Below are 72089 nucleotides of genomic sequence, written 5' to 3'. Positions count from 1 at the left end.
ATTCATTGGCTAACTTGTAGCCTTCCACTGCCTCACATTTAGGGAACTGCTTTTTTTCATTTTCATTCAGCATTCTATGAGAGAGCATGTGTTTTGTGATGGATACTTCTAACTGCAGATTCCTGACCTTAGAATACTCCCCAGGAGCCAGATTGGTTCCAGAAATCTAAACACAGGAGCACTCCCACGTGCTGCTAGATGGCATCATACAGCTCCAAACTGACTCCACACCGCCCGGAGGTGACGGAGTGGAGCAGAATATTAAGTGCTATCCCTGCATGCTGATGTTAGTTTCTTTCGTTCTGCACCTTCAGTCATGGGTTCAGAGCTTCGTTCCCAACGTTGTCAGTTTTCGGACAACTTCAAAATGATTTCAAACCAGTGTGCTACGGCAAAATGGCCCCAGCCAAAAAGACTGGTTGTAATCCATGCACGGTCTAAAGGAGGCAGATGTCACAGGTCTGCATAAGGTGTGCCCGGGCTCGGGCTATGACTCTAAGCCGTGCAACAAGTACCCTTAATTTCCCAGGCTTCCTGGACCTGCAGCAGATTGAGACCTTTAAGGAGGCCATGCTGCAGATTTTCATTGTGCCTCTGTGTCCTATTGGTGCACCTTTTTATCCCACAGAGCCTCAGTGGCCCACAGTCAGGGTACCATCGGCATGTCCACCTCTAGTTCTGTCTGTCCAAACCCCACGGGACATATGACTGGCCCGTAATGACACCAATATGGACTCCTGCTACAGCCCCAAGCTCCACCAATGTCGCGCTATGAAATTACTAAAGTGCAACGGGTTATCTTGCAACATAACTCTAACGCTGTGCTTCTTCCATGTCACACCTACCAGCAAAGGCTACATTATCTTTTTGGTTCTGACTCTGATCCCATGCCAGAACAGAAGGCATCACAAAATATTGACGTTGCTCTTCCCTCACTATATCAATTATGCTTTTTACATCGATTTACAGAATGCCAGTGGGCTACACCTTGCCTGAGTCAGAGCTTGATCATCACTTGAGCCACCAGCGGAAGATAGTGCTTCGTTTGCGGTGGTGATAGGGTGGGCACCTGAGGCACTAGAATTACAGCTACACTTGGTTAAGAATAAAGCTACTGTACTTACAAAGATCTCACAGCCTGAGCCAGCTCTATTTGACCCTTGCTTCCTTTTAACAATCCCCTCATTGATACTTTGATGGTTACTTCGTCAATACTTTTTGCGTGCCTGCCTGTTAATAGGCAGTTGGCCATACGTCTCGGACTGAGGCCTGGTGATCCGTAGTTTTTCACCAAACCACCCTACTCCGGTTAGATTTATCATGCAGGCCTCGACCAGTAAAGTCAACCCTAACTCATTTCCAACTAGTCCTTTGGATAGGGTGTCCAAAAGGATTGAGGCATTTTGCAAATGCATGTTTTCCTCTGTCAGCCTAGAATTGCAGGTTGAAAAATGCTATATAAGAAATTGGATTATTATTGGGGGTGAGTGACAACCCACCTCAAGGAATAATCACAACCCTTGTCTGGGTGAACCCCCAAAGTCACTAAATTAACCTGAGTTCAGAACCCAGGTAGCTTTGGTGCAGAGCAGACAGGCTTAATTTAGAGCAATGTGTAAAGTATTTATGCAGTATCAAAACAGTAATAAAGTCAAAATCCTTTACTGGGAACCAGAGATATGAATTTTTAAAGTTTTAAGTAGGAATAGCACCAAGAAGTATAAAACCAGTCAATGGTTGCAGTACACTAGAACTTTGGTGCAATTTGACATTGACCACAATGGAGTGCAGGTCGGGTACACCAAGCAGGTTTTACCTGGTCAAAGAGTTTACCTTCTGACCTCAGTTCCCAATCCACCAGGGGAGTATACTTTTAAAGCCCCCAAGACCTCCTGAGAGGCACTTAGAGACTCACAGGTTGTTAGGCAGAGGTCAACAGCAGGGTCCAGTTTCCACTGGTTAGCTGGGTAGCTTTAGTAAAAGGCCCCTTGTAGCTTGATGTGTCGATGTAGCTTTAACAGGAGGTCAACCATATGACTCATGGAGTCCACGTCTTTATCCTGGATACAAGAAAGAGCAGGTTAAGTCCTTCAGGGATCCTCTCTGGGCACAGACAGTAGGTCCAGTATTTCTGTTCTTCTTTAGGTCTAGGAGTGTACTGAAATGTGTGCATGGAGGTGATACTTATGCCTGGCATGAGCTAATGGGTGGGGATCACTCTTGGGGCAATTTAACCAATAGGGTAAAACCCTGCATACTTTGGGTATTTTCAAGATGGCGAAAGTCTTTTCTCACACTAAACCTGGGCTCTGAGTACTTGGGGTATATATGGGGAGTGAGTAATTGTAATCTTAGTGCCCTCCCACATTTATCTCCACACTCCAGTTTTTAGTAGTCCCTGTACCCACAATTAACCCATAGACAGAATTCTGGTATTGTCATGTGTGTCAGTGAGGCCCAGTGGGAAATACTGCCATTTTACATGTACATTTTCCTAAGTTGTCCTAATCACTCATTGACTTTTGACAAACACATTTGCATGCGTGAGAGTGCAGGATTAGTTTCCATGAAACTACATTTAATTACAAAGTCCACTTAATAAGAACACTATCACGACACCTTTAACATCCCATACATGGTCTGAACACACATTGTGCAAATGTGATTGTTTGCTGTTTGTCTGTGAGCCGACACAGATATCTATAGAACATAACAAATGGTAGCCTGACTACGGTCTTGGCTTAGAGCGGGTGCTCCTTGTTAGAAATAAACAAGAATTCCTGGATTTAGGCAGCCCAACTGCTTGCTGACGCCTCTGCGGGGAGGGATGTCCAACCTGTGACCAAGACGGGGACCTACATACTTTCCCTTCAGGTAACTGGGGTTGGACCATCCAATAGGAGATTCCTGGCAAAACACACACTCCCTAGATGCATGATAGAACTGATGACTAAGTGAAAGGGTTCTAGACCTGTGACCATGATTCCTGGGGGATCAGGGTTGTCATGTTCTGTGGCTGCCAAAACCATCCACTACCTGTCTAGGTTTAAGAGTGTTTATGGTGGCACTGTGAGCTAGCTGGTCTACAGAACAACATATCCTGAGGGGGTGCACAAAATCAGTTTTGCACCATCCCAGCGTTTATATTGCCCAACAAACACAGAGTTCCTACTGGAAAGTGGAAACTCCACAACAGTAAAAGAAAGGTAGGGTTTTGCAGCAACCAGAAACTGGATACACAAGAATTGTCTTGCCATCCTGTTCTCGTCCTTTTAAGTGCACCCACAGTGTTACATGTAAAACCCAGACACAGCAGTCTGGTAGGGCAAAGTAGGGTCCTTCAGCAACCAGAGAATGGACACACAAGAAGTGTCTTGACATTTTGTTCTCTGTCTTTCATGTGCGCCCCAAAGTGTATGTAAACCCAGCAGACCCGTTGAAAGGAAGACGACAACGGTAGGTTAAGCAGTTTATTTGTACACCTACAAACAACTGCCAACCTCGAAACCTTTCCTCACATTGTGGTGCTAGTATGGATCCCACAAGCCAGGATCCATGAACGTATTCCAAACCCCGCATATCCCATTTCCTTCAAAATGCAATACAAAGGAAGAAACTAGAATAAATAACATAATAATCCCACACATCAAAGTTTATAATAGAACTAAAATAACAGGAACATGAAACCTGCAAAGGAAAAAAGGAAATTATCAGGGAAAACACAAATATAATGTTACAAGTACACCACGACTTTTAAGGAAATTATCAGGGACGAAACAATTATAATGTTACAAGTACACTATGACTTATTACTAACATATTGGACCTAAAATTGACATATTGGAGTGATGCACCAAAATGACAAATGGCGACCTTACTTATACATTTCAAAATCCCTAAACCTTTGAGTAACAAATATTTTCCTCTCAGAGGTAGGACGACCATCACCAAAGCTCGTAGCTTGCCCTACCTTTTTGGACACCTCAGCTCCTATTTTCTCACAAACATAGCCGGTCTTGGGACTTGCTACCATGACCACCATAGTTTTATTCCACAATTTACTATTCTCCAGGATCACTACCTGGTCCTTTACTTCCTTCACTAACATCGGGGATGAAAATCTAGAATGGGCTTTTCTCACATGACAGGGAAGACAGATTCTCGCAAAGTCTCCGACACCGACACAAACCCTTCCTGGAATCAACACCATTCTTAAGGCTATACTTTTCTTGTACACGACTACACACATCGAACTCACTTCCCACCTTCTCACAATCCAGAATCCACCACCCCATTCACTTTCTGTTCAAACGAGAACCCTCAACTCTACCCCTCAACAAGGAAAAAGGAGACATGCCAGTACTAATGTGCAGAGTTGTTGTCATGTTCCACAACATGTCCCTGATCACTGTCCTCTAGTCCAGCCCATTGATTAGTGCTATCTGAAGTTGGTCTTTAACTACACGATTAACTCTCTCCACAAGGCCATTGCAGCAGGGATGATAGAGAGATCTGTAAACAAATGGACCTGACAGTGGAACCCTCTGATTGACAGCACCTAACCTACTATCCCTCTACCAGTATTAACCCCTCTGTGCTTACTGGGGTCTGTGTGCACACTGAATCACACCCACCGTCACAGTGCTAGTTCCCGTAGGAACCTAACAATTTAAACCAGAAGAAGTCCTGTATTAGGACGAAACGCGTCCGCTGTATCGTCGTGAAAAGTTGTACTTTTGACTTCGTTTTTAGACTACTGAAAATGGAATAAAAAGGAAAATTTTGAAGAACATCACTGTTGGATACGGACTATGTAATTGTTGCTCTTTTTTTAAAATTGATGTGTGGTGCACCTATGCCTTTGGTTTAAAATGATAGAGAGATCTTTTCCCATGTTTGATGCCGTTAGTCTTGAGGAAGTCATTCATTTCTTTGGACACTAACTGAGTGCCATTGTCAGTTACTAATGCCTCAGGAAAACCTTCCCTGATGAACATCTCCTAGAAAAAATTAATGATCACTCTCAAATTGACATTACATACGAATTTCACTACAGTCCACTTGGACTTGTAGTCCACCAACACTATGGCATACCTAGGCACTGTCCAAAACGCCAAAAGGCCCAAAGATATCAAATGGCAGCTTATGCCATGGCATACCATTGCTGATCACTGCCATCACAGGTGACGGCAGGGTAACTTGTGATTTGTCACTCAAAACGCACGCATTGCATGCCCTTCCATAGTGTTCCACAGCCTTGTCTACGCCTCGCCACCAAAAATCCTCCCTGACCCTGTGCTTCAATGCCCGCGTACCAATATGCCCTTCATGAACAAGTACAAAAAGTTTAGATCTCATACCATCAGGATCCACCAAATGCTCACACCTTAACAAAGTTCCATCAAAAATAGACAGTTCATTAGCAGACCTTAAAAAACGGGACCATTGCCTCTTCCAAATTACATGCAGGTGACCACCGACCTGTCACACATTCAGTAACCTTCTGCAACAACTTAGCCCCAATAGCAGCTGCACGCCACTCCTCTGCCAATAATACACCACCAGTGATCATATTCACAGAACACACAAATTCCAACTCATCCTCACCATTCACTTCCTCGTTCAATTCCACTTTCACAGGCATAGGCGACAAACAATCAGGCACAATATTGCGTACCCCTGATATTCCTGTATACGGTACTGCCGCTTTGCAATACATGGGTTAGCTCTTTCTCCAATGGTGTTAAATACCTCCACTAATGGTTTGTGATAAGGGAGTAGAATGAATTGATTACCCCACACAATGTTTCTAAAATAAAGAACTCCCCCCACCACAAACCAAGTGCCTCCTTCTCAATGGTAGAGTAAGTAGATTCAGCACCCCGAAGTGCACTAGATGCAAAAGGAATGATTTCCTCTTTACAACCATCTCTTTTTTGTAATAAAACTGCACGGTACCCCTGGTTACTGGCATCAGTTGCAATGATACACAAATCATGAGTTTTAAAGGATTTGAGGGTTTGGGCAGAAACGATTTCCTTCTTTGCTGAATTAAAAACCCTCTGACACTCGCAACTCCACTTATACTTTACACCTTTTTTAATAGTTCACGTAAGCACACAGTCTTGCTGGCAAACCTTTTTAAGAATTTGGCATAATACTCAGTTTAAACCAGGAAAGACCTAAGCTGATCCTTGTCACAAGGTGCAGGCGCTTTCTACATAGCTTTTAATATTTACATTTTAGGCCCAATCCCCTTATTGGACACGTGCAGTCCCAAGTAATCCACCTCATCACAACAAAAACGGCACTTGTCCTTCTTTAAAGTTAAACCAGATACTTCCAAAATTACCAACACTTCTTCTAACCTTTTATCATGCTCAAGACCATTCTTTCCTGAAACTAAAATATTGTCTTGGAAACACAACACTCCAGACATTCCCTTGAATAAATTGTTCATCAATCTTTAAAATACAGAGAATGATTAAACCAATCCAAACAGCATCCATCTGTAGCGGAAAGCCCCTTCAGAAAATACGAGGATAGTCAGAAGTCTTGACTCCACATACAACTCCACTTGGTGATAAGCTGATGACATACCAAGTGTAGTAAACACCACAGAACCCTGTAATATGGATAACAATTAATTGCTATACGGAAATGGTTGCTAATCAACCCATATGATGGAGTTCAAGTCAAGTAACTCAACACATAAACGTAACGTATTATCCAATTTCCATGCTTAAACGACCAGGGCCAACTACTCTGATCCATTAATTGGTTCAATGATGCCTAATTTGCACAGCTTGTCCAGCTCTGACTTAAGTTCCTCCCTTAGACTGAGAGGTACACGCCTCACCTTATGGATCTTAGGTACCACATTTTCCGTTAATACAACACGATGCATAAATCCTTTCAATTTCCCCATCACGTTCTTAAAGACACCAGGATACCTAGTTACCTACCTACACTCATCCACATTGTACACCTCACTGTTACACATTTCTAACAAACGTTGTCTGGACAAAAGTAACTCAGGATGGTTAGGATCAAGAATTATGTCCAGATTTCCCTGTTTGTTACAACCCAACAGATTTGTACCACCTTTAGCCACGAATGCTGTACCTTTGGATGTTTTGCCATCAAAACCCAGAGTAGCTTCCAATTGGCCCCACACCTCTACTTTTTCACCCCCATAAGCACATTTTTTGACGTGTGACTCACTAAGGCTTGAAACATTCAAAATTACCAAAATCAATCTCCCCAATCAACGTGAATGGCAAACCAGAATCAGCCATCACTGTTACCTCAATTTTGTCTTTGGTGATATTACAAACTGGCGACTTTCTTTTGTTCACCTTGCATTGATGACACCTGCATAATCTCATCAATCTGGAGTGATGGTGATGACATTAATATCATACTTTTGTCCTCATCAAACACGTCATCTTTAATAGATTTTACTACAGTGTCACTTTGCCCGTTTTGGCCTCTGAACGACTTACATACCCTCACAACATAGCCCCTTTTTCCACATTTAAAACCCACTACATTTGCAGCTGGACAATTCCTTGCACAACTAATATGTGCTTTGCTTCCACATCTAAAACACAATAGATCAACACGCTCACAGGACGTCATAATACTGCCCCAAACACTATTTGTACGAGTTTCATTGGAAACCTTCACACTTCCTTTATCAGTTTGTTTGACCACCAGATTGACCTCCTGTGTAGACACGCTTCCACTCATTTCCATCATACAATGTTGGGAATGTTCTATGCTTCTTGCAATAGCTATCATCGCTTCCAAACTCGGATCTTCTGTGGAAAATAACCTTTCTTGAATTTTTTTATTATTAGTTTTTTCGATAATCTAGTCCCTTATAATTTCATCCTTAAGATCATGTAGTTGCGGGTTATGGCCAATGCATGTATCACAGCTACAAAATCATCAATGGGTTCCTCTGGTGCCTGGCACCGCTGCAAGAACTTGTGCCGTTTTAACACCACATTCTTTTTGGGGTTGAACCTTTTGGTCAGAGTACGCACCACTGAGTCATATTCATCTACTACTTCACCATCTCCATCCTCTCCAGTGCCAACATGTACCAGTGGAAAGGTGTGGTGCAGCGGCCAGAGCAGACTTTGGAGCACAGGGCTCACGGTTCGATCAATACATACAACAGGGGGGTCTGAGGGAATTTTACCGACCTAAAATGCTACAGCCCTCAATCTTAACTTCTACCAACAACAGAGTGGCATTAGGTCAATGTCTCCAAGACAAATGAATACAGGGTGTGAAAGAATTGTTGACAGGAGTCGTTCACTGGGCACTCTCAGACCTACTGATAGTGTTCCCATCAGGCAACCGACCTGTACCGCCCTTCATCATTTGGGACAAACATCTTAAGGCTCACTGGAAGTCGCTCAGTGTGCGAGCACGCACAATAGTGCTCTAGTCGTGTTTTTTGTACCCCAATGATTGACTTAGTCGAGGAGTAGGTAACAGGGGTTGCTCACAAGCAGTGCAAAAAATGTGAAATTAAACAAATTAGATATAAACGGTGGTGGTGCCATTAAAATAGGGTAAAGGACGGAAAACAATTTAATAAAGACCTTCCCTTCCCAATATTAAAAACAGTGGAATAAAGGTAGCATCAACAAATAACTACCTTGACAGTTCTTTTGGTCGACATGTTTCTGCAGTGTTTACCTTGGGCCCAGAGGTCACCTACTGCTTCTTCAGGACCTATTCATTCTACTGCTTGTAGTGGAATTTTACAAGTAAATAAAGTGTAAACAATATCACCTTTCTGCTCTCCTGGACTATTTTTAAGGAGAGTAGCGCCTCACCTCACCCGGCATCAGCGCAGGTAGCAGGGAGCCCCGCTCTGCCCGTCGGTACTCCAGACGTCCTTCTGGGCTGTCTGTGGGAGGTGAGGCGCTACAGCCCAGAAGGACGTCTGGAGTACCGACGGGCAGAGCGGGGCTCCCTGCTACCTGCGCTGATGCCGGGTGAGGTGAGGCGCTACTCTCCTTAAAAATAGTCCAGGAGAGCAGAAAGGTGATATTGTTTACACTTTATTTACTTGTAAAATTCCACTACAAGCAGTAGAATGAATAGGTCCTGAAGAAGCAGTAGGTGACCTCTGGGCCCAAGGTAAACACTGCAGAAACATGTCGACCAAAAGAACTGTCAAGGTAGTTATTTGTTGATGCTACCTTTATTCCACTGTTTTTAATATTGGGAAGGGAAGGTCTTTATTAAATTGTTTTCCGTCCTTTACCCTATTTTAATGGCACCACCACCGTTTATATCTAATTTGTATAATTTCACATTTTTGCACTGCTTGTGAGCAACCCCTGTTACCTACTCCTCAACTAAGTCAATCATTGGGGTACAAAAAACACGACTAGAGCACTATTGTGCGTGCTCGCACACTGAGCGACTTCCAGTGAGCCTTAAGATGTTTGTCCCAAATGATGAAGGGCGGTACAGGTCGGTTGCCTGATGGGAACACTATCAGTAGGTCTGAGAGTGCCCAGTGAACGACTCCTGTCAACAATTCTTTCACACCCTGTATTCATTTGTCTTGGAGACATTGACCTAATGCCACTCTGTTGTTGGTAGGACTCACGGTTCGATCCCCAGCTTTGGCGGCAGATCAGCTCAGCACCATGTGACTCTGGGCAATAGCTCACTTAATTTCCACGACGGCCCCCAGCGCCTTGAGACCCGTAAGGGTGAGTAATTCACGATTTACAAATACCCGATTACTGTCTCCATATGCATTGTTTTAAGGATACTTCTCCTTTTAGCACCCAAATTATATACTAATAAGGCTCTTTTTTTTGACGTAACAGTATCCCCGTCAATGACCTCCAGGTTAGCCTGGAATGCTTCTCGCCCCCTTTACCAACTCATTGGTGGGGTTCCCAGAACCGATAAAAATGAGGGAGGTGGAGAAATCTTCCCCATGATGTCAACCAACACTGATTTCCTGCTTAAATACTGTGGCCCAAACCCATAATTGTCAAAAATCAAAAGAGGACTAGCTAAGTTACAAGAGAAAGGGACTCAATGGAGTACGTGTGTCGGCAAACCAGTAGGTTTTTTCAAAAAGCCCTCACCCACCAACCTAGTTGGTGGCATGCTTCATCATCGGGCCCACCACAGTGACACCTAATGTGTCCCGGGTGTGCTTCAACACCAGATTACTGCGGAGCTGGTATACTTGCGGAGTGTGCAGTGTAGTGAGTGAGATGGTGAAAGTAAAAAAACCATACAGTAGGTCCCAGTACCCGAGGGTAAAACAATATTTTAATTTACTGGGCCCCTGTTGGTTATTTAAAAGGCAGACGGACGTGTTGGAGTATGGATTATGACCTCCAGCGTCCTGTGTGGTCTACATGTTTCAGCCTGGCCTTTTTTAATTTGAAACAGGCTTTCCTCAGGACCAAGTGAGTATATGTGAGAGGTGTAAATTAAATAAAATAAACTAAATTATAGTGGTTGTGTTATTTTTTCTCTATGTGTAGCACTCTCTAAGGTGCTGTATGGGTGAGAGGGGGATTCCCTCTCGCTTTGACAGTCTTTTTCCTGTACAAAGCTTCCTTGGGTCACCTGGCAGAGAAAAAGACCGGAATTGCCGGTCTGGTTCCTCATTGGACCTATCGTCCTTCTGCGGCGCCCGAATGAGAGACCCATAATTAGCATTAGTTACAACACAGTACCTTAATAGCTTGAGGTTTAACTTGCAAGGTGTGCCTGTCACTATTCACTTTACACTGGGACAGGTTGGCCACTGGCAGCATGAGATGTGCCTGTAACCATCCACTTCCACTAGGGGCAGTGTGTGTTGCCTCAGTTAAACATCGATCGGGCACAAAACATGTGATCATGCTCTGGCAAGAATGTGGGCATATAGACTGCAGTGCAAAACGCACTGATACAAAATGGGGTAGTTATGTAGAGCGCTGTGAGATCAAGACGTGGTGCTCTCTCTACACAGATGAAATCGAACGAGCATGCTCCAGTGCTTGCGACTTCTAGCAACGAAGTTCTCACGTACTGCTGCTCGAGCCGCTTCGCTCACGATTGGCACAGGGCATGTGGTTGCAAAGTGCACAGAGCTAGACCCCCAAAATTGCCTACAGCACCACTGACCTGATAATGCCAGTCAGATTCTACAGGAAGCCATGCACACAACTCTTCAGCGCCGTTCAGTCAGTGCTTGCGTAACTGATCGTCATGCAGGCTACAGGAGTACCCACAGCAGTCCAGGGGTGACCCTGTCACCAGAAACACATGCGGGTCCGTTGATGTTGCCGCTCGTTGACATTGAAAGGAAGATGACAAGGGTAGGTTAAGCAATTTATGTGTACATCTAGCATCACCGAGCCTATAGGCAGCAACTGCCGACCTCAGGCCTTTCCTCGCTTTCTGGCGTTAGTATGGAACCTACGAGCCAGGAGCCATGAATGCATTGCAAACCCCACACCTGTCAAGCAGGATTTGACATTGAAGCAGCATTTCGCACTGTAATGTCAAAAAAGATACAGTCCCAGCCCTGCATATTCTGTGAGGTGTAGAGGACTTATCTCTGACCATTCAGGTCAGCCTATTGTTTGCTCCGGGATGCAATTCCCACTTTTTTCACACCTATTCAAATGCTAATCCTGGCTGGGAGAGGTTTGTGAGCAAATGCAAATTAGCCTCCTGGAACTTCAGTCAGGAAAAAGGTAACTTTCTAAAGGTTTATTTTCCTTAATATTTATTAAACAACCAACTTCACCATTGAATTGTATTTTTAATAGCTATTAAAAATATATGCTTAATTATTTTTCTAGCTAGTCCCAGTCCCAAAATATTGTATTACAGTTTTAATCTGTACTATGGTTTTCAACATGGGACATACCATGCACCATGGCTTGTGACTACAAGTTCTAAATAGGAGTGACTTATTAATATTTAAAGGGAGGGTGAGACCTGTCAGAAGCATTTCATTTGGATAAGTTGAACTGCAGTTTAGACACTGCTACTCGTCAGGCAACACAGGATAGGCCTGAAACCATGTTTGCACTACCACTGTAGTGGATGGAACAGTCTATGCTGTAGTGCACTGGTGGAATTTAACTTCCTAGCCCTGGGTACATCTTGTACTATATAGTAGGGACTTATAGGTATGGTAAATATGCCAAGTAGGAATATGCCAATTCAACCATTTTTAAAAGGGGGAGCACAGACACTTTGCTACAGGTTAGCTGGGTAAAGTGCACATACAGCCACATGCATCAAGCGATTTAGGAATCGCAAACGGTGCGAATCGCAAAAATCGGCCGTTTGCGATTCCTAAATCACTATTTGGGATGCATCAATCAAAAATAAAAGAAATCGCTATTTATTGCGATTTCTAAAAATGCGATTGCATTTAAGGAATCGCAATTTGCGATTCCTTAAATGCAATGCATGACTATCTTTAAAAATTGCGAATTCGCAATTAGGAGGAAAAAATTACCATGAGGTTGGACCTCATGGTAATTTGCGAAAAATCTGAAAAAGGCATTTTTGTGCTTTTTTCACACTGTCATGTTGTGCACACACATGCCCTTAGGGAATGTGTGTGCACAACATATGTGCATAGATTGATTTCAGGGGTGCCACAGGGTGTCCTTTGGACACCACTGCACCCTTGAAATCGCAATCTCAATTTGCGATTAGCTAATTGCGAATCGCAAATTGAGATTGTCTTCCCATTCATTCCTATGGGCCTTTTGGCCCATAGGAATCAATGGGAAGGGATTCCTTAATTGCGATCCGCAAATTGTGAATCGCAATTAAGGAATAATAAGGAATCGCTAAAAAAATTGCGAGTTTTTGATGCATTGCCGTTTGCGATTCCTTAATTGCGATTCCTTAATTTTCGCAATTAAGGAATCGCAAACGGCAACAATGATGCATGTACCTGATAGTTCTAAAACTAGGAAAAATATAACTTCCAGCAAGAGGAGAAATATCTGGGTGACCCAGCAGAAAAGGAGATTTCCTGCACTTTATGTTTGCTGTGTCGCTATACTCATGCGAGAGCTTGCTGGCAGTCCTGGAAGGCTTTAGGGCCTCTTTGGCTCAGATGATTCATGATGGACAGGACGCTACCAGATATGTTATTGGTGCAGGTTTGGAAACCTTGGATTGCCTGGCAGGGCAGTCAGTACTAGTGTTGTACTTCTTCGCCATGCATGGATGCATTCCACAGGATTTTCCTCCCTCATGAATATGCCCTTTCATTAATTGTTCTTTTTCGGTGAGAATGCATGGTCTATGTTGGAGTGCTCTAAGGATAACAAATATAGGGTACACTCTTTGAGACTTTTGACTCCTGCTAAACAGTTTTCACATCGATTCAGAAATGTCAGAGGCTATTCAATTTAACTAGCATATAGACAGAAACAGCGTTCCCAAACAGCCTGGCAGATGCCCCAGTTCTTTCGAGGCTGTGGAGTGCTGCCCAGGAGGCAAAGTGCAGAGCCAGCAGGTACTTCAAACCTCCAATTCCTGTCCCCCTGCTACAACAGCCACTAAACCAATGTAGTTTTCCCTTAGTGGTGCTGGCCTAACCAGTGGAGGACAGCGCTTCCATATTTCCTCCCAGATTGGTTCTCCGTCACATCAGATAGATGGGCCTTTTTCCGAAAAGGACATAACAGATAAGCACTTCTACATATTATTCAACCCATTACCATTTGGAGAAATAACTTTACATTGAGGCCATTATTCTAATGCTATGAAAAAGCTTTCCCTTGCCCAGTGACTTTCTTTTTCTCCTGATTTTTCCTACCTAATCCCTTTAATAAGCCACCCTTTATTAAGACCTCCCCCCTCTATCCCTCGAATCTCCCCAAATATCCTAACCTCTATTGCCTTTACCACCTGTTGACAGGGTTTAAACCCTCCACCCCCCAAAGGTGTGTGCTCTACTGTCAAAATGATCTTTTTTCGGCAGTTCTCATTACAGTTCTGAATTGTACCATATTCACTCTCTCATTTATCTTCCTTTCCCTGACATAGATATGTGTTTACACTTGTTGAATAAAGGTAGTTAAATATCAAGCTTGACATTTATTCTGATTTGCGCATGATTTCAGAGTTCATGACCTTTTAGTGGTTTGGAGCACTTATTGGGGAGAAGGAAGCAAAAGAAGCAGTCCACTTTCACATAAGTCGTCTTTTTAGGCCATCTGAATTTCTGGTCTCTGACTAAAGAATATAAAAGTTGAAGGAAATCACTAAAAGTTGTTTCCTACCCCGAAGGATTATGAGTGGCAGGGGCATGATGAGCGTGCTAATTATCATCTGGCAGCTTGCCCCTGTGTAGATCTCCCGTGGAGCCTGGCTGTTTTTTAGGTTCCAAAAAGTTGCCTTTTTCCAGTCAGGGTCCCTTGGGAGTTTGGATCGATAGATCTTCAGACTTTAGGTATGGTGGACTAGCTATACCTTCCTCTCCAGTATCATAGACCTGGGCAAAGTGGCCCTAGGGGCTTTCCCCACCACCATGCTGCAGATCAATCTTAGGAAATAAAGCTTATTGAGATGGGAAATTTCTGGTACATAGGCCACCGAAGACTGGGAGTTAGACCGCTACATCGCCTGACTGCGCTTCTTTATTCAGCTCTTTGTCCCTAATCACCAACCTCTTCATTCTAAAAACGTGTAAAATGTTCGCAGCAAGTATTACTGGCTCATCCTGTAGTGGATCTATTTGGTCAAGCTTGTTAACAGCATCAGCGTAGGTTGTGTATCAGCCCAGTTAGCCACAACTTCACCATTTTCGCCAGCCTATAACATTGAAACAAATGACATCATCCAGGAATAAACATGGCCGCCGGCAGTGGTAAGGTGAAGCTGTCCACTTCTTGGGCTCCTGAGAAAAACCCAGTAGGCCAGGCCAAGGCAATGATGGTACATGGCAGGCTGACCTAGGTGTTATGAAAGTATGCAAAGTTTTCTGATCATTTAACGGTGGGGATGCTTGGTGAAAGGTGGCCCCAGTGAGGACTGAGGCATAAAGACTGTGTGATTGCCTGCGTGATTCTACATGGTTGCGCCTCTGGCTTTGGGGGAGACCTGGATGTTGGCAGTTAAGGAAGAGGAGATGGCTGGCGGATGTTCACTGACCTAAGGACCTGAAGAATCGTATTGGGTGCTGAGTGGCAGATGGTGCACTGCCGACTCTGCTTTCACTTCAGCAGAGTGGATTGGGTCCAAGAAGGTAGAGGTGTCTGGCTCACTTTATGCCACATCAAGCTGTGATGTGGAATCAGAGGCCGTCGGAAATAGTCCGAGGGAGTTGGGGGAAATGCTGGGAAAGTCCCAGAGAGACAAATGTCTTCAGATTATACAGAGGCGCTACAACCACTGAGCCATACACTGGATTGGGAGTGGAAGACAGATAGGTGTACAGACTGGAGTGGTAAGACTCTAAAAGCCTGAACTAGGGTGACGGGCCATCCTGGATCCAAGATGGCTACAGCTTTCAGGGCTCCTGCCTGAGTTTGTATCCTTGCCTGTTGTGCCTTTCCTGGGCCTGATTACAAGTTGGGTGGTTAATTCCGACCTGTGCGTAAATCCCTGCTTACGCACTGGTTTGAATTATGAGTTGTTAGGTATTGAACTCATCCAATAATTATCAGATGTATTAAATAACTCAATCTTCCTTAAATTTCGGCATGTCAAACTTACCAAAATTTAACAGGGAAAAAACCATACAGTATTTAGCATATCATGCAGGTTTTGGTGATTTAAACACCAAACTTCTCATGTTGTCCCCCAACAAATCATAATACGTGGTATTTATCGTACTCGATAAATAAGGTACCCCGCGGTTTCGTTATTTATCATGTGTGATAAATACCACTTATAATCGTAATCAGGCCAACTGAGCTCTGAGAAGCTGCTGCAACTGTGCAACTGGCAAATCCTGATTAAGAGAAAATGAGGCATCTCTCAATGTGGAAATCAGGAGTTTAGACATGGTGGTGGTGGAGATTTTGGCCCCGATAGATGGCCCCTTGCTTTCAATGACATTGATTGTCGGTGCATGTAGCCAGCAGAGGTGATGCAAAGGATTAATGAGGCAGCCGCTCCCCGAGTGAGGGGAAGGGGAGCTTCCACCACTGGGCAGAGAGCCACAGTGCCGACTAGGACCTAAAGGATGTGGCTTAATGGCTAGAGCACTGACTTTGAAGCTGGGGAAATTAAGTTCAAGTCTGGTGGAAGGCTCAAGCATCCTGTGATTCTGGCAAATCACTTAATATCCCTGTGCCTAAAATGAATGTGTCTGTCTGTAATGCAACTGGTGCTCATGTAAAGCACTCTGATACCTTCGGGTCAAGTTTGCGCTATATAAAACTGCAAAAAAAAACTGAGGAGCCCCACAGATTTTGGAATACTAGCCCTAGGCATTTTGCCAGGAGGCTCCTAATGAAAACTGAGCAACAGGAGGACTACCACAACAGACTAGAATACATAACTGAGTCTGTGAAAGTTACCCATTGGAGGTAAAAATCAAATTGGAAAATTATGCATTAATAAAAGAGCAGAGAGAGATTAATTTTGCTCTAGGGGCACAACAGACAAACAGAAATGAAGGAGTGGAACCCTAAGTAGAGAGAGCAGCACTGACACAAGTGAGCAAACACATCTGCATTCCATCAGTGATCTGCACAGTGACATGGAGGAGGAGACTGGCACCATGAACGCCAGAGCTCAAGACATAGCAAACAAGCTGGAGACCTTTTCCCAAACAGCTGTTTTGGAAAAGCTCTGGGAAAGTAGGAGATTTGAGACCAAAGCAGTGAAGGCCATGGTCTCCATAGTGGACATGTTTGAGACAATGGATAACCTACATAGAGGCAAGCAGATCAGTCTTAGGGATGTCAGAAAAGGTCTACAATGAGACATTTTCAACGGGCCTTACTTGGGGTCCTGATGAATCTTTTAGGGCAGCATCCTGAAAACACTTTCACTATGGTGGTGGAGATCTTCTGGCTCCTTTAGTGTAAGCCAGGAGAGGGAGCAGAGGCTACTGATAGGCATATGGCTTACTCCTCAGATCTGAGTGTTCGGATTCCGCAGGTGGCCAATCAGAAAAAGACAGTGAAGTGAAAAGAGAACAGTCTCTCTGTTCCCAGACGTGCTTCCTCATTGGTTAACTGGGAAAGGGCTGGGAAAGTCATTAAACTAGAAGTGAAAGAAAGAGGATTTCCAGCCTCAGTGGCCTTCTTTGTCTGATTAAAAAATTGAGTACCAGGGGAAACAATACCTGTTTTCCCAGTCCGACTCAATACCTGTGAACCCCTAGTTACTCCTATTATGGCCTGTGTTGTGGGCTATCAGATCTGGGGTCGCTCCTGCTGTGACAGACTGCTTTCTGGAGGAAGGGCAAGTCAGAGGAGTGGGCACTTCAAAGGGACGCAGATCCCAAACATAAACTTCAGTCAGACCCTAGATCACCTTGATGTCAGCAAATGGACTATAAGAAGGGGAGATTGAGACCCCAAAATTATTAACTGTAAAGCATCCAGTTAGGCTGTGCGAGGAAGTGAAGCTCTGCAAGAATTCTTCTTGTGAACATGGCTGGAGACTATGGCCTGCCAGTCTTCCAGCTGGGTGTGGGGACATCACCCATGGTTCTCAAAGGCCACCTGCTCCAGAAGTACCAGTGCCTGTTTGTTTGTCTGGGCCAGTATGCCCTGTGTGGAATAGGAGAGTACTGGAGGGAGCAAGGTCCAGTGGGAGATCCTGGTGAGTGGATCCCTGTAGTGAGGTGTGAAGAGACAGCTGCTGCACTGATCGGGTCATGACCCTCATGCAGGTTCAAGCCGGCAACCCATGTATGTCAGAGGCGGCCGCCATGAAGTTAGCCCCTGCCAGCCGATTATGCCATATCCTGAGAGTAAAGTTGGCGACCCCGTATGCCAGGTGGGGCCACCATGAAGATCTGTGCTGATCGGGCCGCTGTCCATGAACAGAGGAATGTTGGCGACCCCATATGCCAGATGGGGCCACCAGGAAGATTAATGCTATGCCCTATTGGGCTGTCACCCTTGAGCAGAGTAAGGTTGGCAGCCGCAGTCCGTGCAGGAAACAGCGGTGGGGGAGGGTAAGGGGGGATTTCGAGGGACAATGCCAAAGGAAAAGTAAATATTTATTTAATTTTCCCTTGGCATCGTCCCTCGAAATCCCCCCTTACCTCACCTGAAGGCCCCACTGCTCTTTCCTGCATGAAGGTTGGTGACTCTATGTCAGGTGGGGCCATTGGAAAGGGCAAGGACTGTTGCCAAGTTCAAGCTGCTGTCGTGAAGGGAGGCCACCATGGTGGCCAGAGTCCTTACTGAGGATCAGAACTGGAGCAACCTACCCCCAGCTGTGGGAAGTATCAGAGGAACTTACTGTCTCACCAGAGGAAGTTCCACGGATGCCCAGCCGCTGCCCTGGCTGAGACACAAGTGCTAGAGAGCCAACCAAGAAAATAAGTTTAAGATATTGGAGCAAAAATGCGAAGATATTGAGAACAAACTATGACATTCAAATATTAACATTGTTGGCATTCCAGAGGGAACCGAAAGCTCTGTAACTGGCACACAGGATGAGAACTTGACAATGATACAATAGCCTGTGCCCATCGTATAGCCCTGCCGGTCTTAAAGCGGGAAAGGTGGACCTCCATCTATTCTTAACCAAAGAAAAGACATTGCGCAAAGATCAAGAGAAGAGATGAATAACTACCACATCAGGGTAATCTTTTTTAATATTTCCAGTCATTGCTTTTGACACTGCAAGGAGGCTAAAGGAAATGTGGTAAATAATACCCCAGTTTATGAAGGCAGGGTTGCAGCATCATAAAATATGAAGATATGCTGGAAAGAATTGTTCTGAGACTTGAAGAATGATAGCATTTGGTCCAGAACTAGTCATGAATGATTGTGAAATATTAACCAGCTGTAGACAAGAGATAAGCATGAGTTTCATAATAAGGCTTAAATGAAGGTTAAAAGTTGTATATTTGCAGGTGTAGATGTTGTTAAGAAATAATCCCTATGAGGAGAACAAAGGCCTCCATTTACACTTGCTTAGATCAAGCTTAGGGATATTTGGGAGAAGTTACCAATTGGAGGAAGCAATCAAATTGGAAAATGATGCTTTAAAAAAGAGCAGAGAGAGTTTTATTTTGCTCTAGGGGCACAACAGACTAACAGAAATGAAGCAGTGGAACCCTAAGCAGAGAGAGCAGCACTGACACAAGCAAACAAACACACTGCCCCGGCTGAGACACAAGTGCTACTCACCAACGGCAGTTACTGCTGCTACAAGGGCAGACTCCAGTCACACCATCCTCGCAAGAGCAGGTAAGACTGATTCCAGGGACAGAAGGCCCAGGGGTACTTGTTCTGATACATAGCGCTTCGGGCCCTGGAACACGTTTTACTTGAGTAGGAGTGGGACTCCTGAGACTGTGACTAATAGCGGGGCCTAACCTGAATGTCGCCTATAGGGAATGGGGAATAACCACCACTACCATTGAGAGGGAAGTAGCCCTGCAGGGCCTGCCTATTTAAAACTAGTGCCCTGACTTCAGGGTGCTGTGTGTATTGTTTGTGTACGCTGTATTCCACTGTGTGTATATATCTGTATATATCTAAATACTACTTTTTCATAAAAAAGTATTTGGCTGGACAAAGAGTTTTGAGCTTGTGTTCACCCCCCCCCTGTATCTACCCATCTACCCTTAGCCCCCCGAGGCGCCTTGGACTGCTTGCCCCACACCACCACTGAGAGTCGAGTACTGAAGTTGTACTTGGCTCTCTTGCTCAGAACCCGCAGTAGGTCGAGCCCCGGACATCAGGAGTAAAAGGCCTCACCTACCATGATTGGGCCCAGTAGCTCCTGGTTGACCTGGGCCCTCTGAGTAGAGTTCTGACAAGGAAATAAAGACACAGAAGGAGAGGGGATCCACAGACTATGCCAAAAGGCATTACCTAATAACCACAGCATCCTAGGAGGGAGTCCTCCTCTCCATCCAGACGGAAAGCTCGAAACAAGATCAGAGCAAGGAGCCAGACAATGAGTTAAGGAATCTAATGAATACATTTGGTGCAGATTCACCCATGCAAGGGGTAGATATGAATTAAACAAGGATTGAGCTATCCACATACTTACATTTAAACCTGTATCTTACCATCCAGAGACAAACTACTAAAATGAACAATATGACATGTGATCCTGAATTCATTACTGACTCTGATCCTGAAGAGTTCAGAGCTCCATTCTGTCAATTTAGACCGCATTGTGATTTATCTGTTGAAAGAGAGCCTCAGCATTACAAAAGAGGGACACAAATGTGTAGCCCCAATTTCAAAACTACTTCTAGAGAGACTCCCTAACAGTAAGAGTTTGGAGGTCTACAGAGATAAAGTTAAGCAACTAACCCTACAAGAGGAACAACTACCCATAAGAAAGGATGAGGTGCAGAGTTAGAGAAGAAGGCAGAGCGGAGGATACTTTTGAAAAGAATGAACTAGACTTGAAGAAACCTTGACTACAGATACTGGGAGAGCCAACCAAGAAAATAAGTTTAAGATATTGGAGCAAAAATGCGAAGATATTGAGAACAAATTATGACATTCAAATATTAACATTGTTGGCATTCCAGAGGGAACCTAAAGCTCTGTAACTGGCAAACGGGATGAGAACTTGACAATGATACAATAGCCTGTGCCCATCGTGTAGCCCTGCACAGTCTTAAAGCGGGAAAGGTGCACCTCCAACTATTCTTAACCAAAGAAAAGACATTGTGCAAAGCTCAAGAGAAGAGATGAATAACTACCACATCAGGATAATCTTTTTTAATATTTCCAGCCATTGCTTTTGACACTGCAAGGAGGCTAAAGGAAATGTGGGAAATAATACCTCAGTTTATGAAGGCATGGTTGTAGCATCGTCAGTTTAAAATATGAAGATATGTTGGAATGGATTGTTCTGAGACTTGAAGCATTGTAGTTTCTGGTCCAGAACTACTCATGAATGATTGTGAAATATTAACCAGCTGTAGACAAGAGATAAGCACGAGTTTCATATTAGGGCTTAAATGAAGGTTAAAAGTTGTATATTTGCAGGCGTAGATGTTGTTAAGTAATAAACCCTATTAGGAGAAGAAAGACTTCAATTTACACTTGCTTAGATCACGTTTAGGGATATTTGAGAGAAACTGAGGACCACCACAGTATGAAAATGACCAAGAGCCGTAGCAGGACTGCACACCATGTGGTTTTCCCACAAGGATGCCCATGAATGTGTCACAGAAATGGGAAAGAATTACAGGTAGTATTGGGATCAGCCCTAATTTCCTGTGGAAGGGGAGGAGTAGGTGAAAGGGAAGAGCAAGCGAGAGTTCAGGGTTAATAGTCACCCTAGGAAGAGGGGCTTTTTGAAATGGAGGGAAGAGTTAGTAGTGGAAGGGGCTGGGACTGTCAAGAATTATTAATGGCAGGGGTTAAAGTTATCTGTTTGAAAGGGATTGGGCTCACTAATCCCTCCATGTGCAGCTCATTATTTCAATATGTAAGACATAGGGCCCGATTTAGAGTTTTGCGGGTGGGTTACTTCATCACAAACACAACAAATATGCCAGCTGCCTTATTACGAGTGCATGGGACTTTTTAAAAGGAGGGGCAATATATCTGCCATGTTTGTGACGAAGTAACCGTCCTTAAAACTCAGGCCAGTAGTTAGGCACAGAATATCATGCTATAAGAGACACACAGGCCACAAACAAAGATAAGAGAGGTAAATTGAAAGCAAAGATGTAACAGTATTTAGGATAATATATAATCTTGTGCGACAGAGGGACATTGTGTGATGCTGTTATCTTTAAGAAATGAGGATCCTAAAGTTGGGTAAGTATGAAATAGACACTAAAGGTAGATGAATGATGGTGCTTACTTGTTAACAAAACCTTTATCAAATTGGTATTATTCCCCAACAACTGAAGATTCTTTAATATAGACTAGGAGTGGGTTAGCCACTTTCCCTTTACCAACCGTTTTCAGATGCGGCTTTAATGTTACATTGGCACACCTAGCTTCTTCGAACTTTAGAGACCCAGCAAGCATTTCTAGAAGGTGGTTTATAGAGCAGCTATAGGAATTGATAGACAGCTACAAGTTAGAAGATGGATGGAGAAAAAGGCATTGAATAAGTTTCATTTCAGTCGTAAGTGCTAGACATGCAGATCGTGACTTATTGGATGGTGTACTCACTGGGAAGGAGCTCTTGTGGACCTTTGCGGGTTTACGCCCAGGGAAGGCCTCAGGGCCTAATGGGTTTCAGTGTGAGTTCTTCAAGGCCTTTATGCCTAAACTCCAGGAGCACCTGTTGGAGGTGATTTTGTTGGCTGTTGACGGTGCCGCTCTTCTTCCTGACTGGTGACATGCTGAGATAGTGGTGTTCCTTAAGCCTGACCAGCCAATAGACGACCGTTCCTCCTATCGCCCAATTTTCCACTTTAAACTGGAGGTGAAGATCCTTGCGAAGGCACTGGTGAACAGGTTAATGCCCTTCATTCCCAACTTGGTTGAACCCGACCAAGCTGACTTTATGCCTCATCGTGCTACCCAGCACACTATAAATCAAATAGCGTGCTACGTGAATGATGTCCTCTTCTTTCTGACCACTCCTACAGCCTCGGGCCTTGTATTTTACAAATCATGCATATTTGTGGTGAATCTTTGGGTCTATATCTTAACATATCCAAATCCACCATTCTTTTGGTTGGCGGTTGCCCGCAGGACCTTGGCTGGGTATCAGGTTTGCAAATTGCCTCAGGTGGGTTTAAATATTTGGGTTTTTTGTGCCCCTGGTTGTGGCATTGACATAGATGCGTGACTTAGAACCTGTTGTAGCTCTTTTAAGAGAAGATATGAGTCTGGTTGGTTTTGCCTTTGTGCCTAACTGTCAGGTCTGCAATTTTCAAAATAGTTTTGCTGCCCAGGTTTCTATACTAACTACTGAATTTCCCGTACCCTATTTCACAACAATGGTTTCATACTTTAGACTCCATTCTTAATAGTTTTCTCTGGGAGGGCAGGGCTCCCGCATTCCTTTGGTAAGTGTTTTCAATGTACTTATTGCAGGGGTATTGCTGTGCAGATATTGAGTTGTATAATCAGGTGTTGCATCTTCTAGTCATTAATGATTAGTGGTACAAAATCCTAGTATCCAAATAATGGACACTCCTCTCATTTCATACCTATACGGTAGGGGCGATTGTAATGGTCTTCCTCTGGCAACTAGAATAGTTTTGACTCAATGGAGGCACTCACTTTGATGGATGGCGTGGTAGGGGAGGCTGTCACAGTGGCGGGGCCGCCTGCTGATGCAAGGGGCTGCATTGGAGGATTTCAGGGAGACAGAAAGCAGAATATTTTCTGTGTTTGTGCCTGAGACACCAGCCCCTAAAATAGTCACTAAACCCAGATATAGCCTGTTGGCTGAGTGTTGTGACTAGATCACTGTGACGTTTGCCTTTACCTGGAAGTAGTCAGTTTTTGTCCTGTGGTCAGGTCTGGGTGGTTCAAGGCCTTTCCACACAGCTAGCTAGCAGTGGTATTCACATCAAGTTTTGCCTTCCTCTGCTTATGGCACAGGCAATGGGATTTATAGGAGATAATTTTCTTAACTTCAGGGGACATCAAGGGGCCTCACAGAAGGGTATCCAGTGAACTTAATGGATTCACAGGTAGTTTAGGCTGCAACTACATTGCATACTCTATGGAAAACATTTCCGTAGGGGCTAGAGTAATTCTGATGTGGCTGAAAGAATTAATGATGGCCTCCAACCAATGAAGTAGAGTTTAAGCAGCTTTCAGAATTGCAGGTGCTCCTAGTAAACCAATGGTTGGGAAATTAAAAAATGGGGTCCTATCATTGCAAAACTTGGTAACCTTCATGTTAAGGCCTGTATGTAGCATTACTAAAAGACTGAATCCTATGAGCTAATTTTAAAGATGTGTAAATACTGAATTCACAATAAGAAGCCTCTCGCATAAAAGACTGAAAGGACCTCCAACACTGAGGGGCGTACTTCACAAGGTACATGCCCCGATTCCCATTCCTATGGGCTCTGCCCAGCTGCCTATCTCTCAACCAAAGAAAAATCGAAACAATTTGTGTGCTTTATACAGAAAAAAGGTAATATTGATTTATTTGTTCGCTTAGGAGTTTTATAATGTGCTAGGTGTGGCTGTTAAATTACTTCAGAGTGCTGAATGTGGGAAACATATACAGTGACAATACTCATTCCAAGATATAAAAAGTCCTACCTTTTTTACTGACTTCCTACAGGTAAGGAGAGAGGGGCTGGCCCTGATATGAGGGGGTAGGGTGTTCCACAATTTTGCTTTGGCAACTGAGAAGCATCTGTCTCCCCATGATGACTTCTTTGTACGCGGGATGGTTAAAAGGCGGGCTGAGGAGGAAAGGGAAATCAAAAGCCATACAGCAGCATAGCATGCAAGATGTCAGCCAAAAGTATGTAGGGTGGTGCCCAGCTCTGGTAAGGTACTGGCAACAGGTGATGCGCACCATTTCGCAAACGCTGGAAGTATTCCTAGCGCCCGACCCACGTGTGTGCCTGCTGAATATATGGGGCCCGAATGACCTAACGCATCAAGGTAGACTCTGGGTCACGATAGGTACAATGACAGACAAAAAAACATAGCACAGAGGTGGGGGGCGGCGGAGTTACCAACCTTGTCGCAATGGTGTAGAAATATGGATTCAATTATGGTGACAGAACGGGCAGTATATAAGCTGAGAGCAAACCCCCGCAAATGGAACAAAGTATGGCTGCCTTGGAACACCCACAGGGGCGATCTATGTGAACCTTTAGAGGAGGAGGATATTGATAGTTCGGGGGACGAGATGGAAGACAATTAAGTGCCTGGGGATACGGACTAATGATGATGTTAGAGGGGGGGGAATTCCGGGTCGTAGACCAGATTAATAACACAGAGCCGGGTCGGGGAGGGGGGTGTGTGGGATAACTGTGAAGGAAACTGTAACTGCCGCGAGGCAAGACAGATGGTGGAAAGCAGATGATGTCATTCGTTTAGCTATTGAGTCAAAAGCTGAGTTATGTTATTATAAAATGCAAAAGCAAGATTACACTTATTTTGGATATAAAAGTATTGCATAAAATTGTCATATATATTGGAAGATTTGCTGCCGGACCGATGGTTGTCCTGAATAGCTGTGTAATCCGTGCCTTGGTTGAACAGTGTTGGTTGTAGCCGGCCCCGGGGTTGTAGGCATGCTATTGTAATTTATCGAAAATGTCAATAAAGTCTTGCGTTCAAAAAAAAAAAGTATGTAGGGTGGCCAAGATGTATAATAGGACAGATACCAGAGTCTGACTCCGAAATCATTGACCCATTAAGATCAAGATGAAACCTAGCTTTGTAGACAGTACACAAAGCCAGGCCTGTACATACATGTGCAGCCACTGCACAAAACCCTTTTCCTTACTCAGATGTCAGTGTCACACATTCACTTTGGCAGAGAATGACAATGATATGAACTCTGCCACTGAGAAATCAAGACTCGGTTCCAAATGTGTGACCTACTGGACCGCAGTGTGGGCCGAAGGCAGTAAGCAAGGGACCACAGACATGTGTGGTTGGAATGCCATGCACAGGGTTTGTGGCACCACATCGAAGGGAATACAGTGATATCAAACGTCCCATGAACATAAGAACTCGGCCATCAGGATATCAAGACTCAGTTTCAAATGTGTGACCTACTAGACCGCAGTGTAGGCCTGAGGCAGCGGTGGAGTATGTCAACGAGAAAGGAGTACTGCGGGCCTTTGTCGCGGAGGCCGTGATGGTCTGAGGAGGCTGCCAAGGTTGCGGGCCTCTGGCTTGGAGCTTGCACCGGCACTTGATTGGCCCTCTTTGACATACGCCAGTGTTGGCAGGTGAGCAGTAAGGCCTTTGTGCGCAGGGGCAGCCAAGACGGGTTCGGGACCAGAGGCCTGAGTTGCAGCAGGCGCACAAGATCGCAGGCAACACCGCTCACGGCATCAGCCTCATGGTGGGGTGCGAGGTGCGAGGCGCAGCCCTGGCAGACAGGTTGGGCATTCGGGAAGAGAACCACGCCCAGAGCTACGTGCTTTTTATTCACACCCCTACGCTGGCCTGGCATATGCCAGGCCAGCCCACTCCGCTCACGCTTACAGGGAGGGACGTAACAAGCTACATTTCCGCGATCTTACCCCCCTTGACATGGTTGCGTCCACTGTCCACTACACTCCTAACACCAACAGTATATGTCGACATGGACATGTCCGTGGTCTGCATACTGCAGTCTGGCCAGCACATCCACGCCACACTCTCCATTGTGTACGTTCTCATTCATGGGTCACTTGCCTCCTTCGCACATGCCTGGTTCCCACCTCTCCCCACATTCTACTATTGTGTGGCTGAGGTGCCATGCCGTTGATGGCTCATGTACATGGCTAGCCCAGGTTACCACACTAAGTTGTGCTGTCGTGTATGGTGGGTGGTCATGTTGTTTGGCATGTTGCATGTGAGTTTGTAACGTGTGCATTACCAGAGTTGTGAGTTGCATGATTGTGGAGTTGGGGTGCGTGGTGTGTTCATTTAGAACTTACCAACGAGCAGAGCATTTCCGTAGGTGCCATCCTGGAAGAGCTGGTTGATGATGGACTGTCTGAAGATGTAGGAATCATGCACACTACATGGTCAGTAGCTCCATGGCATCTGTTGTTCTTCAGGTGTGGCTCTGGGCTGTGCTCCCTTTTATGGTGCAGGTTGTCGTCCGACTTTACACCAGGTAAGAGCAGGTGTTAGATCCCTGCTGCTAACACGACTAATCGCCTGTTTTGGGATCTTATCGCCGATCTGGCTGGTCGCTGAAAATGTTGCGGAGTGGTGTTTTCGTTGGTTTTTGCACGGGAACGCCTACTCTGCATATAATTAGAGTTAGTTGCCAGGGTCATCTGTGGCAATGTTTTTTGCGGCTGTTATCGCAGGTAAGCTGGTGATATGGGCAATTAGCACCAGCTTGTGAATGGGGCGATCATTTTATTACCACTTTGGCTGCGATAAAGTCCTTGAGAATATGCCCTTGAAGGGGCGAGCCTTGTGTCAAGAAGTACCTACGAGGCATTTTTGTACCCCATCCCAGCCCCTCCTCCCAAAAAATAAATAATAACTTTCTGAGGCTGGTGCCTATTTCCTGGGGTGTTTTCACATCCCTCAATGGACGTCACCAGTCCAAAGCCTCGGAAAATGAACTGGAAAGCCACTATCTACGTTTTTTTAGCACATTTTACCTGCTACCCTGTGAAACATGCTCTTCCCCGGGAGACCGGGTGATGGCAGCCGATATTGTGTATCACACGGTGGAACCGTGTGAGTTGGTAGGTATGCAACTTCGATGTTTGTTTTCACGTGTGGGGTCTCTGGGCTCATCTCTTCACCCCAGCCTTGTCTACCCCAATAACCACACAACAGTCAAGGGGTTTGTGGCCCGATTGAGCAATTATTGGGGGTGGAGTTTTCCACCCCAAATTCACCTCCCCCTTGCCCTGTGCATACATGCCAATATTTCAGAACAGGCAAGTGGGAGGTTTTTAAAAATTAGTAGGCAGAATGTATTTTCCCCATTGACTTAGACTAAAACTGAGGCAATCTACCTGAATTGGGTCTATTGGTATGTATGGTGACAGGCAATCAGCATTTAGTTTTGGTCCGTTTAATAATATAGCGCAAACAAAAGCAGTTCTAGACTCTATTTTTGTTTGTGCTATGTAAAATTGCCAAAAAAAAAGTTGTATGATAGAGGCATGCATGGCTAAACCATGTGTGCCTCTACAATGCTGCCCTAACCACGAATGCGTCTGAACAACGCATTCCTTTACCATGCATGCCTTTACCACGCATGCCTTTCCAGCCCCATTTCGTGGTAAAGGCATGACTGGTAAAGGATATGTGTGGTAAAGTTCACACCAAGCCCTCCCCTTGAGCCCTAAACACTACTCCGACCACCCCTGAGACCTAAGAACGAACCCAATACCCCCGAGCCATAAAAAACTACCCGACCCCCTGAGCCCTAAAAAGTACCCCAACTCTCCCAAGACCTAAAAACTACCTTGCCCTCTCAAGCCCTGAAAACTACCCCAGCCCCCCTGAGCCCTAAACACTTCCTGACCCCCCTCCCCCGAGCCATGAACACTACCCTGAATCCTCCCCAGAGCCCTAAAAACTACCTTGCCCCCCCTTGAGATCAAAATACTAACCCAACCCCCCCGAGCCATAAAAACTACCCTGACCCCCCTCCATAAAAACTACCCCCACCCCAAGCCTAAAAACTACCCCAAGCCCCCCTTAGCCCTAAAAACTACCCAGACTCCCCTGAGCCCTAAAGGCTTCCTCGACCCCCTCAGCCCTAAAACCGTTCCCCGAACCCCCCAGCCCTAAAAACAATCCCTAAACACCAGCCCTATAAACTAGCCCCCCCCACCCTCAAAAACTACCCCCACCACTCAGAACCCAGCCGGAGCCCCACTTACCTCACTACGTTCTCTCCCAATCCTTCCTGTTCCAGGGTCCGCCCATTCCAGCATAAAGACCATACATATGTGTGGTTAAGGCATTTGCGTGGTTAAGGCAAGCGTGATTGCGCTTGCAGGGAAACAGCACATGTGGCTTAGCCTAAAATAGAATGCTGAGGACTGTCACACCCTCCAATTTTCCCCTCCAAGAATTAAGGACAATGTCAGAGGTAATTCTTGGAGTGGGAAATAGGTGCGCGTGTGACAGGAATCAATATTTTATTTTTGTCAGTTTTACAAAACTCCGAATCAGGTTTCTACATGCAGGAATTAGGAGGAAGGAGACTAGTCTTGAAATCGGCAGTCTCCCACCTGAATCGGGAGGGTTGACATGTATACCTGCCCTCCAGGTTACAAGCCTTGACTAACCTGGATAGTACTAGGAGTACCCCTCTGAGTTGGGAGCACTTGATGCAGCAGGGTGATGTACTGCAGGTGATACGTATGAAGCACAAATGTAATAAATAGGGAAACTATGAGGGAGGGACAAACAAAATAAAGATCTGGGAACATTAAAGGCAAACAAATGAAGTGAAAAAGGAAGGACTCATAAGGAGCCACGTTGTAAGGCACGAGGTAAGTCACCAAAAGTCACCTTGAAGCACTCGTCCTACTATGTGGCGTGGGAGAGTTTCTGATTGGCTCTTCTCCTCTACCAGTCTTTCCTTCTCAGCTCCAGCCATCACAGACCCATCCTTCACCTTCTCTACACTTGCCCCATTCTTTGTTGCTTTTGTGTTTAAATCTGTTTTAGCACTAGTCCAGTGGCGGCTCTAAACTAAGGAAAGTAGCGGGCGGGCAAATGGGTAGGTGCGTGCATGCATGCAATTATATTAACTAAATTGCTGACATGCATTACTTTATCGTTATAAAGGTAAAATGTTTAACTTTAAAACGTTAATCAAATGCATGTCGGCGATTTAGTGCACATTAAATAAATTTAAAAGATCAAATTAAATATGCACTTACCTTGCTGCACATCCTCGCTCAGGTCCCCGTGTTCTTATCTCGTCCAGTGCAGGCCCCAGACTACTCCCCTACCAACCCTGGACCTTCTCTCATTCTGTTAACCAGGATTGGATGGAGTGGGCTCTCTCAGCACTCCTAAGAGCATAGGAGGCCTGTGCTTGCTCTCCACCCAGATGTGTAAGACAGCTGGGTTGGAGTGGTTTAATATGATCATGTCTGTTTGGCTGTCACTTAAAATTTAGACTTAAGTGCTCAGCCTACCACCCCTCCCTACTGCTGCCACTCAGCAACAATGGTCTCGCCATGCAGGTTTGTGAAAAATAAAATGGTAATAAATTAACTTTATTACCATTTTATTTTTCAGCTCTGGGGAATTTTTATTTGTGGGGCGACACTCCTCCACCCTAATGGAGAAGCCCCCCCTGCACCAGTCCTTGACCCAGTGCCTTTCTCTAACTTCCTCAATCCTGACAGCAATCTTATAAGTAACCCCATATATTCAAACACGATATGAGAGTAATACTGTAGTCCCAAGTGACAGTGCTACGTAATGTGTTACTACATTGGTGCTCTCTACTACAGTTCACCATCAGCTTGCCAGCAGGCCACGTTTATCACATAGTTGTGCAACTTCTGGTTATAATGAAGCATAGATGTATGCATTACTATAACTCCAGGTCGTATCTTGCAACCATCTACTGTAGGAATCAGGCCTTTGAGCTAGGGCATGGCCACTTGGAGTGCAGTTAGGAGCATTAATACAGCGACTAGTCTACTCTTAAGTAGCTTTAGCGGTGTTCATCATGGCATACAATCTAGTTATCCAGCCTCTGGCGTCATTCAAGTGTATTAATTTGATTAGTGTCAAGATTTCCTGCGTTTCATCAGGAAAGGAGCATGTTGTTTTGATAGTGTGCTATTGTGCCTCAACACCACTATGGCGCGATCTATGGCCGTCCATTACCTCGCTTCGGACTACCTAGTCACCCCATCAGAAACTTGGGGCCTATCTTGAATAATTGTAAACGTAATCTGTAAATATGGTATCTCATCTTGAGTAATTGGTTATGTAAACTGTAAATACGTGCTCTTCCTTCCCTTATGTATCTGGCACCCCGCCCCCTTACTTCTCGATCTGTAACTGGTTGATTCTAATCCTGTCTGTATATTGCTTTGCTCTCCTGTAAAGCGCTCTGATACCCTAACGGGTCAAGTTCGTGCTCTATAAAACACATAAAGAAAGAAAGAAAGAAATAATATAATAAGTAAATATGTCTAATTAGAGAGTCACACCCTCTTCCTTAAATTGACCAAGGAACAAAAAGTTCTTATCTGTGTATGAATGTTCTATGCATATCAGCTCTTTACAATTAGAAAGGTCTCTGACCAGTGATGGAGCAAGAATTGGCACGTAAAGCGTCTTGCTTGTACTTATGAACCTCGAATAACATTAATGAATGTAACCAATCTGTTTGTCGTACTAATTTCCCGTTTATTTTGACATTTGGGATGTCCCAGTGACGCTTGCCTATGTGTTTATTAACCTTAACACGCTTGTCATTAAAATGGCCGCTGCTTGGCGGGGTTTTCTTCTGCGCATGCGTAGGTCACACTCACGTGACGTGACGTACTCGCAGTTCTGGTGGGAACTTTTCGCGCTTGCGCACTTGATTAAAGATGGCCGCTTTGTGTTCTCACATGCCGAAGCTTGCGCTGCCGCTTCTTGCGCTATTGTTCGTTTGCACTAATATTAATGCTATAAGTTAGTATAAAGTAAGGGGAATCATATAGGGATTCCCGGTATACAGTGTATTCATTTATTTCTGTGTTTTAATTTGTTTTCGCTTACTTTTCATGTATCGTAACCCTTGGGCCTGGGAGGGAGTCCAAACCCCATCTTGGAAATCCTTACTGCGCATGTCCTCCTGGCAGAGGGAAGAAAACCTTGTACCAGTGGAACTCAGCCAGCTGGCAGCCACAGTCAAGATGCTCATGAGAAAGTGACCTGCGACCCAGCAGAATAAAACTGAACTGTCCTGCAAATGAAACAATTGTATATAATTCATTGTATTCTCGAGAATTTGTCATGGGAACCCCAAATTCAATAGGCGGTCCCAAAACATGCAAATTTGGTCTTGTAGAAACTTCTCCTGGTTGGTGTGTTAACCTGTCCTACTTGAGGACCAATCGAAATTGGGGATTCTTACACTTGCAACATTTGGGGGGTGGTACACTGACCCGAAAACAGTATAACTAGCCTAGGTTTAGCTAGAGAAATTGTCCGACTTGTCCGAATAGCTGACCTGTCACTGACCCAACGCACTCAATAGGTGACTGATACAGAGAGCTGCGGAGCACTCTGTCCGTAATTTCCATAGACCCAGGGGGTTTGCTCTGAAACCTAAAGTGCTGGAGGAGCACTTCGCTGGGGAATTCGAAAACCCAATCGGGGTTCTGACTGATAGCTGCAGAGAGGGTGGAGCACAGGCGTTGCTTCCGAACTGCGGGTGCTGGTCTTACCTCGGTGGTCCCGTCTTGATCCTAATCTGGTTTTCCTGTCCTGTCCTGGGGTGTCCATTCTGCACCTGCTGGCCTACTGGCGATTGTCCTTCCTTGGGGTTTCTCCTATCCTTAACTGACCCGTGGCCAGGGTTGGTCTTCACACCGTACTAGGTAAATATATTGCTGGGAAATCTGTTCTGCATCCTTTACTTTCTTTCCTTTGCTTTAATAAAGTCGTACTCTTGCATATTGATTTTCCATGTTTTTCTCTCTGCCCTGATAGATGAAACGATCATACCTTATCATTATAATTCTAGCATGTTCCAAATTTTCCTATCCTTTAAGCACGTTCCTGCATACAGTTCATGAAATATAGATGTTCCTTTTCTTTACCCATCCTTTAGTCGATTCAAGTAATTGCATTGTTTTATTAGTATGGTCCATTCTTACTTTACCTATAGTTCCTCTTCATGGGGAAATATTTCACTGTGAAATTCTAGTATGTTCCTTATTTTTCCCGTCCTTTAGACATCATACTGAGTCCAAACTCTGAAATTTCTTATTAGTATGTTCCCTGTTCTTACCTTTCCTTTAGACTCATAAATGGTTGGTCTTATTTACTTCTTATATGGATACGTGCTCTTTGTAATTTTAGGTATTGACAGTTTAATTGCTGTGAACCTAATGCTTTCAGAACTTGATGAAATTTAGATAAAGATTTTTAAAACTTCTTGAGTCTGTGGTCATTACATGAGTGCAAAGAAAGAAATTATATGATAGTTGGTATTTTGTGTCTGCCTTTCTTTTACAGCTAGCTCCCTGATCCATTGTGATCATAGGTACCCGTAACAGTGGATTGGTAAGTCGGGTACAGCAAAAAAAATCAATAGGAAGGAACAAGGGTTACTGGTGGTAGAGTGTAAGGTTACCCGATTAATGAATATGGTGAATTGAATTATATGGGCCCGATACGTCTATGGTAAAATGTGTTGGCCGGGTAACCTGCGCGCTCTATCAGTAATTTTCTGGTAGCAGAGGAAATGGTTAGGGACTAGTTAAAGTTAGGTAGGACTAGTTAAGATAGGTAGGTAGGGTATTTGCTGCTAATTGTGAAAATATTGCTGCTAAACGTTCGAACGAATTTACAAATGTATTATTGCTTTGAAAATTATGAAATGTTTTAAACTATTTTTCTTGCTGCTATATTGATGAATGTACTAATCTATTTGTTAGTAAATTGTTATATGTTTGTCTGGAATCCCCGGGGAATTGAATAGCGGGTGGTGAGGAGAATCCACGCCGTAGTGAGGTCATTGACTTGAGGAAAATTGGTGCAGGTTAGGCAGAACTGGAAGCACTGATTAGGGTTTTTCTGAATGCATGTGTGAATAAATGGTAGCAAAGAGTTCGCTGGCAAAACTTCTATTGTGATATAACCTAGTAAGGGTCACACGGAAGGAGTAGCAGGTTCGTCTAAGCTTGATTGGTAGCAACGGAGTTCACTAGTGAAACTTTTGGCTTTGTATATATCCCGCAGTGGATGAGTCGAAGGAGTAGCAGGTTCACTAATGCTTGTGTGAAGAGTAGGCAGAAGGAAATCTACTCGCAGTATTTTGAAAAGTAAATAAAAGAAGCTTACTTGCAGTGAAACAAAATCTTTTCTCTCTAAACACTCGAGTACAGTGGCGAATGTGTTTACGTTGTCAATTAAACTGTGCACTTGCACTTTAAAGGTAGAAATTGAATTTTCCTTACCTTGTGAAGGAGGGAGTCAGTCGCGGAGCTGGGCTGACGTATTCAGTGCAGGTATTGGTCGAAACAGCGGGCGTGTAGCTGAGGCGGAATTGTGAAGGAGGGGTGAGCACAGGAGCGTGAGAACTCGTTTGCGAGAAACGCCGCGCACCCATTGGTTGAGGTTAATTTGAAATCGCGCATTTGATTGGTTGTACAAAAATAAAAGACACCTTGGTATTGGAGGTGATTTTGTAAACAAAAGTGAAACGCAGAAAATTATATGTGGCATACGTATAGGCCAGAGACTAGACCTGATCCAAGACATTTAGGGTTTGAGAAAGATCAGTGGAAAGGTCATAACAACAGCATTATGTACGGAAATAAGAGAAAATTGACTCTTGTAAATAAAGTAAGGAATTATTTCAAGAAAGACAAGCCTATCAAAACTAGAGAAGGAGTTGTCATTCCACCACCTAACACTGCCGCATCATTCATGATGTTTGATAAAGGGTACCACTCTTGTGTATGGTTGGAAAATTGGGTGGACTACACTAAAAATGACGGAGTTTTGGCATTTCCGTTAGAGGGTACATTTAATAGCCGGATTCTGTTTAACTTGAGAACCCGAATGAATGATTTACATCCCAGACCTAGATTAACGCAATATGAAGCCTTAGAAGAGTGGGAGATAGAGGCTTTTGAGCGAGACAAACCTAGACTGGACAAGGGGTTAACCAAATGGTATCCGAAATTGAAACAAGAAACCCAAGATAAAAAAATGAAACAATGGAGACAGAACATGATAGTGGAAGGACTATACCCTGTAATAACCCTAGAAGCGCCCCTGGGAGAGAAAAGGACAGAGAAAACAAGACATTTAGTGACCAGTGGGGATTCAGATGATGATTATTTGGAGGAACTATTAATGAAGAACCCACCTCCTTATAATGAGGGTTCAAGATCCATAGGTGCCAGAGACACCTGTCTGAGACCCCCTTATAGTGAAGAGTCAAGATACTCAGGTGAGAGAGACTTCTGTACAAGGCCTCCTTATGAGGATGAGTCAAGATCCTTAAGCACAGGAAATCCATTCCTGAAACCTAATTATGGTGAAGGACCGAGTATGACACATCCTACTGCCCCGAGTTATGCCCCGACTTTGACTCCGCAAATATTGCATGGGAACTCCATGGAAAGGGTATTGCAAGAGAGAGAGCGAGAGGCTCTAGCCAAACAGAGAACCGAAATAATTCAGAAAATCTCCCAACTAAATACAAGTCCTGAAGCCCTGACCATCCCAGTAACAATTGGACCAGTGGTGCCTTTGTACGGGGATAAACAGGGGAGCCCAAAGACACTGATTATTACCCCAACTGTAGTGCAGCCGAGAAAAGAGCCCTTGATTGTGGATGATCAGGCAAGTGAATGTGAATCTGTGATTTCCTTGATGGATTTACCAGTCAGGGAGCTGGAAGGGGGGTCACCGAAAAGGAATGTTCCTTTCACCTCAAGACAAATTCAAATGGAATCAACATCAGGTACTAGAAGTGTTACAGTAGTGACTCCTGAAGAGATTGAAAGATGGAGTCGAGAATTAGAGAAACAAAATCCCCCGTCGAAACTAACAGATATTTATAAATTAAGAATAGAATTGGAAGAACTGATGGCTGGAAATGTGGGGTTAGACAGACTGAATACCTTTTCTGAGGAGGAGTTGCTGTTTATTTGTAAAAGCATCACCCGTAACACCAGAGTGTTCCATGAGAAATTAATGGACACCGCGGCTAGTATGGGAATAGATATTGGGAAATCTAAAGTGTTGCAAAAACCCTACAGAGCAGAATTCTCGGATAAAGATTTAGAAAACATGAATGTGTCAGGGAAAAAGGTACATATCAGGGAATTGTTAAACCTGTTGCAGAAATGGGGAGAATTAGAAAAATGGAAAGCCAGGTGGGCAAAGAAAAAGGAGGAGATTAGATCAAAACAAATGGCTTCCGAGTATGTCTTAAAAGAAGCTGACAAGGCAGAAAAATTGTATCCTATGCGAGAAGTGCCAGGTGGAAAGTATGTGCACGTTCCATGGTCCCGACAGGATATTGTGTCCTTTACTAATGACTTCCCGAAATTGCGAGAGAAACCTGTAGATTGGTATAGACAGGTTGAGAGATTTGTGAAGGTCCAGAAATGTCTCTGGAAAGATTTAGATGGGTTTTTCGACATTGTGGTGCCTGTAGATTTGTGGACACAATGTAAAATTGCAGTTGATTGGCCTAGTGAGGAGTACCCGAGAGACCCAAATACAGGGGCACCCTGAGCTGAAGTGATGAAAAAGTACAATCAGATGATGTTGTATCTGAAGGGAAAGGTGCCTGCTAAGGAAACTGATTGGACTCGAATAGACAGAACTACCCAGAATAGGGATGAGACTGTGCATTCCTATTATGAACGATTGTTACAGGTGTTCAAAACGTACAGTGGTCTGGACAACTTTGAAATGAAGGACATGACTCACTTCATTTACAGGTTTGTATTAGGGTTAAGACCTGAAATTTCCCAGTGGATCAAAGACAATAAAATCTGTTGGCAGTCTAAACCAATTGATGAGGTTTTAAAGTATGCAAAATATTGTGAAGATGAATTGGCAGATAAACGAAAAGAATTAAAGGAAAAAGTTATGTTGGCACAGGTGAAATAAGCAGAACAACAAGAACAGCAGTTAAAGAAAATGTCCAGTAATCAGGGTCAAGGCTCCGGGGGTGGGGGAAAGCCCAGAGTTAAGATGAGCCGAGAAGAAGCCAAAAAGAAGTTCCCCTGTCACGGATGCGGCCAGATAGGTCATTGGAGAGACGAGTGTCCACATGCTCAAAATGGTAATATTCAAATTAATGATTTAAATCCACAGACGCAGAATGAGAAACCACGAAAGACCCAGCAACAGGTAAAGCAGAATCAGTTGCCTCGGGCTCCTAGACAGAATTATAAGAACAAAGCACAGCAGGGAGAAGATACTAAAGTGTGGGAAGGAAGGGAGGATGGAAATGCAGCCGTTTCACAATTCTTGTTGAATGACACATTTCTCTGTGATGACACCTACTGACGGTGCCTGAGGGGGGAGGACGAGGAGTGCGTACTTGGCGCCTCCTTGCCGGTGGACCAGACAGGACCATACATTGAAGGAAAGGTTGAAGGAAATGATGTCACCTTTCTGTTGGACACTGGTGCCACTCGTTCTACTGTGAGAACAGCAGACGTTCCAAACCTACCCCTCTCGGGAGAAGCAATCCAGGTAGTTGGTGTTTCTAATCAGCTAATTAGTACCCCAGTTACAAAGCCCATAGTGATTAAAATTGGAAATTTTAAAGAGATGCACAGATTTGTCGTTTGCGACACCAGTCCTGTAAACCTGTTAGGGAGAGATTTGTTGTGTAAAATGAATTGCACCATCTTTTGCACACCAAATGGCATTGAAATACAGACCCCAGACGAAGATGGAATTTACAAATTAATGTTAGCAAGACCCGATTCAGAAATTAAAAGATTGACCATAGCAGACTTGCCTGAAGAACTCCAAGAAACAGTGAAGCCAGAGGTATGGGATTTTACAGGAAAAGATGTAGGATTAATGGAAAATGTTGACCCAATTAAAATCACCATAAAAGAGAATGCAGTATACCCAAACATTAAACAGTACAAAATGAGTGCAGAAGTGAAAGCAGGAGTTGCCATTGAAATAAAAAGACTGTTAGAGGCCAAAATCATACAAGAAGTGATGAGCAGCCCATGTAATTCGTCCATAATTGGAATCAAGGGGCCTCATTTATGAGGCCTTGCGTCAGTTTTGCGCTTCCGATGCGTCACTTTTTGTGACGCATCGGCGGCGTAAAACATGCCTCCTGTTGCGCACTATTTACAAAGTGACGCATCTGAGCAGATGCGTCACTTTGTAAACCCTTGCGCTACATTATACCTGCGTCAGGTATAATGTATGCAGAGGGGGCGTTCCCCCGCAAAAAGCCTCGTAATAGTGACGCAGTGAAATCTATGAGATTTCACTGCAGCACTTTTAGGACACTGTTGCGTCAAAATCTTGCGCCTGCCTCACAGCAGGCGTAAGACTGACGCAAGCCCTTTCACATGGGGCTTTCCCCATGTGAAAGGACGCATTGCTGGAGTTGCATCACTTTTGTGACACACCCCAGCAATGCGTGACTTTTGCGCCTACAGATATGTCAGAAATACTGACGTATCTGTAACTCCTTGCGCCATGATGGGTCATAGTGTAAATATGACGCATCATTGGTCTCGCAAGGAGAGCGCAGTGAAAAGTGACGCATCGCTGTTTTCACGCAGCGATGCGTCACTTTTCATAAATGAGGCCCAAGAAACCTACCGGTAAGTACAGGGTAGTACAGGACCTGCGCAAGGTTAACAAAATTGTGGTTCCTTGTTGTCCTGTTGTGCCAAACCCTGCAGTGATTCTGTACCAAATTCCATGGAATGCTGGATGGTTTACGGTCATTGACTTTTGTCATGCATTCTTTTCAATCCCATTGCACCCAGAAAGCAAATTTCTATTCTCATTTGAATTCGACAGTCACGTGTTCGTCTGGAATCGCGTCCCTCAGGGGTATACAGAAAGCCCCTCTATCTTTAATCAGATTCTGAAAAAGTGTCTTGAGACCCTAATTTTACCCGGAAAATCAGTTCTGGTGCAATACATAGACGACCTCTTGGTGGCGTCTAAGAGTCGAAAAGACTGTGTGACTGACACCATTGCCTTGCTGAACTATTTAGGTGAGGGAGGGCATAAAGTGTCCCCAGAAAAGCTGCAATTCTGTACCACATCAGTGAAGTATCTGGGGCACCAGATAGAGAAAGGTATTAGGAAAGTCACCTCAGAAAGAATCAGGATAATTCGAAACATGGAGTTGCCAAATACCCAGAAAGAAATAAGAATGTTCCTTGGAGTTGTAGGGTACTGCAGGCAATGGATTGTGGGATTTTCAGTCCTAGCAAAACCATTGATAAAAATGACCAGGAAAGGGGCAAGTTACCCAGTGGAATGGGATGACAAAAGCATGTCAGCTTTTATAAAATTCCGAGACTGTCTCTGTACCGCTCCTGCCTTGGGAATGCCTGACTATTCAAAAGACTTTGCACTGTTCTGTGACACGCGAGACAATTGTGCACTTTCAGTCCTGACCCAAATTCATGGTATGACTCGACGTCCAGTGGCATATTTTTCTTCCACATTGGACCCAATAGCAGCTGGATTACCTGGGTGTTTGAAAGCTGTAGCTGCAACTTGCATGAGTCTGGAACAGAGTGAGTCCATTGTGATGGGACATCCAGTAACTGTATATGTTCCACATTCTGTTGTGATTTTACTGACAAGGACGAAGACTCAGTATCTCACCCCTAGTCGGCTGACAAAGTATGAGAGAATCCTGGTAGGTGCAGGAAATGTAACCATCGAAAGATGCAACATTTTGAATCCAGCTACCTTGCTACCTAGCTCATTTGCAGAGGAAGTGAGGGAAGAATTTGCACATGACTGCATCGACTTGACTGAATTCAGTACCAAGCCACGCCCTGACATTAGAGAAAACCCTTTGTACAAAGAAGATTATGAGCTGTTTGTAGACGGCTCATGCATGAGACACGAGGACGGTGGCCTAAGTGCTGCCTACTCAGTGCGCACTCTAGATCGTCCAGTAGAAGCATCCTATTTGTATGGAGTCAAGTCTGCACAAATAGCCGAATTAATTGCATTGACAAAAGCCTGTAAATTTGGGAGAAATTTGAGAATAACCATATATACTGACAGCCAGTATGGTTATGGGGTTGTGCATGACTTTGTCCAATTGTGGCTACAGAGGGAGTTCCTGACTTCTTCAGGCACCCCTATCCGTAATGGAAAATATGTTCAGGATTTACCGGAATCAATCCAGTTACCAAAAGAATTGGCGGTGGTCAAGTGTGCTGCTCATAAATCTGGCGATGACAATGTGACAGCAGGTAATTGCTATGCTGACCAGTTAGCCAAACATTGTGCAAAATACAAAATCTCAATCAATATAAGGGTTGGGGGAACTGGAAGCAGCTGCCAACTTTTGATGCTAGAGGGAGTGAATACATGGGAGGAAGTGAGAGACTTACAGGAAGCAGCAGAGCCACAAGAGAAACAGAGATGGAGAAACTTTGGGTGCCGCAGTCGAGATGAAGATGGTGTCATTGTTTACCTTGATGGGTTGCCTGTGTTGCCAGACTGTATGCTTGCTCCTATGGCTAGACTAATACATGGAAGTACACATGTGGGCAGAGATGCGATGGTTCGCATGTTCCGCCGAACATGGTTCAATTCGAAATTCAGGAGAGTAGCAGAGGCACTCTGCCAGAGGTGTTTGACCTGCCAGCAATTTAACCCTGGAAAGAAAACCATAGTGTTGCCAGGAAAAATTGGAAAGGCAGAAGGACCCTTCATTAGACTACAACTTGACTTCATTCAGTTGCCCCCTTGTCGAGGAATGAAATACCTACTTGTCATTGTCTGCCTGTTTTCAAAATGGGTGGAAGCTTTCCCTGCACGTAGAAATGACAGCATCACAGTGGCAAAGTTATTACTTAGAGAGCTTATACCACGGTACGGTTTCCCAGTCTTAATTGAATCTGACAGAGGAAGTCATTTTCAGAATGAAATAATAAAACAGATTTGTGAAGCATTCAAAATCACGCAACATCTGCACTGTGCATATCGTCCAGAGGCTTCTGGAGTGGTAGAACAGATAAATGGCACAATCAAGTCAAGATTGGGAAATGTGTGAGTACACTCAACTGGAATGGCCAGATGCTCTACCTCTTGTACTGATGGGACTCAGAAGTATTCCAGACCGGAACACGGGCTTGAGTCCACATGAAATCCTGATGGGAAGAGCAATGGGGCAAGCATGGGTGCCAGGATACAAAATAATAAGCATTTCCGATGATTTGGTGCTGGAATATTGTAAAGAGCTGGCTGACCAAGTACGTTCTATCTCTCGCCAGGTTGGTGGAGAAGACGTCGCCAGGCCAACAACTCCAACACATAACCTGAATCCTGGAGATTGGGTCGCAATAAAGAAGCACACTCGGAAAAGCTGCCTTGAGCCCAGGTGGGGAAAGCCACGACAGGTGATCCTGGTTACCACCACAGCTGTAAAGTGTGCAGGAGTACCTCGCTGGATCCATGCCAGCCACACGAAGAGAGTGACAGAACCAGACCTAACTGAAGCTGAAGGTTGCCCAGCTGAAGGATCCCAAGATATCGGTCCTGAAGTAGCTGAAGAGGAACAACCGAGCTCCAGTCAAGAAGATTGGGTACCACTGATTGATCTGACAATCGACCCTATTCGAACCAGAAGTCAAGCCCAGCTAGACAGACAGTGGGATAGTGAGGACGAGACAGGTGAAGAAGAAGCTACTCAGATTATCGAAATACACGTCAGATCTGATTCTGAGGAGGACCAGATAGGGGAAGAGCAGGTAATTGACACTCCAGCAAGAACACCTACACCAGAAGAGGGACAGATAGAAATTAGGGCAGAAGTTCATGCGGAAGAAAATCAAGAGTTCGAAGAGCGTGAACAGGAACAGTTAGAACTAGACAATTGTGTTCAGGAAGAAGAGATCGAAATAGATCAAAGCCAAACTCAGCATACACCTGAACAAGGCCAGTTTAGGGACCAGGCAGAAGAAACAGATGAAAGACCTGGACCTAGTCAGTTAGGGAACACTGCTGAAGACGAACAAGACCCCAATGTGCCACAGCTAAAGGAAAACAAAAGAATATTGAACGAAGGCCAAAACACAGTGCCAGTTAAAAGACTAAAAAAAGGTGATTCAGTACCTCGATTTGTGAAGAGGCTGAGATTGCGTCTGAAGACAATAAACGAGGAGCCTGAACAAATAAATGAGGTTTCGAGTCAAACTGACCCAGTCCACACAAAGATAAAGAGAAGAAGTGCTCGCATCAAGAAGCTGAATAACAAGTACGCGAGTCCTGAGTGGACCTACTTTGTTTTGGAGGAATTTGAGAACCTGAAAATAAGTGACGAAAGTGAAAGTGACAAAGAAGTGATAACTGAACAGACCAGGGAGGGAGTAAACCCGACCTGAAAAGTTAATCGAGTAAGCAAGCTGTGTAGATTTACAAAGAGGGGTTGTAACCTCTTTTGAGCTAAAATGTCTGATTCTTCTGAGAATGGGAGACCGAGACGAGGTTGTTGTAAAACATGCTGCAAAGTATGTTTTTGTAGTGTAGCCATAGTACTGATACTGTGGATAGGACTAACAATAGTTATTCCTTCTATGATGAGTAAAAACCCGAGTTTGTATCCGAATAATAACTTACCTGATGACACTGTAGAAACGCACACTAGAAGTACACCACAAAGAGTAGATGCACTAGACAAACCACTTAGCTTGAAACAAACTAAAGTAGGCTTAGAAGCACCAGATGAGGAAGGATTACACTTTAGTAAAATCAAGAACAAGACTCATTTAAATGTTTTCGCAAACCTGTTAGTACATTATGTAGAAACCATGGAAATAGAAGATTGTTATGTCTGCATGAAGCTACCCACTTCAGTAGCTGAAGGTGTAACTTATCACCACTTGCCTCTAACCTATGGAATGTCCTGTAGTATTTTAGCTAGTTTATTCTATAAGAGAGGACCATTACAGTACTATTACTCTAATTCAGATGTGATATTTTCTGAACTTCCTATTTGTGGAAATCTGAATCCTGTACATACTAAAAGTGATGTAACACGTTATATGGGAGAATATTTATTAACTATAGGCACAATAGATTTAGGAGAAGCTCATAGAAATAACTTGACCTGTTCATTACATGAACAAGAGAAAATGTTTCTAAACATGGCAGAGAAAAGAAGAGAAAGTTTCCAAAGAAAAGCGAATGAGAAAAGGCAGAAAACTCCTAAATGGGCTGAAAGCATGGGGAGCACCCAAAATGGTGGAACTAATGCTGCGATGCTTCTGGATTTCGAAAAGAAAGGGAAACTTTGTCTTCACCGAGAAAAGACTAGTTATTATAATAATATTTTCATTGGTTCCAGTCAATGCGAACACAATTACAAGGTAATTGGAGGTTGGGGTTTCAAAAATAGGTCAGAACCTGTGTTTCCCGCAATATATTATATATGTGGGAACAAGGCTTATTTCAAACTGCCGGATCACTGGTATGGAAGCTGCTATTTTGGAATTGTCTTCCCGAAAATATACCACGTGAATGAGGTTGCTGGAAGCAATGAAAACACTAATGCTTTAGCGCGTAGTAAGAGAGAAAGTGTAGGAGAAATAATGGGTGATATATTTAGTGCATTGATACCTGCAGTGGGAGTGGTTTTAAACACACACAAGATTTGCCAATTGTCAACAGTAGTGGATCGGTTATCTACTGACACTGCTGGTGGGTTTCTGATGATCAATACCGAAATGGTTGCGGTCAGATCGATGGTTTTACAGAACAGACTTGCTCTTGACACCCTATTAGCAAAAGAGGGCAGAGTCTGCAGAATGTTGAAAGTGCAACATTGTTGCACTTACATAACTAACACAAGTGTGGAAATCAAAGGGTATGTAAGGAACATTACAAATTTGGAAAGGGAACTCAAACCACTGGAGGTTGACAGTGCCTGGAAGAGACTTACTGATGGTCTCGCCACTGTAGGTCATTGGTTTTCTAATTTAGGTAAAAGTTTTTTGATGAAAGTATTGATGCCAATTGCGGGAATAGGGTTGGTAATATTCCTAATATTTATCTGCTGCAAATGTCGCAAACACCAAAAGAAATATACTGTGAACAAGAGAGGAGTGAAACGGAATGTGGATGAACTTGAATTAGAGGAACTGAATAATCAAATATATAAAAGGGTGAAAAATTCTCACCCTAACAAAGAAACTAAAGAGAAATTGAATCGTATGTTGGAAGAGACTGAATTGGGAAAAATTTAAGTTGGCATCTGGTTCTATTTAATTTGTGATGATATAAAATATCATCAAAGAGGGGATTGATGGAGCAAGAATTCGCACGTAAAGCGTCTTGCTTGTACTCATGAACCTCGAATAACATTAATGAATGTAACCAATCTGTTTGTCTTACTAATTTCCCGTTTATTTTGACATTTGGGATGTCCCAGTGACGCTTGCCTATGTGTTTATTAACCTTAACACGCTTGTCATTAAAATGGCCGCTGCTTGGCGGGGTTTTCTTTGCGCATGCGTATGTCACACTCACGTGACGTGACGTACTCGCAGTTCTGGTGGGAACTTTCGCGCTTGTGCACTTGATTAAAGATGGCCGCTTTGTGTTCTCACATGCCGAAGCTTGCGCTGCCGCTTCTTGCGCTATTGTTCGTTTGCACTAATATTAATGCTACAAGTTAGTATAAAGTAAGGGGAATCATATAGGGATTCCCGGTATACAGTGTATTCATTTATTTCTGTGTTTTAATTTGTTTTCGCTTACTTTTCATGTATCGTAACCCTTGGGCCTGGGAGGGAGTCCAAACCCCATCTTGGAAATCCCTACTGCGCATGTCCTCCTGGCAGAGTGAAGAAAACCTTGTACCAGTGGAACTCAGCCAGCTGGCAGCCACAGTCAAGATGCTCATGAGAAAGTGACCTGCGACCCAGAAGAATAAAACTGAACTGTCCTGCAAATGAAACAATTGTATATAATTCATTGTATTCTCGAGAATATGTCATTGGAACCCCAAATTCAAAAGGCGGTCCCAAAACATGCAAATTTGGTCTTGTAGAAACTTGTCCTGGTTGGTGTGTTAACCTGTCCTACTTGAGGACCAATCGAAATTGGGGATTCTTACACTTGCAACATTTGGGGGGTGGTACACTGACCCGAAAACAGTATAACTAGCCTAGGTTTAGCTAGAGAAATTGTCCGACTTGTCCGAATAGCTGACCTGTCACTGACCCAACGCACTCAATAGGTGATTGATGCAGAGAGCTGCGGAGCACTCTGTCCGTAATTTCCATAGACCCAGGGGGTTTGCTCTGAAACCTAAAGTGCTGGCGGAGCACTTCGCTGGGGAATTCGAAAACCTAATCGGGGTTCTGACTGATAGCTGCAGAGAGGGTGGAGCGCAAGCGTTGCTTCCGAACTGCGGGTGCTGGTCTTACCTTGGTGGTCCCGTCCTGATCCTAATCTGGTTTTCCTGTCCTGTCCTGGGGTGTCCATTCTGCACCTGCTGGCCTACTGGCGATTGTCCTTCCTTGGGGTTTCTCCTATCCTTAACTGACCCGTGGCCAGGGTTGGTCTTCACACCGTACTAGGTAAATATATTGCTGGGAAATCTGTTCTGCATCCTTTACTTTCTTTCCTTTGCTTTAATAAAGTCGTACTCTTGCATATTGATTTTCCATGTTTTTCTCTCTGCCCTGATAGATGAAACGATCATACCTTATCATTATAATTCTAGCATGTTCCAAATTTTCCTATCCTTTAAGCACGTTCCTGCATACAGTTCATGAAATATAGATGTTCCTTTTCTTTACCCATCCTTTAGTCGATTCAAGTAATTGCATTGTTTTATTAGTATGGTCCATTCTTACTTTACCTATAGTTCCTCTTCATGGGGAAATATTTCACTGTGAAATTCTAGTATGTTCCTTATTTTTCCCGACCTTTAGACATCATACTGAGTCCAAACTCTGAAATTTCTTATTAGTATGTTCCCTGTTCTTACCTTTCCTTTAGACTCATAAATGGTTGGTCTTATTTACTTCTTATATGGATACGTGCTCTTTGTAATTTTAGTTATTGACAGTTTAATTGCTGTGAACCTAATGCTTTCAGAACTTGATGAAATTTAGATAAAGATTTTTAAAACTTCTTGAGTCTGTGGTCATTACATGAGTGCAAAGAAAGAAATTATATGATAGTTGGTATTTTGTGTCTGTCTTTCTTTTACAGCTAGCTCCCTGATCCATTGTGATCATGGGTACCCGTAACAGTGGATTGGTAAGTCGGGTACAGTAAAAAAATCAATAGGAAGGAACAAGGGTTACTGGTGGTAGAGTGTAAGGTTACCCGATTAATGAATATGGTGAATTGAATTATATGGGCCCGATACGTATATGGTAAAATGTGTTGCGCGGGTAACCTGCGCGCTCTATCACCAGTGCCAGATTTAACCCTGTGGAGGCCCGGGCCTAAGCAGTCGAAATTTCGACCCCCCACCCCTTGCAAATTATCTCCTAATAAGTTTTTACTTTTACCAACCAACAATTTTGATAAAACAATTTTATTACAAATAACTAGACACTAACAATTGTCAATGTTATTAAACAAAAAATATGATTTTAAAATGTTTTAATAAACCAACAAAACTTTTTCATTTTCTTTCAAGATCAAATCAATATTTTTTTGATTTGTTGTCACAGGGCCCCTAAAAGAAGAGGGGCCCATAGGCCGGTGCCTACTTTGCCTATTTGGTAATCCGGAACTGTCTCTGACTTGACCTTCAGTTGAGAGAAGTTTAGCAGGATTGTTTAGAGGAGGGAACAGTGGAGAATACACGTGTGTGTAGCCTAACCATAGAGAGTTGCCATGCTTTACTAGTGGTCGCGACTGTCCCTATACAGTCCTTTGGGTAGGGCATTGGTGTGAATAACGCAGTTTACAGTGTCCGTTTAACTATTAGTTCACTTTGTGCTACTACACGTGGCATAAGAGGAGGTGGATAAAACCACTGCGTATCATGCTTAAGGCTCCCTGTTTCCGGTTTTATCGATTTTTACACATAAATATAGACAAAAAGCCTTTATTTTTAAAAGTGGATAAATGCAGAAAACAGTGCTCCTTTTTAATGACTCTCCATACTAAAAATATTCTGCACTTTCTTTTTGCTTTTCCGAAACAAGGAGGGTGGTGTGAGAGGCTACCACCTTGTCCATGTGATAACAAAGCTCAACAATGCACTTTACATTTTGTTCTTTTTTGCACCTTGTATAAAGATCCAAGAAATCGGTTTATTAAACCTATTTTATTGGATATTCGACCCTGCAACTATAAAGAAGGATATGAGTATCTAAAATCGTTGTCTACAGCTGCTACGTGTAGCGCCATGCTTAGTTTTATCAGACTGGCACTTATTATCAGAAAACGATATTGAAAATTTTGGTTGCTTTAGCGGGAGTACTGTGTAATTACTTGACGAAAAATTTCAGGGCCATGTAAGATTGTATGCATGCAGGGTTGAATTGGCCTATATCTGACACTCAGGATTTAAAATAGCACAATGCACTTTATTGTTATATGTTTGGTTCTTTTTATTTCTTTTTTTCAATGTATTGTAACTTTCTTTGGGTAATGTGTCTGAAAATGTGGTCGAGAAAATGTATTATTTGGAAGTAACTTGAACCTGTAGATCCGATAAACCATTTGTAAAATTGCGTTTTAAAGAAATGTATACTTTTATTATTCCTTTTGATGAATCGAAATAAAGTTTTTATGATGATGATGACTCTCCATACTGTCTTTCAATAATGGTAGCCAATAGCTGAGCAGATGGGCAGCATGGGAAATGAAAAAACAGGTTGAAATTAGCATATGTCAACATATATTTGTGGTATAATGTTAATATTTAGTGGATATATCATTACGTAATATTTGGCAGCTTAAATAGCTAAAGTATGACAGACATCAAAGTATGCGTGCGTGTCTATCAGTTAAATAAATATGGAAATGTACAGTTATACAACTTCATTTATACACAAAACACAACATAAATATAGATAAATGCAGATAAAATGGCCAAAAAATAAATATGGATAAATACAGAAGGAAATGTTACAAAAATAAATACCATAAAACTGGGTGCGCTAATCATTATGTGACTAGGCGACATAAAACGAAAGTTCTAGATCAAGTAAGAAAACCCCCTCTCATGTGCTAAGGTCACGATATCCCATTTTAACCAAGTTTAGTTCCCCACCCAAATCAATTCCGACATTAGGGTGAAATTTTTGTAAAGAATGTTCGTGTCAGTAGGATTGGAATGTAAACAAATAGATACAATTATTTAGGCAAGTTCATCATTTTAATAAAGACAGGCCTGCCTGCCATAGATATGGGTAAACACACCCATCTACCCACTTGCATAGATAACTTTCTCTCCTTAGCAGGCCCAAAATGATAACTGATCACAATTTCCTTGGAGCTTTAAGCACTATGGGGCAGCTTTATGTTGGTAATGCGCCACGTTTGCGTCACGCAACTGCGGCGTAAACGTGGCGCATCCCTACGACCAATTTACAACGTGACGCATGTAGGCAGATGCGTCACGTTGTAAAGCCCTGCGCCACATGTGGGCGTTCCGGCGCAGGGTGGACGTTCCGGGGCAGGTGCGCCTCGCAAAAGTGGCTGAGTGAAATCTATAAGATTTCACTCAGTCACTTTCAGGCCAATGCTGTGTCAAAACCCTGCGCCTGCTTGAAGCAGGCGTAAGGCTTGACGCAGCATTGGACAGATAGGGCACCCCCGAGCCTTGCTAAAGCTGCGTCGCGCTTGCGACGCAACTCCAGCAATGCGCCACCTTTACGGCACAGATGCGTCACGCATCTGTGCCGTTTTTGCACCATGGGTGGCGGAGCTGCGGCGCAAAATAACTGGCGCATCCCTGGGGATGCGCCAGTTATCATAAATCTGCCCCTATATTTTTGACACTGTAGTTTTAAGATCACCGATATATGAGAGTGGAAGTTCGGACATATCCTTACCTCTACCAAAGAGTTGTGTATCAAAACTTCATATGCAAAGAAAAGGAACCCTGGAATCATCATCCAGAGCAGGAAAGTTCCCTTACTGCTTTCATATCCATCTTCTGAGGTCATCGGTGTTATGTGGCAACAACTGGATTCATCTTCTTGGCACAGCGTCCCTTCGCCCAGATAGTGCAAGTACCCTGGTGACTGAGGTTTAAACAGACATGCCCGACCAAGTTCAGAATACAAGATCAGACACATGGCCACGTGAAGCCATCTCATAGTCCATGGAGGTGAGCTGGGTTGACAGCGTCCAGTGGCATGTTACAGGCTTGTTGGAGAAGCTGGGTTGTTGGTCATCAGTGACCTCACAAATATTAGAATGAACAGAGCTCACTTCCCCTGGCATCATCAGGCACAGGTTGTTTCAGTTGTGAAAGTTCTTAGTGTGTAGGGGGGAGTCTGTTTTCTCCAGTTGGAAGAAGCTTGCCCTGATACTCCTTTTCGAAGACATTTACATTAAACGCTGGGGCCTGCACACTGAAAGTGAGCACAGTTCCACACCCCTGGGCCATTCCTGGCTGGTGCACTCTTTGGGGACATCATGGGGCCAGGCGGATGGACCACCTGCTCAGAAAATAGATACTGGAGACAGATGCCAAGAACTCTCAACTCTTTGGCTGAAATTCGTTATGAAATACCAAGAAAGGAGAAGAACTTTGCTAGAAAAAGACAAAAAATGTAGCCAAGCAGGACAAATACACCTTATACCACCCCCCCCCCCTCATGCAGTGCGCCGGCCCACAGGGTGAAGATAACACGGCGGAGGTGTAGGGATAACTACCCTGGGGCTTTAAATAAATACCCCATGGTAATCATCTTTTCCTGACCCTACAGGTTTGTACGGTGTAAGATTTCTGAATTAAATTAATGAAAGATATTAACATCTGTGCCTCATTATATACTTGACTCCACTTCTACCTCGTCTACAGATGACAAAATGGCCTGTATGAATATTTGGAGAGGATGCTTGAGCCTCTTACTAGCCTAGAAGGATTCACGAAACATGATGGCCCCTAAGTTTCTCCCCACATGTGGTGGGAAAGGAAATAGTGTTAATACCTGACCGCCTTGACAATGAGGCCAAATTCACTTTGTTCATTAGTTCATGGACCTGCTTTCGCTTTTTGGACTACGGCACACAAACATGAAAACTCACTTCCTACTGCTGCGGGATAACAAGCATTGGCAAAGCCAAAATATTTCGCTTGTGCATGAACTATTGGCTTTGTCAATGTGTTTTAGCGTTGTTGTACTGCGTGAATAAATGTTTGAGAGTGGAGTGGTATGGCGTAGTGTACAGTGGGGTGTCGCAGTATGCAGTGGCTTAGATTAGAGTGGTCCATAGCAGACTAGAGTGGCCTAGATTGTAGTGAAGAAGAGTGCAGTGGCATAAGGTTGCAGTGACATTATGAGCAGTGGTATAGAGTGGAGTAGAGTGGCATAGAGTGCAGTGGAATAAAGTACAGTGGCATAGAGTGCAGTGGCGTAGAGTACAATGGTGCAGAGCGGTGCATAGTAGAGTAGAGGGGAGTAGAGTAGAGTGGTATAGAGTACAGTGGTGAAGAGTAGAATAGTGACATAGAGTGTAGTGACGTAGAAAGCAATGGTTCAGAGTAGAGTGGTAGAGTGCAGTGGCGTACAGTGTTGCAGAGTATAGTGACGCAGAGTGCAGTGGTGCAAAGTATATTGGTGTTCAGTGCAGTGGAGTTGAGGTAATTGGTTTCGAGTAGAGTAGTGTAGAGAACATTGGCATAGAGAGCAGTGGTTTAAAGTATAGTGCTACAGAGTAGAGTAGAGTGGCATGGAGTAGAGAGGTGCAGAGTAGAGTGAAGTGCAGTGGTGTAGAGAGAGTAGAGTGCTGCAGAGTAGAGTGGCAAACAGTGCAGAGGCATAGAGTGCAGTGGTATAGACTGGAGTGATGCAGAGTAGAGTGGCGTAGAGTGTAGTAGCATAACGTGCTTTGGCGTAGAGTGCAGTACAGTGGTGCAGAGTAGAGTGGTGACGAACTAAGTACAGTGGCATAGAGTAGAGTGGCATAGAGTGCTGTGTTACAGAGTAGAGTGTAGAGTGCAGTGGTGTAGAGTATAGTGGCGCAGAGTGCAGTTCGCGTAGTGTAGAGTGGTGCAGAGTCCATGGTGCAGAGTAGAATAATGGGATACAGTGCAATGTGTAGAGTAGAGTGGCATAGAATGCAGTGACGGAGAGTATAGTGCAGCAGATTGCAGCGGTGCAGAGTAGATTGGCATTGAGTGCATTGGTTTTGAGTAGAGTGGGGTAGAATGCATTGGCATGGAGTGCCGTGGTTTAGAGTAGAGCGATGTAGAGTGCATTGGCGTAGAGTTCATTGGTTTAGAGTACAGTGGGGTAGAGTGCAGTAGTGTAGAGTAGAGTGGTGTTGAGTAGAGTGGCTTGAGTGCCGTGGCATTGAGTGCAGTGGCGAGGCATAGAGTGAAGTGGAGCAGACTGTAGTAGAGTGGCGTAGAGTGCAGTAACATAGAGTGAATTATTTCAGAGCAGAGTGAAGTGGCGTGGTGTGGTGCAGAGTAGAGTGGTGTAGAGTGCAGTGGGGCAGAGTAGACTAGAGTGGCGTAGAGTGAATTGACGTAAAACTGCAGTGACTTGGAGTGGTACAGAGTGGAGTGCATTGGTGTAGAGTACAGTGGCTTAGAGTGCTGTGTAGCAGAATAGACTGCAGTTGAGTAAAGTGGTGCAGAGTAGAGTAGCCTGGTATAGAATGCAGTGGCGCAGCATAGGTTGTAGTGGCATAGAGTAGAGTGGCGTAGAGTAGATTTCTTAGAGTAGAGTGAAGTGACATAGAGTGTGGTGGTTCACGAAGAGTGGAGTTGTGTAGGGTAGAGTGCAGTGGCATAGAGTACAGTGGGACAGAGTAGAGTGGAGCGGCGTAGGGTGCAGTGGTGCAGAGTAGAATAGAGTGGTGTAGAGTGGATTGTCGTAGAGTGGAGTGGTACAGAGTTTAGGTCACTGGTGTAGAGTGTATTGGCATTGAGTGCAGTGTTGCAGAGCAGAGTGGTAGAGGGTGGAGTGGGGTGGAGTGGGGCAGAGTGGAGAGGCGCAGAGTAGAGTGGGGTGGCCTATAATGGAGTTGTGTAGACTGCAGTGACGAAGAGTGCAGTGGTGCAGGGTAGAGTGGCGTAAAGTGTCATGGCATAAAGTAGAGTGGTGCCCAGTAGAGTGGAATGGCATAGAGTGGAGTGGTGCATAGCAGAGTAGAGTGCAGCGGCATACAGTGAAGTGGTGTAGAGTAGTGTGCAGTGACCTAAAGTGGTGCAGAGTAGAGTAGAATGGAGTAAAACGAGTATGCATGGTGTGGTAGCAGACTGCCATTACAGACAACATATTTTTTATTGAAATGACCATTACATTTTCAGACATACAGTTTTACTGATAAAAGTCTATAACGCACAAATGATTATGTTTGGAATTGTCATCACTTCGTGTATTGATTTGTTTTGATTGTATTCAAATATTTGTTGCCAAAACACTTCAGAATTACAAAATAATATTCTTCATTTGGGCTTTCCCACTTCTGATCTATTATGAAATACCTGCACAATTCATTTCAGAAATGTAAATGTTGTTGTGTGCTAGAGAAAAGTCTTTCCTTCACTACAAGATTGTCACATAAATCCTCTCATTTTGAAGTCAGTGAAAGAAAAGTAAACACCAAGCTTCCTTGGTAGCCAGAGCCTGACATTTGACCTCTGTCTTTGAATGCACAGCAAATGTGACAAGATAAGAACAAGATTTAAAGGCATCTTTATAGAAAGCAATACACTCAGAAGAATGCAAAAAATAAGCAATGCTCCGCTGGAGGGATGAACCCAAGCTGGACAGCCTAAAATAAATAAAGTCAGAAAATGGAAAACAAACAAATATGAGATACAAACCACAAAGCCAATGGGAAGCAGTGGGCGGAATACATTCCCAAGGAATCTTTCCGAATGTCTCTAAGATGTCTACATCAAACCAGACATTCGACCTAAAAACGAAAAGTATTTGCTACTTTTTGTGAGCGGAGTATTTGCACAGTGGAGTGACAACTAATGTTTTAGATGAGAATGTGTTAGCTTCAGAATTATAAATAATGTGCGTCTTTCAAAAGACCTGATGTTTATGGTGGACTCTTAGAATCTCTCTCTCTCTCTCTCTCTTTCTCTCTCACACACTCTCTTTCTTTCTCTCTCTCTCTCTCGCTCTCTCTCTCGCTCTCTCTTTCTCTCTCTCTCTCTCTCCCTCTCCTGGCCAACAGAAGGAAAGTCCACATAATCATAATGTTGGAGAAAAAATGGAACGTTCTATACTACTTGACAGTTATTCAGAGCAGGATGTATTCATTCATGACAGAACTGAGGAGGTGTTTAGCCCTGCTACATTTCTGTGAAAGGTAGGATATGCTGAATGGGAGGGAGAATAAATGTTTTTATGTGGGAATGTTTCAGCATCACTATGCATGGGTGGGTGGGTGGATTGTGCAGATATGTGTGTGCGTGTGATGACAGCGAGGGGAATAGGGAGAGAAATCAAACACCCAAAAAAGTATCACATAGAGAAATTAATCCAGTGACCCAATCATTTTGGGCCTTATTATGATGCCAATTGGACAAGAGTTGGACCGACATAGTGTCTGGAGTGGAACCGCCTGACAAGAAGTCAGAGGTTGCACTCCTGATATTATGATGTGACCTCCAGGACGGTGGTCAGAAACATAGCCTTTACCATTGCGGCTTCTGCTGCGGCCCGGAAAAGTGTTGCAGCACAAGCTGCAATGGTAAAGGGTATGTTTCTAAACATCTATGCATAGATGTTTGGAGGGGCACCATATGTGACTTCAGGCCACACAGAACAGGCCTGGGGGGGCAGGTGCACTTCAAGGGGCTCCCACAGTCACTTTCCAACAGCTTTTCCATGTCGGAATGTCTGAGGGAAAGCGACATCCTAATCCCTATGGTGGTCCCTACGAAGGCACCACCTCCATTGTAGGAATTAGGCCTCCAACCAACGCCTCGATGGGCTCATTGATCATGTCAGGCATGGAGGTCAGTCCCTCCAACGACATCGCTCCGACGGCCGACATTGTAATCCAGCGGTCGGACCAATGCCTTGGATGTCGGACAGACCGCCACTGACGGCCTGTCAGTGGCAGTCTGGCTGACCTCCTAATAAGTCTCTTTGTTGGGTTTGACAAAGTTAAATTCACACAACTGTAGGTTCATCACTCTCAACGTGTCACCAAATGCACAAGTTTCAACATTTTCCATTGTACATGTTTCCCAAAAGTGCGAGTTTGGTGTCAGGGGACAGATCCTCAGAGAGATGTTGAAGCTACAGAGAAAGGAAACATCTTGAGTCTGAGCCCAAGCAGCTATATTGGCAATCTTCAATATAGATGAAGGTCACCATGGACCCTTACATTTTTTATGCTTCCAAAGTTTGCAATTTGGGGTTCGTTTTGGATGCAACCCTGCCTTTTCGAATCCAGATCGATAAGGATGCCTCAACCTGTTTCTTACTCCTAAAGATACTGCCCAAAATCTTTCCTTCCCTCCAACCAGAAGCATGCAAGCATGGAGTCCAGGCAGCAATCTCTTCCCACCTGAACTTTGGCATCATCCTTCATATGGAGTTGCCAGGGTACTAAGAAGATAGTGCCCATTTTCCGCGTGGACATATGCTACCAAGGCACTACATGCTGAGAGGTATCAACCGAGGAACAAGGGAAGGAGCCATCCAAAAAAGGATACAGGGAAAAAATCCAACTAGGGGAAAAAAGACTAAAATTCCTAAAGAACAAACAGGGAATACCCCTACCCTAGCCACCCTAAACCACAACACCCAGGAAAAAGCTTCACCGGCGATAGTAATTGACCATTCGCAGCAGCTGCACAGCAATATCCCCACTGACTACATACCACCTACTGTAGACCAAAACCTAGAGTCACCAGAAGAGGATATAACCTTAGCTGATATAGGTCACCTCCTGAAGTCAATTATAGGTCCTTTAGAAGCACGCCTAATAAAAATGGAGGCGAGAATAATAAAAATAGAGAAAACAGCTATGCAGATCATGGACAGCTGGAAACCTGGGGCTGTAGGGCCTACGCCATCCAACATAGATACACAATATAATAGTAGTCCGGTCACTCAAAAACTAGTAACATCTAATGAAGTAGTAATAGCATCCACGACAGGTAAAAATAATTCAAATGTATGTACTAACCAACACACAACATCAAATTCCAAACCTGTTGCAAAATTGACCTCCGGTTTAGCCAAACAACCACATGCAACAAAACAGCAATCAATAGTAGACAAGACCAAAGTGCTTCCTATCCCGCAATTAATGAACTCCTCAACACCTTCCCTAAACGTTAACCATGATATGGATGATCACAAAAAGGCAAAGGCCCCTAGAACGGTTACTGTCAATTTACCACCCGAGGTCGCCCCATATACTGTCATCTTAGTTGGGGTACCAGAATTAAAAGCAGATTCCTACGAAACTGAAGAATCTCTAAAAAATAAGGTCATCAACTGGCTTTCGACGCACAGACCACTTCCTGGAGGCATGACCAGCGATATTCGCATGGTCAGAAGGGTCTCCTGGGTAGGCAAGAGTCCAAAAACAATCAGCGGTGATTGCCTACTGGTGAGTTTTAGAGACCCAAGAACAGCTACTTTTGTCTGTAATCCATCATTAGAAGACAAAGGTAGTAACATCCAGCCAGTCCCCCTCTCGTTTTTTTATCCACCCAATGAATATACGGCTAAGCCTCAGAGTAGAGGACACTATCAGAATTTTAAGGGAAACTGGCAGGGCAATCAAGGAAGGAGGAGGATACCCTTCATTCAACCACAAATACCCCCATTCCGCCCAAATATATATAGCGACTCCCATGGATGGGAAACTGTCCCGAGAAGGACGGGAGGGGGTGGATTTGTTAGAGATGACCCGTGGCCTCAGAGAGTTTACCAGCCACTACCCCTACCTTTGTATAACCACTACGATTGCCTTGAAATGGTCGATTGACAGCTGGCCTCTACACCTCGACTGTATGTGCAAATGGCAGGAACCAAATGTCCGAACTGTTCCCCCCCAATCTGTACCCAGGAGATGGATACTTCTGGGATTACTGAACCACTTGACGTTCTATATAAATCAGATATCATTAGAGATGTCCCGCTGGTAGCCGAGGGGGAAATAGTAAGTCCTCATCTGCCAGAAAATACAATCCCTATGCCAAAGCTACCGGACATCCAAAAAGCCCCACAAACCTTAAATATTCTCTCGTGGAATGTCGCTGGCCTGTCAAACAAAATAGACACAGATGCATGGGCGGAATTAATACAATCAAATAGTGTCTGTCTTTTTCAAGAGACTTGGTCAAGGGATGAGACCCACTATCGGGGCTTTCATATATTCTCAATCCCTGCGGTTTGGGGTGGGAAAGGCAGACCATCTGGAGGCTTAGCGATTTGGGTGGCCTCGGACATAGGATGCCGAGCCTCAAGATATCCAGTAGACTCTGTAGACATACTGGCTGTTGCCCTTGAATGGCCAGGCCATTTGAAGCTGTTGGTTATTAATATCTACTCAAGGCCAGTTACAAATGGGTCCACCTCCAAAACTATAGAGTTCCTTTCTTGCCTATTGGAAACTATCCCCGAGAACTTGTCTTATCTAATAGGAGGTGACTTCAACTCACATTTTGAGCCCCTACCTGGTCTACTCGATGGACCCTCCCTAGAGGAGGGTTCGAGTTGGCAGGTCCCTCGGACGGAAGCACCTCCTCCCAGAGCATGGACAACTCTGGCTGTGCAGATCAACACCTTTAATCTCACACATGGGTTGAGACCTTGCAATGGCCGCACTCGGTCCGACATTCCTTCCCAATGTACTTTAAATAAACAAGGGAGGGAATCTAGAACTGACTACATCCTTGTACAGTTAAAGACATGGAAAAGGGTGGTCGATTTTAAAATAACAGCAAGACATGATAGTGACCATAACACCCTGGAGCTAGAATACATGATCCCTTGGGAGAAAGCGACTGGCGAGGAGAAACGGACAGGAGGAATCCTTTTAGAGAATAACAGGAGGCGGATAAAATGGGATAGCCTCGCCTCCAGCGAAGAAAGGGTTACCTCTCTCTATGCTGGGATTATTCCCATTCTTGAGGAGGCTTTTGACCTATGGGATCCACTGTCCACTGCAGACAGAAATGAGGACTTAGCTCAAATTCATACTCATTTGATCCAGAAGCTTGAACTAGATTTTTTTGTTAAGGACCGCCCGAAAACACAAGGGCAATTCACCAACTCCTGGTATAATCGTTCATGCCGTCTGGCAAAACAAGACCTTATCATGACCATAAAAGAGGGAGGTAGTATGGTGGAGATTCGTTCCAAAAGGCGTGCCTATAAGACACTTCTAAATAACGCAAGATTGGAGTGGGATATACAACACTGGGAGAATCTGGCAGAGTCCCTAGTCGATAGGGACTCTCGTAGATTCTGGAGAATCATCAACCATGGCTGTGCAGACCTTCCATCTGCAATTGAACCAAACATTGCAGCCAATGTTTGGCAAGATCACTTCCAGGGGCTATACGCCCCGAGGCAGAGGGGCTAGAGCCATCTGCACCTAGTACTATCACCACACACAAATCAGCCCCCTTTACCCTGAAAGATGTTGAGGTGGCCATATCGGGCCTGCCATCTGGAAAAGCCCCGGGATTAGATGGGATCCCAGGCGACCTTTTTAGGCAGGAACCTGTGATCTGGGCTCCATATCTGATGGTTTTATTTAATGCAGTCCTGGGGGGAATGAGGCTACCAGATACTTGGCTGGGAGCAGAGGTGGTACCGATATACAAAAAGGGCTCGCCTCTGCTCCCCGCCAATTATCGCCCGATTAGCCTCATTGATGTCAGTCAAAAGCTGTTTGGAAGGCTGATCCTGGATAGACTCCAATGTTGGATGGAAGAGACAGAGATCTTGAGTCCCCTTCAAGCGGGCTTCAGGAAGGGTGTCTCAACAGTGGACCAAATACTGAGACTAAATATTCTATTCTGGAAAACTGCGTATGTAGAAGGGGGGTCACTTTATGCAGTTTTTGTGGACCTCCGTGCCGCCTTCGACCTGGTCCCTCGGGCCAGGTTGTGGGCGGTATTGGAGGACATGGGTGTCCCTGGAGACATCCTCCAGATTCTCATTAGGCTCCACACAGATAATTACGCCCGGGTAAGATATGGAAAGGGAGGTAGGCTTACAGATAGGTTCCCTGTCCAACGTGGGGTAAGGCAGGGATGCGTGTTGGCGCCGACCCTGTTTTGCCTATTTACAAACGGGGTGATAGAGCACCTGTGTAGGATCGCCAATATCGATGCGCCACAATTGAACAGCAGTAGGGTGCCGGCGATTATGTTCGCGGACGACACCCTGCTGCTGTCAAAGACACCAATGGGGCTGCAAAGGATCCTGGATGGATTCTTGGACTTCTGTAACAAAAGGGGATTAGAAATAAACCCAACGAAGACCAAATTCATGATTCTGAGCCGCAAGCATAAAAATTGCCCAAATCCACGTCTGGGGCCAACACCGCTGGAGAGAGTTAATGTGATTGAGTATTTGGGCATAACGCTCAATCACAATTTAACCTGGCTGCCACACAAAACAAAAGCAACCACTAAACTAATCCAGAGGGCGGGTGCAATCACAAGAATCGCAAAAAAATCCCCCTTTCGTCCACTGGCACCAGCAATACAAATTTACAAGGCCCAAGCACGAGGTGGCATTATCTATGGGGCTGAATTATGGGGACACACACCGCTTCACTCCATACAAGTGGCCGAGAATAACTTCATTAGACACTTGACGGCTCTTCCCTCAAGCACTCCACTACTTCCGTTAAGAATGGACTTGGCATTGTGCCCAATTAGTGAAGAAGTGAGCCTCAAACCGTTGACTTATTGGAGGCGCCTCTGGAGTAGTCAAGATTTGAGCCATTATAGAAGCGAATTGCAGGAGCTTCTCAGAACGATACCAGTATCCAAAATTCAATGGCTCAAGTATATAAGAGACATGTGTATGACCCTTGGAGTCCCAGAGCTATGGAATAATCCAGAACTAACATCTCTAAGGCTTCCCAGGAAAGCACTTTCTAAACTTTTTTATGGTTTTATGCTGCAGAGTTCCATCACCTCAATCCGGGAGGGCTCTCTAACTGACATATTCATCAGAACAAAAGACATTTATACCTTTGAATATGTCCTCGATGCAATGTCCCCTGTACATGTCAGGAAACTTTTCCTACAATGGAGATATGGTTCTCTTCCCTTGAGGTCGCTCACTAAAAACTGGGATGGTAACCAGGCCTCACCCAACTGTCCCGCGTGTAACTATAAACTAGAAAATGATGTACACGTGGTTTTATTCTGTAAAGCTTACCGCAAAATTAGGAGCTACTGGCTCATACCGTACCTAAGGAGCTTGGGCTTTCGAACTTATGCCCCAGCCTATAGAGTCCTCAAAACTGACCTTGCATCTCCTACAGTGTTTGTAATGGCGAAGTTCCTGACAGCAATGTGGAGAGCTCGCGCTAGAATTATAAGTGATTCTACTGTGCCACGACTAATTTGTCCCTAACATACTCTAAAAATCCAACTGTAAAACCTAGGAAATGATTTTATCTTAAGATGCGCTTTTTAAACTTAGAAATTGATTTTATGGACTTTAAACTGATGAATCTATCTTTATATACAGTTTTTAATGGTGTAATGTTGTTTGCCTGCATATCTTTTATGATCGCAAAGATCGAAATAAAGATTGTTGAATATGAATATGAAAGAGCACTTGGGAGACCATGGGTATCCCACTAAACATAGGTATCCACAACAGGCTCACTCCTGAAACGATCAGGGACAATAACAATGCATATATTCCCTGGTAGAATATCATGTTATAAAGAGTGTTGCTGAATCCTCATGCTACCTAAGAAATACATGCAAAGGAGGGTCTCAAGTTTCTTTACCCTGGCTTCACCACAAATGATTTTCAAATGAAACACAACCCTTACCTCGCTGGGTAGAGGTTGTGAGTGGGAGACAGTTGTTCTCCCCAATGCCCATGGGTACTGGGCTGAAAGAAGGTGTCTCCCCATGCTCACTACTTGAGGATCCCAGGGGTTTCTTGCATGGATCCTGTAAGGTTTCCACTTTCCATCTCAAGGATAGCGATCTTGGCTTAATGCCACTATGATCCTCTCCTGGAAGAGGAATTCTATTTACAGCGCTGGATCAAGTCATATATATTTGGTGTAATAGACTACTGTGTTTTGATCAACTTGGGCTTATTATTTAATTGGGTTTGGGAGGATGTATTTTTGGGGTTTTCATGTATACTGCCATGCACGCTCCCAACAGTGAAACTGCAAGATATCTGAACTCTGATTGTATATATCCAGGGGTTAGAGCAAGTGACCGGAGGTAGTGCCACTTTGTAAAAATGTGCCATAATATGTTGCCCATGGTTAGAGTAGTCTCCTTAAATGCAAAGGGGTTGAACTTCTCCAATAATGTGGTTAAAATATGCCACTCTCTATGAGAAGTTCTTCCACAGGTCCCTACACTTCATTCCTTTAGCCATCAGAAAAAAAAGAGGCTAAATAAGTCATGGTCTTTAGCTGATTTTGGCGTAGGCGAATCACTGTATCTATGATGTATGACCCAATGTAGGAGTGGACAACTTCCTAGTAAACTTGTTTAATACTCTGGTGGGTCTTTACACCACTCACCTGTATAATGCGGAAGCAATGCGGTGATCGCGAGGCTCCTACGACATTCGCAGAGATATTAGTTGCAATTAGATCCCTTGAACTCAAAAAAGCCATAGGCCCAGACAGCTTTGTAGGAGGCATACATAGTATCTAATCTAGAACTGTTAACCACATTTGATGTAACAATTCTATTCATTTGCCAAGGATGGGTAGCTGATTACCACAATGGGGGATGCCACTATATCCCTGAACCTGAAGTTGGAAAAGACTATAAGAAATTGCATCACGTAGTCCCATTGCTTTACTAACTGTTGGTGAGAAACTATTTATCAAGATTCTGACAACCCAAATCAAGATCTGTCTTCCAGATTAAATACACCCTGACCAATTAGAGTTCACTAACAGCGTCCAGGCTCACAACATCATTAGAAGCATAGTCCACCTGGCCAAAGAAGTCAAGAAGAAGTTAACTTTTGAGTTATTGCTATTTCTTGACTGTGACAATTTACTTTGGACCAAGGTTCATCTTCATGATGATGGCAGGGTACCATGCTTCTGCCTCAAGAATTAATGCATATGGTAGGTTGTTCCGCTGAGTAAGTTCACCCATCATCTGTCAGAGTTGTCACCTCTCATTACAGTTTTACCTCTTTTGATAGTCATGGCCTGGAACATGATTTGTGTGTGAATTAGGCTAACTAGGTTCCCATCACCGAATGCTCCCCATTCCAGTCCTTCCTTCAACCCTGCCTCAACCTCAGGCTTGTTGGACAAATGGAAGAGTAGGATATGCCTCACAATAGCTGACTTTTTGACAAAGGATTCACCCAACATTTGAAACATGTAAGAGGAGCTGTAAGCTTAATGAAGGTGAGTACTTTGACCATGACCGTTGTGATCACTGGGTGATTAAAAATATTGTGAAAGCAGCAGCAACGAGAGATCGTGCCCCCATTTAAAAGTTAATTTCTATTTCTTGTGAGTCAAAGACATAATTTCAAATATATACAAAATCCTACCAGAAACTTCCTCAAGCCCCCATTGGCCATGTGTAAATTCTTGGAACCAGGTGTTGGTTAAAAGTTGTAGGGGAACACTAAAAACGGCAATGAGGGGACGTAATGACGTGCTCTACTAGCATTGTAGGGAAATAAATACACTATAAAGTAGCCATTAAATAGTACCACTACCAAACAAAGGTGCATAAGATTAATCCTTCTACTAGTGAGCTGTGCCGTAGGGGGTGTAGTCTCCTTGGGGGGTTTTCCTGGATATGGTGGGCCTCCCCCCGCCCCATCAATTCTTATTCAAAGGAATTGATCACTAGGAAGGTAATGTTGGGTTACCCACTACCTTCTGATATTGCTTTTGTGTTGTAGGGCCGTGTGATCCCCCATTCTTAAACAACAATCAAAATCAGACAGGCTGCTTATGTGGACCTTTTTGAGAGCCATACAGTGTCAATAGCCTTACAGTGGAATAGGAAGAGCCTTCAGTCCCATTCTCAGTGGCACTCAAGTCTCTGCTGAATACGGAGAGTCTCTTTTAAGTTCTAGATGATTGGCACAAAGATTTTCAATCTATGTGGAGTCCACTACTGTCAGTTTGACTTCAAACACTCTCTTACTCACCTAGACTCTGGTCTCTGAATCAATTTGCATTCTAACATATTGATACAGGGAGGACTCTGGGTCCCCATCTATAATATATGAGCCAATCCAAGATAACTGCTTCGATACTTTACTACTCCAGTTGGCTTTATCAAGCTTGAAGGTTAAAAACCTAGGGGCATATATTTACAAAAGAAGTAATGGAGTGCAGCGTTAGCCTTGTTGGTTTAACGCCGTGCTCCACCACTTCTGAAACGCAGGACTGCACCTTATTTACAAGAATATTATGCAGCCCTGTATTTCTCCCTGCGCTGGCGCTAAATTTAGCAGCCTAGCACCAACGCAGGCACTCTTGCATCATAGTGCAAGGGTGCCCTGCTTTGAGGGGGAAGGATTGTTTATGTGTAGGAAGGTGTCTCTTCCTGCACATAAACAATCTGAAATGGCGTTTTGCAACTCGTCATTTTTTTTAATGATTGTATATGTGCAGGAATGGGCACTCCTGCACATAAACAATCAATGGCGTTTTGCTATTTCGATGTGTGCTGCACAACGCAGCACACAGAGAAACAGCAAAAATGAGGAGAAATAAAGCATTTCACCTCGTTTTGCCAGGGTTAGACCAGGTTTTCCCTGGTCTTAACTTTGATGCTGCCCCATATATACGCCACCCTTGTAAATATGGGGCAGCGTCAAAATCAATGGGTGTTGTAGTGGAACGCCCACCACAACACACATTGCCCGTCCCTTTCATGCTAAGTATAGCGTGAAAGAGGCCCTTATTTCAGCCACGTTAAGTGGCTTAACGCTGCCTTGTAAATAAGACGAAGCACATATCACCACAGGAAAGTCACTAGAAGTGACGTTCCTGTGGTGGTAGGGGCTAGTAAATATGCCCCCTAGTTCCACATCACTTTGGTTGGCAATCTTCTTGTTTCTAGAGAGATGGGGAGGGAGGGTTGCTAGAGGTTTTCAATGTTTAAAAGTTGTTGATCTTGGTTTGATTATTTGAATTGTTGCCGCTTTAAACAAAATAGATTTTCCCTTTTGGGAAAGCATAGGAGGGAGCAGACAGTGGTCCACTCCGCCACTACCTACCCCACACCAGCCTGCCCACATGATTTACAAAGGGGAAGGTATTTCACGGGGACACCTTCCCCTATGTGAGTATGTTCCCACCTCAACTCGAAGGTCAGTAACTAATCAATGGTTTGTGACTGCCATTGCCATCCCAAACTATTAATCCATTCCTCTGTAAGTCATTTATAGGAGGGAAACACCCCCTTTCACACCCCTTCCTAATTGCGATTCTGAAAGGATCGTAAAAGCCCTTTCAGGGGTTGGAAATAATTTTCTGAATCATAAAAGAGATTTGTACATTCTAAAAATCCCTTTTCACATTGGCAATCCTGTGAATTTGTGAATCGCACGGTTTGTGACCACAAAAGAGGTTTGTACATCAGATCTGAAGTATACTCTTTTAAGTACTCAATTCTCAGTATAGTGAGGTGAGCAATCCAAGGCTTTACTCTGGCATGGTGTGGGGTTAGAGTTCAGAGGCTTATTTTCAAGAAATTGGATTATGGCAAGGCTTCTTGCTGCGCTGCCGTACACCAATTCAAAAAGGCAGCAACACACCATATTTACAAGATACTGTGCATTCCTGTCCTTTCAGCCAGCGCAGGCACACTTACACCATGGTGCAAGGGTGTCTGTGTTGTTGGCATGATTGTTTTTGTGCAGAAAGTGGCACCTTCCTGCACACAACTAATCCTAAGAGGCGTTTTCCTCTCCATGTGTGCTGCCGAATGCAAGAATACAAGAATACAAATTAAACATTTTGCCTTGTTACTGGTTGGTGGTTGGCTTGCCTGCAACTGCCGGTCTATTTAGGGAGGGCAGTGCCGGCGCGCGTTCATCTTGGAAAGACACAGTCCCTGATTGAAACGCTGTGTGTCGGTGGTGCTCGCACGAGCTCTACTCAATATTTTCACTTATTAATGTTGTATTGCTGCTAAAGTACTACTGTTGCCACAAGGTACAGGGTTTTAAAATGTATAGGAGGAAACTGAGCGGAACTCGTAATTGCATCTGTTTTTAACAAAATACCTTTTAATTCTTGGAGAATTCACGTCCTCTCACTTGCACCATAAAAATCATCCCAAACGCACTCCGCTGCTTTAGTGGGACTCGGGGAATACTATTTACCCCTGCGCCATCTTTGTTAGCACTCTAGTGGTTGGCTTGCCTGCAACTGCTGGTCTATTTAAACAGACCAATGCAGGCGCGCAGCGAATGCGCGCAGCGACGCGCCGGAGATGCGCCAGAGATAAGCCCGTCTGCGCCCGTCCGCGCGCCGGCCGCGCGCCGGCTGCGCTTAGTGCTAAAAATGCTGCCGGACTAAGGTATTCCAGGGAGTCTTTACTGAGTATAGGAAAGAGGGTAAGGGGCTGGCCTCAAAAAGACCTGTAACAGACCTCTGTCACCCTGGGATGTGGCCTGATTAATAGCAGATGCCTGGTCAAACACCACCAGGAGGTGTCAAGCCTGTTAGAAGATATGGATCTGGATGCCCTCTTCATTACAGAGACATGGACTAGTGTGGACTCCTCTGTGGAGATGGGCCTTGCTTGCCCGGATGGGTATAAGATGTTTCATAAACCCAGGTCCCAGGGAAGAGGTGGGGGGGTTGGGGTGATCTATAAGGATAAGTGGGACCTCCCCCCTACAGGTCGATGGTGTTGTAGGGATAGAACTACTGGGTTTTTCCCTGCAAGAACCTAAAGGAAGGATGCTGACCGGCATGATCTGCTATAGGCCGCCAGGCCTGAATATGCAATACCAGGCACTGTTTGATACTATCGCTGCCCTCGCTCTGACCCACTCCAGACTGTTGCTCCTGGGGGACTTCAACCTATGGGACAACGGGACCCTAGGGAATCACTTGATGGATTTACAGTATATATGTGGGAATTGGGGCCTTGACCAGCTGATAATGGAACCAACTCATTCAGGCGGACATGTATTGAATTTGATATTCGCAAACCAGACTGAGACAAAGGTGATCGATATCTTACCTCAATGCTGCACCGACCATTTCCTGATCCACTTTCAGATTACTGTACCTACTCAGGGGAATGGAAATGCCTGCCCTGTAACCTATAGAAAGGGAAGGGACTGGTCCAAACTATCAAAAGATAAAATAAACCCTATTTTTACCAGTCAGACACTCTTTGACCCAGAGGACTCGGTGGGCCAGAACTACCATGTCTATTGTAACCATATTACAGACACCCTTGACAAGTTTGCCCCCCTGAAAAAAATAAACAACAGAAGGAAACCCTCAGCCCCCTGGTTTAGCGAGGAGCTGAAATCCTTGCGTAATCAGTGCAGACAGGCAGAAAGGAAGTGGCAAAGACTCTATTTAGAGTCCGACAAAAGACTGCTAAAGACAGAGCAGGCTAAATATAAAGGGGCCATTGCTAAAACAAAGGCACTTTTTTATGCCACCACCATACTCCAGTCACCAAATAGCACTAAAACGCTCTTCAATATCATAATAGAGCTCTCAAACCCGGCCTGCATGAGCAATAAGGTGGTTGCAACTCAAAAACTTTGCGACGAAATCGCCATCTTCTTTGAAGAAAAAATTGCTAAAATTGTGGGGGGGCTTGCTCAGGGTAAGGCTAGCAGCCAGGATGTATCACCTCAGATGGTCGAGGAGGAACCACTGGTAGTATCATCTATGGAGAGCTTTCCCCCTCTTACAGAGGAGCTCTTCACCAGTTTGGCGCTCAGCATATCTTCAGGGTCCCCTTTAGATCCCCTTCCTCATAAGATCTGGAGGGAGTACGGCCCAGAGCTATTTCCCTGGATGCATTTGATCTGCTGCCAATCCCTGGAGGAAGGAGTAGTGCCGGAGGTATGGAAACAGGCAGTGGTAACTCCCTTACTTAAGAAGCCCTCGCTGGACCCAACAATTCCGGCCCATTTTAGGCCTATATCTCTTCTGCCCTATCCTATAAAAAATTTGGAAAAGGCTGTTAGTAGGTCCCTGTCAAGCTATCTGGAAGATAACTGCCTATTGGATAAGGATCAGTTTGGATTCCGCCCAGGCCATGGGACAGAAACTGCATTGGCAACCATGCTGGACACTTTGCGAATGCGAGGCGACAACGGTAACTCATCAGTACTAGTGTTGTTGGATATGTCGGCCGCATTCGACACGGTTAGCCATGCAATCCTGCTAAGTAGATTGGAGAAACTGGGCGTGAAAGGCAAGGCCCTGAAATGGCTACAATCATACCTGGTGGGTAGACAACAGGTAGTAACTTTGGCTCCGTTTGCTTCCCCCAAGTCCCTGGTCCACCATGGAGTGCCACAGGGCTCGTCGATCAGCCCTATCCTCTTTAATATATATCTGCAGCCTCTGATCCCTATTATAAAATCTTACGGGATCGATCTGATTAACTATGCTGACGACACCCAATTGGTGTTCTCCTTGGAAGGAGAACATGCGGTGACCATGGATACTTTTCAGAGATGCATGGGTAGGGTCTCCAGCTGGCTTAATGCAAACTCCCTCCAATTTAATGAGGGGAAAACGGAGGTAGTTTACTGCTCGACGGCCAAATTGAGTCAGCAACTACCCTGTGAGATTAGGCTCTCGCCGGGAGCTGATCTTTGCATCCCAGTCAAGACCGTGCGGAATCTAGGAGTATTGTTCGACGAAAACCTCCAAATGGTATCGCAAACTAATAAAACAATTAGTGTCTGCTTTGGCCTGCTAAAAGCGCTTAGACAGATTCTTCCCCTTCTGCCCGACGAGACTAGACCTCTGGTGGTAAGGAGTGTAATACTGGCCAGACTGGATTACTGTAACTCCTTATATCTGGGAGCCCCTTTATACATCTTGCAGGGGCTCCAGAGAGTCCAGTCTCTAGCGGCCAAGCTGCCACTTAATAGACTATGCGGCTCCTCTACCACAATGGCGTTGAGAGATTTACACTGGCTGCCAATAAGGGATAGAGTCACATTTAAATCTCTGTGCATTGTTTATAGAGCGCTACACAGCAAGGGCCCTCTTCCATTACAGGAAAGACTCACATGGTACAAGCCCACTAGGTCTCTGCGCTCTTCCAGTCTAGGCCTGGCAGCTACCACCAGAGGTAGGAGATCCAGGATGGGAGGTAGAGCTTTCTGCACAGTAGCGTCTCGGCTGTGGAATGAGCTTCCCCAGAACATCAGGCAGGCTGACTCTTTGATAGGGTTCAGAAAGAGCCTAAAGACATGGCTATTTGCCAAAGTCTGAAATCCCGGCGCCCACCCTTCAGCCTTCAATCTGCTGCTTTTATCTGACTAGGTCTCATTTCCAAAGCGCCAGGATACCCGCAGGGTGGCAGTTGCGCTATACAAGAATAATATACAATACAATACAATACTACACCTGCTCAGGGGAGGTGAACGGTTTTTACACATTCCCAGATTTATGCCATGTTGTAAATCTGTGAATGTGTCTAACTCTGTGGGCCTTGCATGGGAACACCCACCACAACACCCGTGGAAAGCCTCTTTGATTTAAAGTAAGGCATGGCAGTGACTTGCGCTGCTTTTCCCCTCAACTGTGACTACAGGACTGCCATTGCAGCCTATGTGCGCTGGTGCTAGCACCACTTACGAAAGGTATAGGTTTCCTTATATCTGATGTCAGTGGACTTAAAACCTATATGTCGCCTCTAAAGCTGGACTTTCAATCATGAAGGTAGGGTGCTAGGTTGTACATGTGAGGGTTCCCTGCATGAGCAGGACACCCCCTACAAACCCTGGGGTCGATTCTCCAGGATTTGTAAGTTTAGTCAGCCATTTTGATACATATAGTGGCCATGCATCAGGAAGCAATGGCTAACTACATATTGGCTGTGCCAAACCTAGACATGTTTGATATCAAACATGTTGGAATCATCCCCAACACAGTATGATTCCATGCACCAGGGGGCACCTCGGGAAGTCCTCAGTGCTCCCCGTAACAGCTTTCCAGGGTCTGCCAACAAGCTAGTGCTGCTGCCGACCCCAGACATGGTTCTGCCCTCCTGTTGCTGAGCTGAGCTTGAGCAGGGAAGGGGAGAACAATACGTTTCCTGTGACCACCTCCCGGACAGGACTTAGTGTATTGGGCTGGAGTGGGGGCGCTTGCCAGCGCCACCAGACTGCTTTGAAGGGCACATTTGGTGTCCTCCTTGCATACTCCACTTTCAGCCAATTCATGTAGCGTTTAGCTCCCACTCTGGCGTGAAACTGGACAAAGGAGATGGTAGTATCCTCCCCTCTGTCCAGCCCTTCCTGTGGAGGGATACTTGCATCATCCCAACTCTTTTCCAAGGGTACTTAAGGGCTTACCTGTGGATGGCTCTTCAGAGTCATCATGGGATAGTATTCAAACTCGAAACCACTTCAACCTCACCCTCATCCACCCTTGGACTTCGCTGGACTTTGCCTGGAACCAAGACTATACCAAGGAAGACTCCTGTTGCTCCATTTCTCCCTATCTGCAAGTCTTCTTCATTGTCTGTGCCTGTGCTTCTTCCAGGTTCTTCTCCAGGACTGTGGTCATCAAAGACACCGAAAGGAATCTCCCTTGGAGTGAAGGAGTCACTTCCCTGCATCTGCAGGTACCACAACAAAGCTGACCGGTCTGCTGCTCGTGACGTCCCATGGTCTCGGAAAGGCTCAGTAACACAGGTGGGGGTTCTGCAACTCCCTCAAGGCCTGACATGTCCTCTCAGCAAGTTTGAGGCAGTAACCTTTGCCAGAACCGTGGGAACAGAACCCCTGTGCACCACATTTACTTGCTGGTGCCAAGGCTTGTTCACTCTGTCCTCCAGAAATCTTCAGACCACAAGAAGCTGCAGCCTCCAGCACCTCTTCCTGCCAAGATCTTTGCCCTCACCACATTCTCTGCACCGTGGGCCTGCATTTTTGGTGATCTGCTCGAGGTCCTCTTGCGACTCCTGTGCCTTTGGCCTGTGGGTCCTCTTGAGGGTCTTATTTGGCTTCAGTGGGCTACCCTGCTTATTCGGGCCTGCTCTGACTCTGCCGCACTTGGTGAGTCCCTTGGATTTTGCTACACCTTTTTCGTTTACCACGTCTGTTGCTGCTGCCAAGGCTTGTTCGTGCAACCTCCAGACTCGGACCCCCTGGTTCTTGACTTCTGACATGGGACAGCTCGTGAACAGCTCCTGGTCTTCCTGGCCTTGTCCTCACAGCTGCAGCAAGGTCGCCATCATCACTTTAGCATCTTCTGTCTGAGGTCATTGGTCTTCCGTGCTTCCTGGTCACTTCCGAGTGGCATAGACTCCGTCCTCTCTGCTTGCAGGTACTTCTCTTCAAGAATCCATCCTTGGATTCCACCGGACTCTTTCACCTTCTTCGCCAGCTGCATTGTTTCTGAAGTCCTCCATGGTGGTCTAAGGAGTTTTCCGACGTCACTTCGCACCTATGCACCCGGCTTCCCTAATGTAGGTATCCTGGTTCCTGGGGTATTCACGGGTGGGGTGACTCTCCAACCTTCCATTTTCCAAGGGTTTGTTTCAGGATCCACTGGGATGGGTCCTTCCTCTTGAAAACAGCAACTGTGACTTTCCCGTTGACTTGCATTGAGTACGGGGCTGAGTTTCCACTCTGCACACAGCCTCCAGGGGGTTAGTTGGAACTTAACTCAGCTGGTTCCTTGTGTCCCCAACTCTTCTGAGGCTTCTGGTCCAAGTCCCGACTTTGGTCGCAGTTTGCATTCCACTTCTTTAGCATATGGTTTGGTCTCCCCCTGGAGACCACAGTGGATTTGTGCTTACTTGCCTGTTTACATCTGAATTATTGTGTGTATTATGTTGATATCTCCGGGTAGGAGATATACCGATGTATAATAAATATACACATTTTCATAACTACACTGTGTGGTTCTTTCTCGTTTAACCTACACTGTATGATTAGTTCTGGTAAAACAAGCAGTTTAGCACTCCTTCTGGACTAAGCCTGAAGGCTGCTCTCCACTGCTACCACTTAGAGAGCTTTCTACGGTTGTCTAATTCCACTAAAATCACCATCAGTGTTGCTTGGATTAGTGCAAGGTGCTTCAATTAAATAAGTGTGCACCATATACTAAGCCAGCCTCATACATTTTAATCCACACTTAGATTGGCTGGTAAAACAGTGGAGGCTTAAATCCAACCGCTGCCACCAATGTAGGAGGCTGGCTTTATCGCTACTAACCAGTGTAAATTACTGTCCTCTCTCTTTTAACCTGATCGATTAGGCACGTTCCTAATCGGTATATTTATCTTACCTATAAATCCCTTGTATATGGTACAAAATGGACCCAGGGCCTGAAAGTTAAATGTCGCTAGTGGACTGCAGCACCTATTGTGCCACCTACTATAGTAGCAACGTGAACATGACTTCAGGTCTTCCATTATAGCATGACTGTTGCAGTGTAAAAAACGCAATTGAACTCTTTTGACAGGTCAAAACCTCCCTCTTAAGTATTATCAAGTCACCCCTTTGTAGGCATTGTGGCCCAAAAAGCAGGATGGTGGTGTCTTTTGGAGCACACTGTCACCAATATATTACTAAGTCATTTACAGACATCACATTTTTTCATTGAAATAGCCACTACATTTTCACAGACATGTTTGTATTACCAAAAGGCCATAGCACACAAATGATAACATGTGGAGACCGGGTTTCACTGAATATTTATCATTTGTGCATCACCAAGTGAAAGTGTCTGAATTTGTTTTTAGCCTATTACAATCTTTATTTCCATCACACTTTAAAATTACAAAAAATGTGCTTTACTTTTGCTTTCCTTATCACTACTATGTTCTGAAATAAGGGTACAGTTCATATATCGGTATTTACATTTTGTTGTGTTACAAAAAATGACATCTTACAGCCTTTCCTTTCACAACAGCAGGATTGTCACATAGTTCACTTTAAATACTCCTTTCACTTTGCTGTCAGAAAAATACAAGTAAACACCATTTCCTATGTTAAAACAAGCAACAACTTACAGAAGACATAGCCTGACATTTGACCTCTGTCTCTGAAGCACAGCAAATATGACAAGATAAATACAAAATGTAAAGGCATCTTTATTTTTTAACTCTTTCGAAGCCCACAAGAAATCGACTGGTGTCCCACAGTTTTAGATACTCTGTTCTATTTCATGTTTTTGCACTAATCCTATGAATCAATTTGAGGATACCATCTGAATTTTTAGTCCTCAATTTCAAATTCCTTTATAGTTACAGAATGTGTTACATTTTTCAGTGGCAGATTTTACTTGTTTTTTTATATGCACTTTAATAATCTGTTACTTTTATTTCATTTGCTAAGCAGTCGTGGACCTTCTGAGCAGGTGTCGCTGACCCCTAGGGGTATCTGGACCATAGGTTAATATCTGCTGCTCTATAGCACTGAACCATAAAGACATGGCCCACAGATGTATTATGGGGGCACCTATGTGCCCATGACACTGCCAGACTTATTAATGAACTCATAGTGGGGTAATAGCCGCATACCGGTGTCAAGTTTTTTAGGAAGCAAGGTTTGATGCTCTCAGACATTATTTGCAGTTACCTCAAATTGGAAAAATTAAGCTTATGGACAAACTGCAGGCAAGATATGCAACGTTTGCTTTCTCTTTCACTATGCAACAAGGCATGTTTCTGTGTACTAACAGAAATTGCAACAACCATGTTTATGGAAAGAACTGAAGTTTTTTTTTTTTTTAAATATTTTTATTGTGACAACAATTCACGTTAATAGGGGATTTTAGGCGTTTGTCCCTTGACTCCCATTCCGAGTTTTCATTAACAATATGTCTCATTAGATAAACTTTACAAGAAGAAGCCAGGCATAGATATTGAAAAGATACTTC

The sequence above is a fragment of the Lissotriton helveticus genome, chromosome 9 (assembly GCF_964261635.1).
Source record: "Lissotriton helveticus chromosome 9, aLisHel1.1, whole genome shotgun sequence".
NCBI classification, from domain to species: domain Eukaryota; kingdom Metazoa; phylum Chordata; class Amphibia; order Caudata; family Salamandridae; genus Lissotriton; species Lissotriton helveticus.
Note: the sequence above shows the minus strand (reverse complement) of the source record.